Source organism: Tetrao urogallus (genome assembly GCF_951394365.1).
Source record: "Tetrao urogallus genome assembly, chromosome: 1".
Lineage (NCBI taxonomy): Eukaryota > Metazoa > Chordata > Aves > Galliformes > Phasianidae > Tetrao > Tetrao urogallus.
In genome coordinates, this window is record NC_136813.1 from 96,953,271 (window position 1) to 97,025,359 (window position 72,089).

At 39.0% G+C, this 72,089-nt stretch overlaps 1 protein-coding gene across 1 annotated transcript; it reads left to right on the forward strand.

The window, feature by feature from the left end:
* Nucleotides 1-20,031: 20,031 nt before the first annotated feature.
* Nucleotides 20,032-51,098, forward strand: SAMSN1 (SAM domain, SH3 domain and nuclear localization signals 1; the record flags this gene model as incomplete). Its single annotated transcript, XM_079533633.1, has 8 exons — nucleotides 20,032-20,088; nucleotides 36,185-36,256; nucleotides 36,825-36,980; nucleotides 39,001-39,121; nucleotides 40,504-40,655; nucleotides 42,219-42,425; nucleotides 43,114-43,264; nucleotides 50,893-51,098. 8 exons carry the CDS (start codon nucleotides 20,032-20,034, stop codon nucleotides 51,096-51,098), a joined length of 1,122 nt encoding a protein of 373 aa, XP_079389759.1.
* Between the last annotated feature and the right edge of the window lie 20,991 nt (nucleotides 51,099-72,089).

The following is a 72,089-nucleotide window of genomic DNA, read 5'->3' on the forward strand; positions in this document are numbered from 1 at the left end:
TTGCTTGAAATCACAGAATAAAATTTAAGTTTTTCTCACTTTTATGCATGTTTTCAAAAAGTCTGACTGAGGTTGGTCAAGACAACATACCAAAACAATGAGAACAAGGACAATCAGTACACCTGGTAGTCTATCTACAGAAAATAGTGTTTTACTTCATTTACCATATGAGTAGGCAGCTAAAATTCTGGATTTTGATACTTACGCAAAGCAAAATAAACTGTTTTAAATTTAAAAATTGTCCCATCAGTGATTCTGTGTGAGATTATATTTTCTCTATAAAAAGGGGAATTGCTGTATTTCAGTACATAAGACTAGCTAACAGTGAATGCTCTTAAAGTAAAGAGGATTAGAGTTTGCCATTAATAAAATTATCTGAATAGAGTATCATTTGTTTATCTTCATGTCTCCGTGATGGAAATCCTAGATCATAAGTCATTGTGTTGCTTTTGTATCATTACTTACAAGTGAACAAATAATTATTTCTATGACAGTTCTTATCTAACTGAGCCATATTAGCATTTTAAACCCATTGTGATTAGTTTTGCAAAGACATCTCACAATAGGAGACTGAAAAATTACACCTCCATTTCTATCTTTAGATAAACTAAAACTGCAATCCTGCTCTCCTGAATTTGGAGGATGGAAGAAGAGGCTTTAAACAAGTCATGACTAATCTAAGGATGTTTGCATTTGGCCCACAGTTGATGATGAATATTCAGATATAAGCTGTAAAAGGACTGTAAGCTGACAAAAGCTTTAAGGTGGATCTGCCTGGTCCTTATCCTACAAGATCCTTAAGAAGACAGAGATGGTTTGAAACTCAAAGACACTAGATCTTATTGGTTTGTGAAATAATTAATTCTTCAATTGGCAAAAAATTGAAGGAACCAGTTTTTGTCTGTTATCTAGCAGTGGGAAATATAGGTATCAGACCAGCAGAACAGTCCATTCTGAGGACCTGATGCTCAGGGACTGGGTGTACCCTCACAAGTTTGCTGGTGACAATAAGCTGAGATATGACAGAAAGAAGGGATAGAGTCCAGAGGACCTGGACAGGCTTGTGAAGTTCAGAATCTCTCAAGATCCACCCCTAAGTAGCCTACCCAATCTACATTAGACTGTACTGGCAAGCCTCCCTGATGACTTTGTCTCAAAAGATTATGTCTATGAGAAGCAGAAAGGAGCTAATGTGTGTGACCTAATTGTTGGGGAGAGTGCAATAAAGGTTTCTGCATTCCGACCTTCTGGTGACATCAGCACTAGCACTTAATCACTCATAATATCAGTAAAGATACATTGTTTAAAAAGGCCAAATTAATTACTGATGTAAATAGATGAATATACACAGCAGCCATTATAGTCATTGCTGAACTGTTTTTACACACTTCTAGTACATTTACTTTTCCTTGTTTCTAATGAAAATCAGATATCCTATGTGAAACACAGCACATGGCTATGGAAGATAAGTTATTTGCTGTATGACATGTCTCTCTTAAAGAGCAGTTCACAGTCAGATTGGAAGAGAACTTGAGTATTTCTAGACTGTTGGACTATTGCAGCCAGAGGTTACAGTCAATGGCTCTATGTCCAGGTGGAGGCTGGTCACAAGTGTGTCCCACAGGAGTCCATCTTGGGATAGGTGTTCTTTAACATCTTTATCAGTGATCCAGAGAGTGGAATTGAGTGTGTGCTCAGCATCTATAAGCTGAGATACAACAGAAAAAAGACAGCATCCAGACAGGCTTGAAATGTGGGCCAACAAGAACCTAATGATGTTTGAAAAGGCCAAGTGCAAGGTGCTGTCCTTGGATCAGGGAAATCCCAGATATGTATACAGACTGGGAGAAGAACTCATTGAGAGCAGCTCTGTAGAGAAGGTTATGGAGGTTCTGGTGGACAAAAGGCTGGGCATGAGCCAGCAGTGTGCTACTGCAGCCTGGAAGGCCAGTGGTATCCTTCAAAAGAGGGGTGGCCAGCAGACAGAAGGAGGTTATTGCCCCTTATATGTTGTTGTTCTAAGACAAAATCTGGAGTACTGCCTCCAGGCCTGTATCTCCCAGCACAAGAAAGATGTGAAGTTGTTGGAACAGGTCCAGAGGAGGGCCACAAAGATAATCAAAAGGCTGGAGCACCTCTCTTATGAAGAAAGACTGAGGTAATTGGTACTTTTTTTCTATGAATTTTTAATAGTTACTTTTGTATCTTTGTTTTTTTTTTTTTGGCAGGGTGCAGAACCAAATGATAAAGCAGAGTCCATGGGAACATTAAAACGATTGCAGAAATTGGTCCGAACCAAAAAACCCAATACACAAAGCTTGGAGGATGTCAAACATGTTTTGATCCCTCTTAGTAAGTAAGACATCAGAGCAGCATTCTTTCCAATATGTGCCAAATGTCACTGTATTGAACATAACTATAAACAATCCTCTCCTGATCTGTCATTCACCACCCACGATTTTCAAATCCCAGCTGAGATGTTACTGTGATAGCACTATGTGGTGACATCATCATAGTGTGAAAACCTGTTTCCTGTCACACTGGCTTGAGTTTTGTAACGGTATATCTTGCAAGTAGGAATTTCAGCTAAACAGTGGGGCCTCCGTGCTAGGGACAGTGTCTCCAAAAGGAGTTAGTGGTTTTGTATCTCATTTCATATCAGGAAGGCAAAGCTTACAAAAGCAAAGTTAACAGTTAGTGTTCATCCATGAGTCAGTAGCAGCTGGGAGTGCAAGAAAGTTTGTTCCACCATTCAGTCTCTCATCATACCTGATTGCCTAAGATACGATGCCTAAGGTATGATGTTGGGTCTCCTCCTACTGATCTGACTGTGCAGCAGTTCTTTATCTGAATTTATTTTGCCAACATTTATTTAACCATGCATGCATTTGGTATAGATGATATCTTTTAAACAAATACCAGCAAGTGACTTTTAGGGATCTAATTAATTACTACTCCAATCAAATAATTGTGAAGAAATTTAGATGTGGGATAGATTTCAGCAACTACTTACTAATTCAAACATACATAACAGAAAGGAGTAGGAGAGTAATTATCTAGAAAAACCCTCTGAACTTTTTCAGTATTTAAACTAAGCATATACTCTCTGCAACTATTGCAGTAATATGACATTAACTTAGTAAGTTTTCGTATTCATTTCAAAAACAGTAAAAATTTCCAGGATTTTGAGGGAACACAAATAAGCCAAGAGGAGAATAAATCTTGGTGTTGGCTCAGATGTCTTTCTGTCTTTGTAATTATGATTATTTTTTTTTTTATGGAGTCTTCGGCTGTTTCATTACATAGAACGCAAAAGACAATATTTAAGAAAAGTATTATGCTATTTTCTGTATGTCTTGCAATATATCTTAACAGAAGTATTTGTATTTTTAAAGATACATTAGAAGATACTTATCTTTCAGAAGAGGATGAAGAGGCACTAACTTCCTGCATGAAACTGGCAAAACCTCAGGAAAAGAAAGCCTGGAAAGACAATGTGAGGAGAAAAGAAGAGACTGAGACTAGGGCAGAGTTTATTTCTGCATCTTTGGGCCGATCGTATACTTCCAAATTTAGTAACTTAGGAATGATTTCAATCCATTCAGAAACTGAATTTCATTTGTGGAGTGACTGGAAGCCATTTCCTGATAACCAGCTCTGTCCTTGTGATTTCTTGATTTCAAAAATAGAAGAATGGGAAAAATGTACTTGCGCTTCTCATCAGCCACATCTTACAAATTCCCTAACCGATATGGATCTGCAGTACTCTTGGGTAAGTGGAAGTGGTTCTTTTTGTACTGAAATGGGTAAAAAGTAGAAGCTTTTTGCTCTGATTCAGCATTAAAAGCTGCTGTCATTTTACATATAGTTCAGAAATGCAATAAATCAGATCTGGATTTCAGGTAAATGGACGTGTCAGTCAGAGTAACACCAGGGGTTCCTTATCCTGAGGTCGTTCATTTTCTGTGCAGGCATTGGCAGCATTGAACCAGGCTTTAGATCATTTTGTTTCTCATCAGACACACTGGATTTTTCAGCTGTACATTAAATACTCATCCAGACTTAGAAAACTTTTTGAAAGTCTGGAGTAAACTGAAGTCAGTAAGGGTCAATGAAACAAGTGGTGTTGGATCAGGCCCCTAGAGGTCACTGCAATTCTAGTAAGGGACACTAGAGTTATTTGGAGAAAGGTCAGAGGCTGAGAAGTATTGATGTATCTGTCTTCTTGGATCAGGTCAGCTGGTGAAACCTGTTTTTGCAATTACCTTTGTGGCAACAAGTTCTTAGAGATGGATGCAGGAGAGCAGAGTTCGATCTTGTTCTGAAACAGACTTTCTGAACAGCTATCTAGAGAAGGCTTTTCTATTTCAACTACTGTTGTTGGTTTTTTGTTGTTGTTGTTGTTTTTTTTAAGTGCAATTTAAAACTAGAAAACAAACAAACATAAACTTTAGTTGGAGAGATATATAAACAGTGGACACTGCAATGAGGTTTTTCTGCCCCTTAATACTGGAAACAGCAGGTCTTCTGGTATTGCACATAGTGATTGTAAACACGTGGAAGGTGATCAACTGACTGAAAACTATCAGGAAAAAGCAAACAGCAGACTCCTTTGCCTTTTCATTCATTCCCTCATGCTATGCTCCAGGGACAGAGATGGTTCACGCTCTGCAGTAACACCAGCTCCCAGGAATGTGAATCTACATCACAGGAGTCAAGACAGCCACAGGCACCTGCAAGTTGGGTGTGCAAATGGAGACCTGAGTAACCAGAGCCTGATCTGAATCAGTTTCTGGCTCTGACTTGGTATATGCTGAAAACAGCATTTTCTTTAATGTGTGCTGTATATCATTAGGAAAGGTACACACACATACACATCACTGCTGCAGTGAAGTAGGTCAATATAGCAACCATATTCTTGAATACATTAAAGTAGTCATTCAGATTTTTTTAAATGATGTATTAGGTCAAACAACAAAAAGCAGTACCTGATATGTGGGATTTGAATAGCAAAATGTAGCATGGAAGATTTTCCTGGGATTTGGCACAGAAAACAGAAAGGCCAAAGCGTTGATTGTTCCGTAATTAGGACAGAAAGAAAATTGTTCCCCCAAAAAAGATAATGAAGGTGCTGTAGTGAAATCCTGAATGGCCTCAGCAGTGCTGACTCCCAGGGAGAGCCCTGTAAACAGACTTTTGGTAGAAATAGGATGGAAGCTGTGCACGAAAGACTGCTGTGCTGTGTGAGTCCCCGTCTACAAGTAAGCAGGATTCCCTGTAGAAACCAGATTGTGTGAGGAACGCTAGGCTCCATCATATGCTTTATCCTAGTGAAAGAAACTCAGTATCTCAAGCTAAGACTGAATGAAGCCCCAGGGCAAAATGCTAATAGTATTGATGTGTGGATCAGATTTATGAAAGCATAAATGTTGATTCAAATAATTCTATTTAATTTTGCTGCAAACAGTCTCTTAACATTCTCTACAGTGGTGAGATTTATCCTACCCATTTTACTATTAAGTGCCAGCAAGAGCTTTAGTGTTTTTTTTTTTTGTTTTTTTTTTTCCTTCATTATTGTTTATTTTGCCATCTGCTTTCCTGATGGACAGTTTGTTTCCTGACTTTAATGTAACTCTCTGGGCTTAGTCTCTTCAGATTTAGATTACAGGCAATAGTAAGACATCTCATTCTTTGCATTTGCAGTCTACCAACTGGCTCAATTGAAGATTATGAAGACTGGATTTTCAGTTTTGCTTTTTAAGAATCAAAAAAGCCAGCACTGATGGTTTTGCTATGAGAGGATTAGGGACAGAGGATGATGACAGAGGATGATGCAGATGTTCTTTCTGATGTTGATTTATTTACTAGAGTAAACCCGATATTTTGCATAATACTCTTTCTGATTCTAAAAGTAAAGCAACATTTCATTTTCTTGGTTGATCTTGGCTTGGCTACTGCTCTGTTGTCTGTAGCATGATAGGGAGTAGATAGTCTGAGGTAATACTGAAATGCTAATAATTACATCCTAACTTAAGGAAAATTGTCAACACTGGTATATGTAAGACTAAGGTTCAAGACTTTCCTATTCTCTTAGCAAACTGTGGCTGATTTAATTTGGGGCAGAGGTAAATCTCTAGGATGCATATTATCTTGACTCATCTTGTTAACCCATACAAATCTAATGGAGCCTAGGATTTATAAAGCTTGATGTATACATAGTAAATCATTAATGCTCTCCCATAATCATAAGAAAAAAAGGACCTGGATCTCTTAGAGAGAAACTGCTGTTTAGAGAAAAATTAATGAATGATCTTAATTGCCTTCTCCTAGTTTCTTCCTCAGACTTCTTTCCTTTCTTACTCCCTTGCTCTTTACACAGCCTTCCTTATGGCGTTCTGTATTGCCAACGTTTGTTTCACCTAAATCAGCAAAAGGCTGGCAGAGGTTATCCAAACTGGTCACGTAAGCAAGAACTGTGAGAGCAGGGCTGCACTGTCAGCTACAACACTCACCAAACTCCTCCAGCTAGTCTTCCTTCGGAGCACACATTAAATGCCTGTGTTAGCTCCTATCTCATCCATCCTGCCCACATGAAAACATTTTAGAAGTCTGTATTTCTGGCCTTTAATTAAATAATGAACCAAATGTGCTATGTTACCATTTTATAGCCACAGTGCCACCATTAGCAGCTCTCTGAAAAGTTAGATTAGACATAGGTCATTTTTTTCCTGGATTGTTCAGCTGTTCACAGTATAATTGGGGACTGGTCGAAATTGCGCTAAAGACATCACTGCTATTTTAGGTATAAAAAGTAACTTGTAAATAGTTCTTCCATGGAATGTAGATGAATATATTTAAGAAAATATTGAAAAAAGCAAAAAAGAGGCAATTTATCCTAGATAAAGAAACTACTATGCTGCAGATTGTTTTATATTACCACAGTATACTGGAGAGAGAAATAGCCTTGTAATTATTGCTGTGGCTTTCTATTTCATTGACCACGTGGCTTTTTGCCCTTCTGTTCTGACTTGCTTGCTTTCCGGACAAACCATTTCTCATCATTACCCTCTGATCCTTAGTAGACATGCACGTTCTGATACTAATTTCTTTGTTGAAGAAACACTTTTCTCCTCAGCTCTTTTTACTGACATTCAGACTTCTCCAAACATGGTCTACTTAATAGGCCCTGATTCCTGATCCCTTCTCACAGCTTTGGTTGCTTGGTATGATTGTTCACATCCTGCACTCTGTGCCATGACTGCTCTCCTGATCATCACGGCTCTCTAAGAGGTGCTGTGTAATGCCTAGAGGCCTAGGCAGGTTGTTGGATTTCTTGTGTACTAGGGATCATTATTTTCTAGGTTAGTGGAGTATGGAGGAAGGACATGAATGTATGGACAGACAGTAATGACCAGGGACAGACAGTGCTCTTCTCCAGCAAAATGTGCTTCAAAATTGAAAACTGCTTTTGACCCGTTCTGCTCAGAGAATAGCTGAGGGATTTCTTCTTCATTTCAGGCAGCAGTTTTTTCCTGTGCCGTAGAACTACTGTTTTTAATGTGCTTTTTGTGTGTGTGTGTGCTCAGTTTTCTGAGGAAGTTTCACTGTTTTCTGATCGTATTTCTTTCAGTTTATGTCCTTCTGCCCATACTCTTAGCAAAGTTTTCTCAGTTACATGTAGAATCATTATTTGGTGCAAACATAATACCATAAGAACGCCCAGAATACATAAAATTGCATTTCTGAGACACCAGTTTTAAGCAGTTCTAGTCTTTGTAGCTATTTCAGTACCACTAATAAGTGGTATTTTTCAAATCTGCAGCTCTTGTTCTATTTCAGTGGTGGAATAGGAAGCCAGAGCCTCGCCTATTATGAATTCCTTGTTCTGTTGATGTTATGGAAGTCCAGTTCACTTGTACCTTTGTTGAGGCTCAAGGTCTTTGCCCTGAAAAGAAGCAAACAGCTGCTGAAATGTTGGCTGGAAAGCAGTCAGGACCATCATGGGTGTTCAGATGGTAAGCTGTGGCTGAGACCTGAAAGAAAACAGGACTGGTTTTCTAAGAAATGTAACTGTCTCCAGCTGCTTCTCTGTCATATTTTCACTTGTAAGCCCCCATCAGGTTTCCTGTTTCTTTTTTGACCTACGTTCAACTGCTACTATGATATCCCCATCAGTGCACACAGCTCAGCCTTTTACCTTTTTTACTTCTTACAGGGCCAAGAGACAGCTAGAAACCCCTCGGTGTTTTTGGGGCTGATAGACAAAAGAGAATATTGCTACATCTAAATCTATCATGTGGTTAAATTCAAAGGCACTCAGTGTTTCCTGATTCAAACCCTGTCCCATAGCTCTGTTAAGGGTTATTTTGAATTTTAAGCCCTGTGAGTAGAATGGGGATTGAGATATATTTATATGTCTGTTAAAGGCAAATGCTTGTGAACTTGAAGTGGCACTGATTTTAAAATTGGAGAAAAGTCAAGATCCATGGCTGAAATTTCACCGTTTACTTTTCTTAGAAATATTAAGCAAAATATTAACTTACCTGAAAAGACATGAACACCAATGAAGTTGAGAGCTCTTATTTTTCCTAATGTCTGCAGTCTTTCTTGATGTCTGTAGATCTCTCATTTCCAGCATCTATGGAATCTTACTACATCTCCTATCATCGGGAGCTTTATTTAAGAAAATGTTATACCAGGAAGTTGTTAAATATTGTATGGATTGCTTCAGTACAATACACAGAGTGAAAATCACCTCTTAAAGTGAGAGGAGGACTCATCCCTCAGGCTTTGTATGTGGGGAATGGGAGTTTGGGATGGCATTACTCAATATTCACTCTTCCAGCCTAGCTACAGTTGCATCACTGAGCTGTGCTGGTATGGTATGCCTGCTGCTGTCATTCTGCTTCCCAAAATGATTCTAGCCACCTTCTTACATAGCAGTATGAAAAATTTAGAAATGTAGTGTCTTTCTCTGCAATGACTTGAATATGCACTCTCAGAGCAGGATTTTAAAGACATGAAAAATTTGATGCTACTGCTCTTCACTATGGTAACTGTTGTCCTCCTTTATATTTTTAATACCTTACTGAAATTTTCATAGCTATGTAGGGAATTATGCCACATTTTCTGTTAATCTTAGAAGTATGTGTACCCAACTACTAAAAAGCTTAACAATTTCAAACTTTTCCTTCTAAATGTTGCTGGGCTGTTCTGTATGTTTTGATAGGTAGTACTTGCTAGAATATATATGGCTAAATGAGAATTAAGTGAATTTATTCAAAGTAAAGATACCTTTAAAATACCACAGCATCTTTAATATTGTTTCAGATAGCTGCAGAAGAGCATTTCACTTGACCTCAACTGATTTCATGGCGTTGCTTTCAGTGTAGCTGTTATGTAATGCAGAGCTATAGCTGGAGAGAGAAATGAAAGGTTATTTTTGATTGCTGTTGTGCATAAAGTATGAAAGGAAATGTAATTGTTAAAACTGCAGGGAAAATTGTGCATTTCAGATATTTATTCTTTGTAAATTTCATATGAATTCATGATAGGAAAAAGAAATAGTACCTGCTTCATGAAACATGATTAAGAGTTAAAATATAATTAAGCTAAGTGCATTTTTTGATAACCAACTGTCTGATGAAAGGATGACTTCCTGTTAGCATTCTTTAGAATTGCCAAAATGATGCATTTTTGCATACCAAGAGAAAATCAGATGTATTGCCTGTCTGCTGTTTCATATGCCTATGCTATGATAATATTATCTGTCTTGCAGATCGCTATCTTCAGTCAGTCCAGTATTTTATAAATGGCATTTTTCTATTTTAATATTAAAAAATATTAAAAGTTGTCCCTTCTTCCCATAGGTCATACATAGCAAAACACAGTATACATTACTCTGCTTGAGCAGTGTTCCTATTGAAATCAGCTGCTATAGGCTGTATTCTGGTCCTGTGCTGTGCTAATGCATTAGCTCCTGATGTTGGCAGGAATGTTCTGACCAATGAAGCCATCATGTGCCTTGAGATCTACCCAATACTGGAACTTTTTAAGCGCAATTTATCTCCTTACACAGCGTAATGAAGTTTTACTTCTGCATAGATTCACTTTTGAAACTTAAATTTCGGCCCAATTTTCTGCTTACTAAATTGGTGAAAAACTTCCCTTCTGTAGTCAAAATATTAAATCTTCATTAATTCAGTATACCTTATTCTTGACAAAGTTGGTAGGGATTTGACTGAATGTAGGATTAAGGAAGCCACAACCTAGGATGACTCAAGGATTCTTATTTGCCTTAATTTACAAGAATACGTAAGCGGTAGATGCATATAAAAATGTCTCATATTCCTTGTCTACTTCCCTGACTAAAGTAAATGACTCCATTTAGGGAATATTAATTTTCTGGAACTACTAAGTTGGCTCAGGAGATGATCATGTTTCCTGTCTTGTTTTGTGAGTGTTGATTAGGCTAGTTATTCTCTTTGGTAAGACACCTTTCTTTACTTTAAAGTACTCTGCTAAAGGTTATTTGTGAAATAAGCTTTTCATAAATTAGAGGAAATTGGCTCTGATTTTGTCTCCCTCACATAGAAGTGTTGGTAATGTTGCATGATACCAGTTCTCAGCATTAGCATAAATGGATTAGCAAGGATTTTCAGTACCAGAAAGACATTAAGATTTCCAGGGCTGCTGTGTTATTAGAATAAAAGTACAGGGCTGCTTCAAAAGGAATGCCTCCTATTTTATTATGTCAGCCCACAACATCAGAGGTGGATGTTGGTGGTATGGCAGTAGAGGCTGAACCTTCCCACCAATATTCCATTATATTTTGTTGCCATCTGACAGGTGGCAGGAGAGGGGCAGTCTGACAGAATGGTGTCTGACATGGAAGTACGTACGAAGCAAAGGTGTGTCACTGATTCCTCCATGTGAAACAGTGGCACCCACTGACATTCATCAATGCTTGCTGAACGCTTCTGGAGACTAACTAGTGGATATGAGCACAGTGATGCAAAGTGTGGTACATTTCAGCAGTGCTGATAGTGACAGTGGGTTACTTACGCTGGTACAGTTCTTCACAAGTGTGGCATGCAGGCTTTTGTTCACTGCTGGTGAAAATGCATAGCTAAAGGTGATGACTGTGTTGCAAAAATAGTGTTTTGTAGCTGAGAATTTGCTGTATCAAATAGCGTTATTGTACTCGTTGTATCTGCTGTTGTTTCCGTGGAAATAAATAAGAGGCATTACTTCTGGAGTGACCTACCTATTTTTGAGTCCAGCTGCAGAAATTCTTCTGTTGTGACACTGTCCAAAAACAGGGCATTTTTTGCATAATTTCAAACATCTTTTTAGAAACTGAAAATGGAATTTGAATACTGGCTTTTCATCCAGCTTTGAAAAAATAATTGTGAGTAAAATAAAGAACGGCTTCTAAATAATAAGATTTGAAATAAAATGTTGCTACACATTTCTAATTCTGTCTTTTAAATATGATCATTAAACAATAGAGCCTAGGTTTGTTTTTTTCAAAAACTACTAAAAACAGTAAATTACTTCTATCTGAATATTATTTTGAAAGGAATTCACCTATAGTAATGAAATCTCTGGACTGACTTTCTATAGATGTTTAATTGCTTGAAAAAGTTCTCCTTCACTAATATACAGGGAAAATGAATTGGAAACTTTAACATAGCATAATTCTTGTTGGAAGTGCTTACATTCTAATCCATTTGAAGAAATCTGGCTGACTATTTTTCACAAAAGAACCAAATTAATTAGGTAAGTGACATGAAAATTCTTTTTCACTTCTACTTACAACTTAGACTTAATAGCATACTATAAGAAATGACAACAAATAGTGTGTGGGAAGTGGGAAAATCAGGAGTTCAGATAGGGGCAGACTATATTGTGTATCTTTATGGGCTTTCGATATTTAATTCTGGGTTCTGTAGGTGTTTTAAAACACAGTTTCTTTTCTCTCAGATGAACTGTGCTTCCTAATTACTGCTGTAAAAATTAATCAGTGTAACAATGCAGGAGTACATGTGGCCTCGGTTATTGACTGTTGTGTTAGCCACTGCAGTGGTTCACATGACAGATCACAGATACACACAGACGATCGCTCACATCCTACAGATAGATTTATACAAGTGGAAAATGATGAAATCAATTGATATGGATGACATTTTAAAATAACCAAGATATTATTCAGATTTTTCAGTCCAAAAACCTTGAAGTCGAACGCCTAAAACTTTGTTTGCAGTTATGTTCACTGAAATTTTCTGCATGTCCAACCACAGGGCCGAAAACTGAGGAGTACAGCAGTCAGTCAATGATAAATGGTGAGGTAAACAAGTAGGAACAAACTTTCCTAGCTTTTCACTGAAAAATAGTGATGAAATAAATATTCCGGTACTCCATAGCAGCACTCAGCTATCTTAACTCAGTGAATCAAGATCCAGTTATTAAGGATGTAGACAATGCCAATTCAATTCCCTGCACTTCTACGACCTCCTGTGTGATATTAGACAACTTATCTGCCTCAGGCTTTGTTTGGCAAATGGAGACAGCATGTTATTTTACACATCAGATAGTTGGTGCACCAGCAAGAATGCACATTCCAACTTGTGGCACAGGCAGGAGTTCAGACTCTGACGCCTCCATTCAGATTAGTCCTTTGCACTGAATCAAACAGCAGAGAAAATATGGTAAATAATAACATTATTAAAACTTTATCATAGAACATGTGCAAAGGAGTGAAACTGAAGTATCACAGATAGCATTTAATTCTGTTTTCCCTAAGTCCTGCATTCTTGGGTTTGATTTTTGTTTTTTCAATCTAATGGATAAATTTTACCTGAGAGTGCTATTTTTTTTTTTTATAATTTAGATTCGTCGGGGTGCTTGAACCCAAACTTGTTTAAAAGATTTCCTCTCCAGGAATTCCTGCTGTGTAGCTCAGGAAGGCTTGTAGCAAATTGTGGATCTGTTGGAGGGATAAGTTTCATCTCTTTTACATCAACTTCTGCTTTCATTGGCAGCAGCAAGGACAAGGAGATAGAAAACACACAGGACAATTTGTGTAGAAGAAATAACAGGAATCATATAAGTGAGAATAAGAAGTAATTAGAAGACTCCTGATTTGCAAGGATTGACTTTAAAAGCTCATGCTTTTTGTAGGAAAGTGAGAAGGGAAGGGGTGAATAATACTCTGAAAAAAATCAAGGTTGATTAAGGAAATCCTGAAGAAAAGTGGGGGGTTTGTGAAGGGGCAAAACATTCCATCTCTCTCTCCACAACACAGAGTTTTGAGATATCCTCCCTTGCACATTCCCTTCTCTCCCCAAAGACAAGTTACTGACACGTAGGTCATTACCTGACAGCTACTGAGTACTATGACTGTCCCTTTGAGTGCTTTTAGCCAACAGACAGCCTCAGATAATACACATTATCTCAGATCTTAATGAAACAAATGTATGAGAATGTGTTTCATCCCACTGATGGGCTAAGACCATTTTTCTTCCCTGCCAGTGAGGCTCAGCTGGCCTAGGGCAAATTGCTCAATTGTGATCATTCAGTCTGAAGTATCCCACGAAGACCTGAGCAACACAAGCAGGGCAAAACCATGAGTGGCAAAGGGAGACATCACCTGGTAGAACTCCAGCAGGAAAAGAGCCTCAGCTTCTGCATGGTGAAACTCAGCTGGCTACAGATTGCCCACCGTGTGTCAGCATTCAGTGGAGAGGTAGCTGACAGACTGGGTGAAACATTTATGCCTGCCAGAGCAGAAGACAGAAATCCCTGCAGTGAGATTCAGGCATTGAAGTGAGAGTCATGGACAGGACTGCCCCCATCAGCTCAGGCTGCCCAGGACCCAATCCAACCTGGCCTTGAGTGCCTGCAGGTATGGGGCACCACAGCTTCTATGGGTAGCCTGTGCCAGTGTCTCAGCACCCTCTGAGTAAAGAATTTCTTCCTAACAAATAACCTAAATTTCTCCTCTTCTAGTTTAAAGCCATTCCTCCTTGTCCTATCACTGTCAGATTGTGTAAAAAGTCGGTCCACCTCCTGCTCGTAAGATTTATATGTAAACCAAATTTGTCCCTCTCTTTCACTTTCAAATTTTATTTTCTCCCACTTTAAAACATATTCAAGGAATAAAAGAGAAATAACCTTTTATTTGGTTAACAAAACGAAAGTGAAGCCCTGCAAGTAAATGCCACCCTTTATTCCTTTTCATGTTAGCATCTAAAGAACCATCCTAATGCTGTGGTGGCACAGCATCTTGACATTCTGACATGAGTGAAGATATTCAGCAGGAGGTGTTTACTAGTAAAAGATGGCTCAAACTACAGAGTTTCCTGACAGCAGGCTGCACAGTACAGTTAATCGGAATTTACTTTTGTTGATCTTGATTCTAATCAGAGATAGGCAGACATCGTATACATACCTTGAGAAAATCCCCTGCTGCACTGACAGTGCTGATGCATTAAGCCGGTCCTCTAAATGCTGAATGAAGCATGTCATGTTCTGTGTAAGAGATTAGAACAGAGAGCCTAAATTTATTGTTGTATCTGTTCCCTTTATCTCAAATCTCATATTTGAGCTTTCTGAATAGATACACAAGGCAACTGTCATTCTTTATCTGTAAATGGATTTCTGGGAGGCTAAACATCAGCTGAATAATTATAAAACAACAGTTGTATAAGCCTGCAAATTATGTGGAGTAAAATGTCCTTGTGTCTGATTAGTAATCTCAGTGTTCACTAACAGAATCCACTGAGATGTCCTAGGCACAAACACTGCAATGTAGCTTTGAGCTACAACTTAACATTCACTCTGAGAAACAGCATGCAATTCACCAGCATGCCTGAACCCACAGCAGCAGCGTCTCGCCACTTACTTTCTATAATTCACAGGCTATAAACTGTGCTCTGCTTACAATAAATTGTACAAGAAAACCACCAGTGACGCACATATTTCTGCTGAAAATTACTACACAGATGCTGGGTAAGCCTGTGGCTGTTTTACAAGATACCAACCTTGCTGACTCTGAGCTTTCCCACCAGGACTACCTGGAAGAGATAGATACAACTTTGGCTCTACTCTTAAAGACAGTAAGAAAGGGATTTGTTCAATAGGTGAAACCCAATCTCCTTGAGAATCCGTCTGTCAAAGTAGTATAGATTTTTATTGGTGTTAGTGCTAAGCTGACATGGTGCAGGTATGACTGATCTGTTCATCTACTGCTCATGCAAGACAATGTGCTGGGATCAAAGTTTGAGATAAGTTCTTGGTGCTTCATTTTCCCTTTAGGCCAGGTGATACTGGGAGCATGCCAAGGGCATAGTTGGAGGGCCTGGCCTTGAAACATTTTCTTTTTTCTTACCCACTAGGCACAGCTTTTTGTACTAGACATGTCTTTCAATTCAGTGGAGCTTTGGTAGTGATGTTCTACAGCCTGTCCCTGCCATATTTCTTTGTGACTCCATTGACCTTAAAGGCAAAGGATTAGAATAAGAAAAGAAAGAATTGTGAAAATATTTTTTTCAGGTAGAAAAGGAAGCCTGAGAGTGTCAGAAAAGTTGAATTCGCAATTCCCAAGACTCAACATGATGAGGATATTCCTGCTTTTCTGTGCCCTGTTTCTTAAACAGATTTGGAGTCCACTCTGTTGTTCCCTGATGCTATTTCAGTAGGCATTAAGAAAAAAAGCCCTGTTTCTAACATTAATTATTTGGAGAAGACAAAGTGTTTATAGCAAACTTCAGTTATTATGTGGGTCACTCCAAAAGCAATGCCTCTTATTTATTTCCATGGAAATTACAAGCACAATGACACTATTTGATAAATCAAATTCTCAGGTACAAAACACTGTTTTTTGGCATTCTCACCACCACTAGCTATGCATTTTTTCCATCAGTGAACAAAAGCCTGCATGCCACACTTGTGAAGAGCTGTATCAGTGGAAGTGCTCCTCTGTCGCTGTCACCACTGCTGAAAGGTACCTCTGCATCACTGTGCTCACATGCACTGGTTGGTCTCCAGAAACATTCAGTAAGCATAAATGAATGTCAGTGGCTACCTTTTTTTTTTCTGCATGGAGGAATTCAATGACACACCTTTGCTTCAAATGCACTTCCATGTCAGATGCTGTTCTGTCAGACTACCCCTCTGCTGCCATCTGTTTCACAGCAGCAACATGTAATGGAAAATTGGTGGGAAGGTTCAGCCTCTACTGCCATACTGCCAACATCCGCCTCTGATGTCGTGGGCTGACATAATAAAATAGGAGGCGTCACTTTCTGAACAGCCCTGTAGTTTGTTGAATAGCCACTTTATACAGGTTTCGTAAGAATTACCATATTTAATACAGGAAGTGAGGTATTCTTGATATAGTGTCAACCCTCTGCCACATTGAGAGCATAAGCCTAAGATATTTTTATCCTGTCTCGTCTCTCAAAGATTTTGAGTTTATATTACTTCATTTTTTCCTCATGACAAAAAGCACCGAGGAGCCTATTCACTAGGAAATTACAGACCTCATTTCATGAACAAAATCCTCTAGGCGTTACGGACCAATTTTCAGTACTGGGTGCTGACAGTGATGAGACTGCACTGAGTGCTGGATAGATACAAAGATGGAACTCCAACTCCATTCCCCAGAAGCTCAAGGAAAAGTCAGAGCTTCAAGGTTCAGTGTTTAATTTAAATGCTTATACAATCAACGCAGGCAGCAATATCTGGCTTTTTTCATGGGTTATTACTGTGGGTGGGAAGGCTCAACTCTGCTTTTTCACAATTGTTTCTTTACTTTCTATTGCATCTTTGCTGTGGTGGTTCATGGAGAGAGCTGCACTGACAAGTAACAGTGGCTGCAACCGTGACTGGCTCTTGCACAGATTAGACCAGGAGAGGGAAGTATCTAGCTGTGTTATGACCCGTCATTAGTACATACACTTAAGGAAATTGTGTTCTGCTCCTGAACATTCCTTGAGGAAATAAAAGACTAAAATTGTTAAGTAAATTATTCACTGCAAATTATTCTCTCAGTTCCATTTGCTATTCTGGGATTTTCTGCTATATCTAGGCAACCTAGGCCAGACAGAGTATAGGCATGGACATAAAAGCAAAGGGTACATTATAGAAGCCCTGTGTTAATTGAAATAAATAGCCTAACACACTTTGGAATTGCTTAGCATAAGGGAAAGCAATGTAAGCTATCTAAGTCTCCATTTAAACTTGGGCCAGATTTCTGTGATGCACTGATACAGAATTTTCATCTTGTTTGCTTTTTGGCTACTGTGCTAAACTCTTTATTCTAATTTTGCTCTACTTTTTGGTAATAAAAAAATAATAAAATACTGAAAGCATGAGCTTACAGTGTAGACTGTAGGAAGTTTCTTCTTTCAAGGTAAGATAACTGGATGGAGCCAGTGAGGACTTTGACACTATTGTGGCATTTGATACTGTGTGGGTGGAAGACACATAAAGCACTCGAGTATCCAGGACTATTTATCATGGACCACTCATTAAAACTGAATAATGATAATAATAATAAGCTATAACGTATATTGCCTTTTATGAAAGGAATCATTCTCAAGGGGTCATCTTAATTACTAAGTGGAACACTTTTCTTCCCATTGGACTTTGCAGAGTGGAGAGCAGCATTACCTGGGTATTTCAGGATGGAGGACTCAAATCTGAGCCCAATAAAATTAATCTTCAAAACTTCTATTGATTTTGCTGCAGTTTGGATGAGGTCCAAAGACCAGCAAGGAAATGGAATAAGTTATGTGCAATCATGTCCAATAGAAAATTAGGTATGAGAATTTTAATTGCTATTTTACGTAGGTATTCATTCCTCTTCGAAAATACATCTTGAAATACAGAGAATACAAGCACCAAGCTTTTTATTATTTTTTAATAGAGAAGAGCCCTCTTTGAAATGTATTGGTTAACTTCCTGTTATACATTTGTTTTTTTTTTTCACTTAGTTACTTTTTAAAACTAGTGCGGGTCAACCTTCCAAGGGCAAGAACATAATCAGGTCAGCTTTCAAGCTGCTATAATTTTTCTGATATGTGGATGAGGAAAGGAAATAGATATGGGTGGGCACTATATCTCTTGAAATGGCCTCTTTCTTCCTGTTTAACAATAAATATTCTACAGAAAGGAAGCTCATATATTACTCGTCAGATGAGTTCCCATTTTATTAATCATGAAGATTTTAATAGTGGCCTGAGACAGGAAATCACATTCTAATGATCTGCACAGTCTTATTTAATCCTCAGGTTTGGATCAGATAAAAAAGAAAAGCAATATACTGCAATGTACAGCTATGTAGATAAATAATAGGGTTTAATTACTGTAAAACATACGTACAGCATTTTTAATAACATATGGCTTTACTGAATTACTAAGGCTGATTAAATATCAATGGTAAAACCTCCTTAGGGTTAGAAACTTAAATAGACTTTTCAAGTGCTGTTATCAGATATATGAAAGAAAAATATACCTTAGAGTTAATAAACCTCATCGGTTTTATTAACAATTAATTATTATTAACAATAGTGATGAATTATATATCCCTTGGAGTTTATAATAATTATTATTAATAATCAATATTTAATTAATAATAATGCTGATGAACTCTGAGGGATATCATATTGATAATAAAATTCAGCTCTATACAGAAGGAATGTAGTTCTAATTAAAATGTGAAGTAAAACATTTTGGGTGCTGGGCTAAGGTTCAATACATATACAGAAAAAACAGACAGGGCTTTACCAGGGTGTGTGCACTGAGTGTTTGGATCCACAAGGATTCATGAATTGCTATCTGTTGGAAGATGTTTTCACAGGCTTGCTAAAAGAAATTTTAACTGCAAAATGTATGAGGAAATTGCTTCAAATAGATCGTCTTGAAAACTATTTTTTTTTCTGAAAAAATCTCAGAAATTTTTGAAAAATATATATTTTTTTACCCAATTCTTCTTTACTTTTTCAGCTCTGCAACTTATTTAGGAATAGTTTTCTTTGTTCATCTGCAGCATTGAAACTCTGTGGGTGGCTCAAATGTTTTAAGTTTGAAATTTGCCTGAATCTTCAATAAAAAGGCAATGGGTTTTTTTTCATAGTTTCAGACTTTATACTCCATGATTCACAACAAACTAGTTTTCTGTAGAATACTCAACACTTGTTTGTTTGAATTTGGCAAATAATATCAAACAAGATGAAGCAGACAATCAGAGCTCACTTAGTATCTACTTTCATTGTAGCCTCTCTGCTGTAAACCTCCTGCTAGAGTTGTTCCTTCTCCCTTCTACTTTTCACCTAATCAGTGACAGCAGAGAACTGAAAAAGCTATTTCAGGATGTCCAAATTCTCTGGCAAAAAAAAAAAAGACAAAAAATTATTTGACCATGGAAAAGAAGACAGCTTTAGAAATTTTCTCTCCCACTTAGTGGTCTTTAACCTCGCTACATTTATTGAATGGCTGTAGAGCAGTGAGTGGGAGGAATTAAGAACCAGCTGGACCATGTGTCACAGCATAGCACACACCTGCTGGGGAATAAAATCCTTGGATGCTTATGAGTGCAGCACTCCTTCACATTCGAGTCTCAGCACAAGTTGAAATGAAGGGTGCTGTTAGTGCCATGAGGTTGAGTGGGATAAATGAGAGGGGAAAAGAGACTGATTTCTTGAGGTTGTGCAAAGTCTCCCTGAGGTCTGATGGTGACATAAAGGAGAATACATATTAAAGAGTTTCTCACTCTGCACTCTGTTCTCATTCTCAACTCGTCTTTAGTGCACCTCTCTCTCTGCAGTCACTTCCTCTCCTTCCTCACTCCCTCCCAAACTGCTATTTCAACTTGCTCGCCTTTTCTACAAAGCAGCTGCACGGTCACATCCTGACTGAACAAGGAACTGCAGTGAGCGGTGTACCCTTGTGCGGTACGCGTTGTTATCGTTGTTAAGTTGCAAGCTTGTAGACTTTGCACGTCAGTCAGACAATCTTAAATTTAAAATGTTGAAGAGAAAACCATCTAATGTGTCTGATAAGGAGAAAAGTCAAAAACCTAAGGTAAGAATGTTTAATTTTTATTGCCAGTAAATTATAACAGGAATTCCTTAAAGGAGGGCTTATGTACTTGAAAGGCCCAGGACTGGTTGTAATGCAGTGGAGCAATTCCTAAGGTTTTGCAGCTTCTACAGAAAATGTGAAGCTGAAAAATAAGACCTTGAATGCTTCAGGATTTCCTCAGCACTCTTTCAGTAATGCAACTTCAACAGTCTATTTTTATATACTCACTTTATAAATGTAACGGTCCAATCCAAGAAATCATTACAAAGCTGATATAGTGTTGTCGAAGAGCCTTGCTACTGGAGTTTGTTGTTGCATGTTCTTCATCAGTCTTTTATCAGAGACACTCACAAAAATTTCCTCTACCCCCTGAATTTATGACAAACTGACGCTATCCTAAGAAATGCAGTGAGAAATAGTTTACTGATCCTTCTCGTCTTTGTTTGGGAGCACACCTTGCAGTGTGACACCTGTATCCTAAGAGACTATTGCAGGCAGTTCTTCAGAAGGAATGTCATTTGGTTTTACATGACATTGGCTTTTATGTGTCCCACTTGCAGTTTTAGACTATGATTTGTTAACAGTTAATGTTTTTAGTGGTTTTTTTTCATGGATATGAAACATACTTTAATTACTTTCTCCATAGATTTACATGCTTTTTAAGCATTAGGCTTGTTTGTGGTATGTATTTTCTTTTGTTCATATCTTAAGGGAAGGGAAGAAGTATAGTTAATATCTAGCTACGCTGTAGGTCAGGTGAAAAGATCACAATAGAGCCTGTAGATGAGTGTTGTTTTCCTGCCCACTGAATACTTGCAAAATTAAATTTTGGTTACTTTTTTCTTCCAGAATAACATCTCCCTTAACAAATGGTATGATTTGAGGGACATGGTATAGTAGGCATGGTGGTGATGAATTGATGGCTGGACTAGATGATGTTAGAGGTCTTTTCCAACCTTAATGATTCTATGATTTATTTTTTTTCCTTTCACACAGCTGGTTATTCATTCATGAATTCACTCCATGCTACTCAAATGCTAGTGTTATGGCTTCTCAAATCTGTGAATCTATGTGAATATAAAGTCTCTGAATATGGTGTGTATATACATATATTGATTCACTGTGTGTATAAAGCAGGGATAAAAAGAATCTAAACACCTGACTGATTGTCAGACTTGCATGATCTTGCTGCACTGACTTCTGGTAAATTTTTATGCAAAAAATGCAAGGTTTTGGTGAAGCAGATCAGGATTTCTTTCTGCCTTAGTAACGTCCTTTGAAACACTTCACCTACTGTAGTCCCATTTTTGCACAGAATTCTGTAAACTTTCCACAATTGCAGTCTTTTGCTGAATGTGCTATTGACAGAAATGTCATGGGAGGAAACAGTTTCCCCCTCCCATAGAAGAGAAATTTTTGGTTTTTGTTGCATGTTTGGAAATATGCACTGTGTAAGCAGTGCAAATACCTAACTTGCTCAATACAGAATTGAGTAACATGGGGTGCAAGTCTTCACCTCCAAACAGAAATTACAAAATTTCACAACTGGGGCCCCTGGATGGTTTCCTGGCTACCACTGTTCTGCGTAGGCAGTATTTGACGTCTTCCTGTACGCACAGGGAGGGATGTCATCATCAGTGTGGAGGTCTTGGGCTGTCTCACCTCTTCTTCAGGTGGCTGTCCTGGATATACTAAAGGAGAAAGTCTTCAGTCTAGATTATCCAGTGAAAATCTGTATTGCTGCCAGAGACCTGCGAACAGAACAACCAAAATATCTTTTTAGGCAGCTGAGTTTTGCTGATAGTGACCACTGGTCTGTATCACGTTTGTGGCAAGTTCTGTGCATTATTCAAGTGTTACACCTAGATTTTATTTTTAATCCTCCTGTTTTTATTGTTTTCTAATGTGAAATTACTTAATGCCCATGAAGAGTATCTGGCATACAGTTATGCCTTTTGATAACGATGGAATACCATGTAAAGCTGATGCTGAAACCTTACCCCAGTCAATTCGCTGTCCCATGGTACAAAGCCACTGTTAGTGGTGGAAAGGTGGCCAGTGGAGCAATACAGATTCTCAGTATTTAACTGCCTGTTCTCTGTGTGCAATGCATTTGCTTTATTATTGTATTGCTTCAGAGACTTCTGCAGATGTGTAAGGTGCTACATAGGCAAAAAGAAACATCTTGAAACTCTTGGTGTTTATTATTAAAACTTCAGTACCTGTCCACTGCCATGATGAACTGGTGTTGCAGTTTTTCCTTACGCAGCAAGGATTTCTGTAGCACCGCAATTGTGTTCATAATTTCTATGCACATCTTGCAGCTTTTGTGTATGCATGTTTTTGCATACAGCTACTATATGATTTGTATGTAGCAGAAACTAAATAATATTCATTTGTGAGCAAAAAAAATCTACACCACTTGTCATTCCAGAGAAAATGGGGAGATAAATGCTTTCAAAAGAGGCACCAAAAGAGTGATCCTTTGCTGATGTTTGTCCTTGTAGCTCCATGTACTGCTATGGGCCTGCACACATATATTTTACAGAAGCTGAGGCCCAGGTAGCTGAATTATAAAGTAGAAGTACCGAGGCTTAAAAATACTCAGTCTAAAATAGAAGAAATTCAACCTTATCAAAGGGCTAACCTCTCTATTTCAAGCCTGTCCTCTCCCTAACACACCTCTGTCTGCCCAAGTCCTGAAATGACTTTATATCATGGTGCAAGCTGAGTGCTTCCCATCAGCCCATCCACCACAGCTCTCTTTTGGTGCTTCACTTCAGCCCTCACTGTCCTTTTCCATCAGCTGAGATGTGACTCGGTTTATACCGTGCGGCTCTCTGGGCTGCACAGTTACCAGTGGGCAGCTGAGGTCATGCGCACAAGGTGGAGCACCTAGCCTTGCAGTCGGTGCCCACAGTGCTAGGTGGAGTGCTGTGGGCAAAGCATTCCTTCTGCACTGCTGCAGCATTGGTAGGAGAGGTCTGCAGCAACATATTGCTGCCAGATGTGTTTCAGCCAGGGCTTGGTACAGCCCTGCCCCAGAGTGCTCACAAAGCTGTGGGAGAGGAGAGTGGCTCACTCAGAAGATGTCAAGGACCCCTAACATCACCTGGATTGTATCTTCACTGCACTTATGGCACTACAGATCTCTGTGCATCTGGGGAATAGCACGAAGCAGGTTTAGAAGAAATTAAACATGGTCTCTTTGATGTACTTCAGGCAGCACTGTACAAACAAAACAGTGCTAAAAGAAAAAAAAGAAAAACATTTTGCAGCAAGGGTACATTCCACTTTGCGCTGTTTAACACTTTTGACCAGGTGTAAATAAAAGTGAAAGGTGCAAATAATCTGCAAAACATCCCTGCACTGCACTGTGCACTTCACACAGTGTAATGTTCGGGGCAGCAGGTTTTCTTTTGTCTCTCTCTTTCAAATTCCTACACACTGAAAACTTGAGAACTGCCTGATGATTCTTGGCTTTACTTCAAGCTGAAGCAAATAAGATTTTTTGCTTTTTTTTTTTTTTTCTGGCTTGACTGAAGAAAGTCTTGTGTCATTATTTTACATGACAGATGATCTATGTTTATGCTAAAGGTTTGAGACGTTTTTGTTTCCTTATTCCACTTCCAAATGTGCTTGATGTTTGGAACTCAGCTTACTTCTGGTGTAAGACAATTCAGGGTCAATGCGTGTGCATTTTGTTCAGGCAAAAATATGTCCAAGCTTCTAATTAAATCAATAATCTCTTACTGATGTGATAAACTATTACTCTCAGCCTCATAAGAAATTAGTGGCAAATCCAGTGGAAGGCAATTTTTACTTCCATTGTGTTTACACACATTACAATTTAAATGTGTAAACTGCACACATTTACTGCGCAACCTTATTCCCTAGTAGTATTTCATATCATTAATTTTCCTTTTTATAAGCTTCACACAAAACCTTGCCTCCACAAAAATCCATGCACATTTTGGCTATAGACTTAATGAGCCCCGGATTTCACTTTTGTATATATTTGTCACAGAAAGCCTGATCCCCAAAACACGTAAATGAATAAATTAGCTGTGATCCTATTGATTTCTATGGGCTTTGTAATCTAAGTCATGTTTATCACATGTGTTTGGAGTCTGTACTGCAGACAGATGCTATAAGCAAGTTTTGTGGTGCAGCTTTCTGAGACGATGGCTTGTGCAGTACTCTGTACTGGGAAATACTTGAAGAGACAATAGGAGATAGGTACAGCAAATCTAAAAGCCAAAAATAATTCAGCATATAATTATATCTTTTGTAGGACAAGATCTGCAGTGAATAGATTGCTCTTTGCTAATGAATATTAACTAGGTTTTATCTTTGAGTGGTAAAAGCTGAGGTTTTTAATTTTATTTCAAAGGTAAGGATGGGCAGAGTTCTGAAAATATAGCAAGTTTAAAATTCTTTTCTTTCTCCCTGAAATTTGGAGTGTATCATAAATGAACTACTGCTAATGTCACAGATGCTAATTTTCACAGCCATGACTGAAGTGATGTTCGTTTCCATTTGCGTTACATTCTAACAGTGATGCGAGGCGATGAGCTGTTTGCACCATACTGCCCGCTGTGCAAATTTATGCTCATAGGCAAAGATGACACGTAGTTCTGTCATTAAAGGTCTTTACTCCATTGCCTCTTGAAGAAGGAGTGTTTGTCAAAATCCATTTTAACATTGTTAAATAAGCAGAAGCAGATGACAACATCTGGGGAGTAGTTTTAAGAATCTGGTTTGTAGTGGAAATACCTGTGGGCCTTTCTCAGAAAGTGTTCAGAGAAAGAAAAAATGATACTGTTACAATCATGTATGAGCAGATGGGGAAAAAGGGATTGCACGTCACACGTCAGAAGGTGTTTCCTGTCTCCCTCAGACTTCAGAAAAACAAGAACAAGGTTAGAGTTAACCTTGGGGTATTTTTCTTGTGTGAGTGGAAAGTTCTCCAACCATATTGCAGCTCCTCTCATAACAGTTTTCTTTTTTTCCTTCTTTATATCCACATTTTATTTCGAAAAAAGAAAAATCTTTTGTCTTTGCTCAGCCATGGAAAGCTTTGTTTCAGACCTTTTTTGTCCTAGCATATACATTAACCTATCTCTTCTAATAAGAGTTTGAAACTCCTGGAATTTGATTTTCTCACTAAACATTAAGTAATGGTCCAGGATCTTTGTGGTGAAACAACAGCCATCTCCCTCCTCTTTGTTGGGAAGCTGATCAGGATATACAGACCATATTTTGATCAACATAAAGGTTCCTTTAGGACTCATGCAATTATTGAGTAGCTCTCATATAAAATAATAGAAAAGGCATCTTAGGCCTGTTCTCATCCTGGCCTCTTTTGTGGCAGAGTTGCCTTACTATGGCACCTATAATGTGAAATTTGCTTATAGTGAAAAACACTACGAGTTTTGTTTTGTTTTGTTTTGTTTTGTTTTCCAACCAAGCAATAGCATTTTAAGAAGCTTGCCCAAAATTTCATTCTCCACATATTCCTGGAAACTCAACTCTATCACAACAACTGTGACTGTACTCTCTGATAAGTGTGGTGGGATAAACACCAAGGTGATATAAATCAGTATTAGTTCCCTTCTAATTCTTTAATTATCTTTATTGAGCACTTGATTGCTTCAGTACTGTGTTTCTAGGAAACACAAAGTACTCCAAATGAAACACGGGCGAGGATACCCATCATCGCTTGTAAAAAGCAGTAGCTGTGTAAGGGCAGGATAGAGGATGTGCCCTAAAGTTCTTTGTAGGTTTCAATACTTCTAGTAATCTGTGTTTTGTATAAATCCACACTGAAGTAATTGTAAAGCTGCAGGTGTGAGCCATTTGTGGGTGGTTACAAACAAGCCAGAAGAATCAACTGCTTGCTGTGAAAATCTCTGGCAATACAGAATCACAGAAACACCAAGATTGGAAAAGACCTACAAGATCATCCAGTCCAACCATCCACCTATAACCAATAGTTCTTACTAAAGGAGTTCTCACTCACTCCAGGAATGAAAATAAAAGTCTTCTGGGCCTCTGAAATCACCATATCCCTTAACTTTAATCTTCTGAAAGCTTATAAGAGTCACAGTGGTTTTATTTCAGTAGTTAGAAATAGTTTTACTCACCTCCACAAATTACCAATGTCAGTGGTTTTGCTCTAGTCATTTTTCTGCTTGGTACCAAGCTACAGATTATATGTGCTCTGAATATTTAGCAAGTCACATGTCCTCAGAACCATCATAATGGAAACCTTTGCTTGTACTTCAGTGAAGGAAGGAATTTGTGTGCATGTGTTTTGGTATTCCAGAGGAGGATGAAAGATCTCTTACCTTTTTCCCAAGTGAAATCTTTCCTGTATTTGCTTGCTCATGCAATTCTAGCTGTTTGTATCTTATTATACTGGCACAGTGGACGTGCATAGTCTTCTTTCTTTCTTTCTTTCTTTCTTTTTTTTTTCCCTCAAACTTGAGACTGAAATTCCAGTCCTGAAAATGACTGGAGATTTTGAACTTCTGTGAAGCTGCTTCTTTGACAATATGTACTGTAAACCATACTGTCCCTTTTTATTTGGTTTATTCTATGGATGCACAAAAAATTGGATGATTTCACTTGTTTGCAGACTTCAGGCTGCTTAATTGCCAGTCCTAAGATCTACTGACTTATTTCCGGTTTGCTGAATGTCAGCAGTGAAAGATCTTTCATCACTACCTTTGAGGCCAGCAAGAAAGCCCTTCTCTGAGAAAAAGATCTAGAGATCCATCTAATGTTTGCACCTTTAGATCTTTTGAATGGAGTCTTAGTCCTTTCCCTACCCTTTTATGTCTTAATCTCTTGTCTTCACAAGAACAACCAAGTAACCCCACACTTGATTTCCATGAGATGCTAAAAGGTTAATTACTGAGAACTGTAGGAAGTGGTGAGCTCCTCTACTTGGTCATGCTGATTACATTCAGAAGGTGTGGTAAGTTGGCTGTGCCTTCGTGTATGTTGACACACAAGCGAGAGCTGGGGCCGATACTATATTAGCTTAAGTTTTCCTGTCAGGTGTCTAATGGCTTCTTCAGGGATAAGTAAAGCTCTGTAGGAGCATTGCTCGACGAGAAAAGCATGGAAAAGCTATGGTGCTGTCTCATATTTTGCCTCTGCTGTTGTGTTTAAGATTGAGATGGATCTTTGTAACTGTCAGCCTGCAGTAATAAGATAAAGAAATCAGCTCTGCTTTGGCAGCACAGCCAAATACAGATGCATGAAGATGAGAAGACAAAGTAACCAGGACAGCTGAATGAGTTTACAAAGTTTGACTCTGCTGCCTTCACCTGTGCAAAAAGGATGTTGAATATTACCACTCATGAACTGCTTTCATTTTCCACAGCTGCACTATTTCTCTCATTCTTCTGTGTGTCTGCCTCCTTTTAAAGATCATATGTTAACTCCAACAACTGCTTCACAAAGCTGAAAAGGGGATATGGTTCAGTGATGTATGAACAGCTCAGAGACTGTGTAGTGAGTGCTTGAAATGACTGATGGTGACAGAAAGGTCATTCAGCTCTATCCACAAGTGCCTGGCAAGGCTCTGCTGACATTGTCTGTTGGTTGAATTTCCATGATTTTCTTTTTCTCTCTAATGGAGTTTATATTTACTTGATTACTGTCTCTTGCTAATTGTGTCTACATGGGTAAAAATTTGAAAACTATTTGTTTGTGATTTTGGCTATTTTATGAAGGCATGGAGAAAAGTAGATGTTCCTACCATTCATGAAAGCTTGCAGCCTTGTAGCTAATGCAATTCACTTTACAGTGATAGGCTAGATTTGCAGAGGATTTCAAGCATAGCTTTGAATTTGGACTTCATATAACCCCAAAGCCTTTGCTGCTATCTGTGCCTTGGTATCTCTCAACTATGCATGGTTTTCCTGGAGGGTGCACAAGATTAGCCTTAATTTTGTCCCACATCAGAATGAAAAAAAAAAAGCAAAAACAAAAAACTCACTCCAAATGTTTGGTGGATTTGTTTTTTATGCAACAAAATTTCAGTTTTCCACTGAACTGTGCTCACAATCACCCAACTGCCAGATACACCCAACAGAGATAATCAAATAGAGAAAGGGGAATTGATGATACTAGATGAGTACTATTTGCCATAACCAGTGCTCGCAATGAGCTGTTGATTGCATTCATTCCTATCTGGCATGAAAATGACCTGAACAGAATCATGATGCTATCTTGCCTTGAGAGACTAGACATTTTTACCCACCCCAGGACTGCAGTGACAGAACTTACGCTACAAAGAATACCCAGAATCTACGTATCTAGTACACTAAGACAATGCTAAATCAATCAGAAAATCTAAGTTGGAAACAGTTTTTCAGCTTACTTACTGATTCAAAACAACAACAACAAAGTATTGAATTTATTTATTTACACTCAAAATTCTAATAAGCATGCCACAGATTTGCAAGCATATTTTCTGCAAGCTTGTCTAGTTTTTGAAGCCTGTGAGGCTGTAATGAAATGCTAATCGTACTTTATTCAAGTGGACAATAAAAATAACTTTGGCCAATTGATGGCAATAAGCCAACACTGGAGTTCAGCCTTCTGACAAGGGAGGTTATATGAAGGGAAGAAAAAAAATTGGTGACACTGGTTATCATTTTAAAACAGTGAAAAGGTAACCCACTGTAATGAGAAAAGTCTTTTCTCTGATTGTAATTGTTCTCCAAGATAAAACTAATATAAATAAATGGACATATAGTTTCGATGAAACAGTAAAATTCACAGTGACTGATGATAGATACTACACTATGTTTTGCTTCTCCACTGCACTGCATCTCCATTAAGGTAATTTCAGCTAATCTCACTGTGGGTTCATTAATCAAGTGTAGTCAGGATGTCTGAAGGGAGATAATGAGGGGGTATAGAAGTTGACCTACTGTTGGGATCTTATTCTTCAGCAGTTAGTTTGTTTCTCATGTCTCATAATACATGTATACCGATAAATAAGTTCAAGTTGCAATTAGTGGTCGTAACAGATGACTAAAATATCTTTATTTACTTGCAAGTTCAAAATGATTCTGTAAACACATCAATTAACTTTGTGTTCTCCTTTATGTTACGTGCCTATACAAATTTCCAACTGGCAGCATCAGTTGACAATGAAATGGAAAGAAGCTGGAGCAGAAACATTTTAAAATTTCCCCCCTTTTAGCCAAAGGTGGAAGCATTGATGGAGCCTAACTGCCAAGGTCCTTAATCTTTTCCTCTAAGCACTAGCATCCTAAATCCATACTGCAGTATCAGCAGTCTCTTAGTGACTTCCAAAATTTCTCCTCTAAAGAACCTAAGAAAAGATTTGTTCATTTTTTACTCATTTTTTACTCATTTAGGATTATATACTGTATATCTGCCTCACATAAAGCTGTCGCTGTATTACTCAAAAAAAAAGAAAAAGTTTAGGTTCCAAGAGCCCAGTGGGGCTGGAGTCTGCTGAAGATGGGAATGTTTATAAGCTCTGTGATATTAACTGCAGCACTCAACCTCAGGTGACATAAAGCATGCAAAAAAGAACTTTCTGTCAGTTTTATTATTTCTAAAAAGGTTCCCCTTGAAAGAGAAGAGTGACCTTGCTCTGCTGAGCTGACATATGCCACTGAATTAATGGCTAAGCTTTGCTGTAGGGAAGCTTGCAGAAACATTACAACTCCAATGGCTGACTTTGCTGTGAACATTAATCAGAGGAACCAACATGATGTATCAAACACTCATTTAAAAGTAATAAAAACTAACTCCCTTTCCTCCCTCCCTGCCCCCCAAGTTTCTTAGAATTAGCTTATTGTTGGTCATTACCTGTTGTCAAGGGTAAGGCTGCAGGACTGCAGTAAAACTTGTACAAGGGCTTTCAAAAGTTTGCTTACTCTTCAGAAAAACAAATGAGCTTACGGGATGGTCAGATTTAACCGTGACTTAGAGGTCATTTTTTCATCTTGCTCCCCTTTGGAAGGTCATGTGAAGGAATACTCCAGCTGCAGGAGCTTTTGTGATCATTGCACATAGCAGACTCCTACCTCTGGGAGGGACACTAGCCAGCACCCACCCCACGTCGTGTGCAGGACAGGCACAGGGCTCCCTCAGAGCTGGCCCCCTGGGTATTCTTCAGCTCCTCTTTTGGCAGTTATATTTTCATATTCTCCTAAAGCCCGTCTTGCAAACATACATGTGAGTAATTCCTCTCACATGAGAAATCAAATGGAACACCGCAAGGTCGGGGCCTGGATAACGCACAGCATTAATAAAATCATGCTGTATATGGAAGTAGGGATGGGACTTAAATTGCAATAAGGTAATTTGTTTTTAAAATACAAAAATTTGTGTGTGAATTTCTCGGATTTGGGAGGAGGAAGGTTCAGGATAGGGAAAAAAAAAAAGTTATTTAAGGGATTATATTATTACATTATTTAAGGGATTACAGACCAAAGCCTGCCATGCTTACCCAGAATTTAACCCCTCTTTGCTCAAACAGTGCTGCTCCCCTTTGCTGCAGTCAGGGCTTATGGAAGGTGGATTCCAGGCTTCGGTGTCTCTGCCCACATGCAAGTGAAAGGTGGAAAGGGATAATAGTGCAGGAGAGGTGCACATCATGCCAAGTCCTTAACTGTCACTTTCATAGCTTCTCTGAGTTTGTCACACATCCTTAACCTTCTTTTAAAGTCATTTTCTTTTCATGGTTTTGTGTGCCACTGAAAGTCACTTTTAATTAAATGTCATATAAATAATAAAGTCTTAATTACATAATTATTGCAGATACCCATGTGCACACTCCCAGGGTTGGACAGCTTGCCAGCAGAGCACTTGAAGTGCCTTTTCTCAATAGGATCTGAGAGCGCTCTGCAGCAGTGCTGCTGGTTAACATGCAAGGCCTGTGTGCTTTTAAAGGAAGATGCAGGCCCCTTCACTTCCCCTTGCACATTTTGCAAAACTTGGCTGCAAACAGACCATTCTTAGTGCTGCGATCGACATTTTTTAAATCGCTTCCTCATTTTGTCCCTCACGAACTAGTTTCACCAGCAGAACTGGTGAAAATCGCTCCTTTTTTGCTCAGCCTCTCCGTGCATCTTGCCCCTTCCCAAGGAAAACTTACAAGGACAGAGCTGACCCTGTGAACTGCTGCACTCTTGTTTACCCTCATGAACAGCAGCTCAGCCCCAGCTCTGTGTCCCATACCCACATCCTCAGGACCCGGCCTCTGATATCACTGGAGAGCTGGTGTTTGAGTAGAAGCCCTGACAAATGGTGCACTGTCAGTGCAGGCTGGAGAGGACAAGTACCCATCAGAGGTCTTGATAAAACAGCTGCTTGGTGTTTACTTCCAATGTGAAATGCTGGGAGAGCATTAAGTATGATTGATTTGTTGTTTTATACAGCTTTTATTTTCCAGTCATTTTCTGCCATTAAAATTAGGATTTTTGCTCTGAAGTTCCAAGATAGCAGCCTTGCTCTAAAACTGCTCTGCTCTCTTTGCTCCCCAACTCTGCAGGAGCAGAATACCAGATCACATTAACAACCAGAGTCTTTTATGGAGTCGTTTTTAAGCCAGTTAAAAATGCCATTTCAGTAGATTGCCCTATTTGAGTTAGCAGGAACAAGCTGTATCTTTTTTATTGCTTTTGACTGGCCAAGTACAAGGTTTAGGCCATGTTTCGTGTTGACTATAAAGTTATATTAATAGCCTGGTTAGTGGTCAGATGTTCTATATGTGTAACTAATGTGTAAATAGGCAAAATGTCTGAGGTAGAGGGGTCATAATGTCTTTTTTTTTTACTTCTTTATTACACTTCTGAGTTACTAAATCTTGTATGCAAATTCCCATTCTCTGTAAAGAAGTGAGAAGGGCTCGTGATGGTGGTTTGTGTTTTACTGTGTTGTTTTTTTGTTTTTTTGTTTTTTTTTCTTTAGAACATCCTGAAAGCAGAAATTTACATCCTTGCCTTCAGGGAATGTAGGAGATAATTTTCGTTGATTATCTGTGACAGAAGTAAGATGAGGTAGCATAGTGATTATATTCACCCCTGTGTTGATGACTCTTAATTTCATTCCCAGCATAGTCCCCTGATTCTGAAGGGACTAGTAGCATGAGGGAACAGGTGAATTGAATCATATCCTGAGCTCCACTTATCTTCATTGATCCAAGAAGCAAGTGATTGTCCTCCTGGGAGCTGCTGTGTCTCCTTCTGAGCAGAGAGGGAAGAACACAGGTGTTTGAGGCAGGTGAGGAAACTTGCAACAGGCTGAAGTCTCTGTTACTCTCAGCAACTGCTTTTGCCCCTTTACAGCTTACGTGTTCTGAGTAGTCTAGGGATGAATGGAAGCTAAAAATGAAAATAGTTGCAGGAATCTGAAGAGACTTATTCATGTAAGAGGGTCAATACAAAACCATTGCATCATGCTGAACTTAAATTCTATTTTCAGTGGGACTTGAAGCAAAAAATAACGAGCCAGAATTTCTCACAGCAGAGAACCAGATTTCTGAGCAGTGTAAATTGTCCAAAGGAAAATATGAGATGAGTATTACCCATAATGATTACTTAGCATGATGTCTTCTGTCAGTTTTGGTTCGAAGGTTGTCCTTTGAGAAGAACTACCTGACTTCTGTGATGATTTGCTCTACAGTGGAAGGATGCATTCACAGAATCATAGAATCGCAGAATTGTTTGAGTTGGAAGGGACCCTTAAAGGTCATCTAGTTCAATTCCACTGCAATGAATAGGGACACCTACAGCTAGATCAGGTTGCTCGGAGCCCCATCCTGGCTGGCCTTGAATGTTTTATAATTTAAAGAGATGGTTCTCAGAACCTCTTCTTGCTGCTGCTTTTCTATTTGTATACTGTACTGTTTTCTGGGGAAAATTATTAACTATTTGCAGAGAAAACAGATCACAAACTGCAGACTGTCCAAATTAAAATCAACAGCAATTAGATGCCATTTACCTCTTATTAGATGCTGTTTACCTCTTTTAAAATTATTATCTAAAGTTCCTGGATATCAGAGAAGTAAATACATTGGAAAGGACAGAAGACCAATTTGAAATATTGAAACACCTGTGACATTTTTCATTATGCTAACAAAATATACCAGAGAGACAAGGATAAGGATTAGAGCTTTGGCTTCTAGAAATTAGTTGATTGGTCATTGTGTGGAAAAATAAATATGTTCCTTCACCAGGTCCCTGGCCGTGTCTCCATTAGATTTTACTGAGCAAATTTGTATTTGCTTAATGTATCCATTGGTAGATCTTCCATGAATCCAGCCAGTTAAGTCAATTGATCTTATAGGATGCAGAACAGTGGTATCAAAAGTCAATGCATATTTTCTCGTAGCTTTGCATTTACGTTAAAAGCTTCCCTGCAATTGGAAATAAGGCCTGGTGGTATCTTCACAGGGTTGGTGTTCCCTGACATTAATGCAGTGACTGAAACTACTGAAAGTCACTGTCCTGCTCCCCAGCAGCCCATAGCTTCTAAATCAGCCTTTTGTTATCAGTATAATGGGGTTGAATACATTTTTAAAAGGTGGTAGCTATTGATTACTTAATGGAAAAAGTTAGTATGGAGAAGTGCTGAAGCAGCCCTATTTCGTACTCTCCAGTGCAACGAGACCATTATCTAGAAGAGTGGAAATCATCCCGTAACCCTTATTAATATTTAATAGGGATGAAGCAACACTGAAGTATTCTACAAAATAGCCCCAGGCTTCTGCCCGTGTAGGATATAAGGTTGTTTCAAGGGTCAAAAAAAGAATAACTGATTTCCCTGTGCTCAGGCTGTTTATAGGTAAGATCAACAATAAACAATGTTTTTCCTCTTGTTCCTTTTAAAGTATTTGCAGCACATCTGCACTTTAATATACAGTTATTCCTACTAGACATCTTCAAGTGATTGAATGCAACAGAAAGGTCAGTGTATGTTTAGAGATCACTGTGTGAGAGAGACGATTTTATACTTCCCCAATATTGCTGTGAATCCCAGCCTCTTGCTTCGTGCTTCAGGGCACATTTGGCTGGGTTGACAAGCCAGTGAAAGGTGTTAATCCTGTCTAATAGAACCATAATCCTTGGGGCTGTGTTTTCATATCATACTATTGAGCTAACCCCCTTGTCACAGGATATTGTTAATCTAGTGAATAGTAAAGTTCTACATGGAAATTTTAGATGAAATTAAGGTGTACAGTCTAAATTGCCCTTTTCAATTTCATGGGGTAAAAACAAACAAACAAACCACAGTGTTTAGCTAGCAGAGTTTCCTTGGGAAATTGCAATCAATTAAGAGGAGAGCTGTGTGGTTTTCCTTTTTTCTTTTTTTTTTTCTCCACTCCAGTGAATAATAAATGCCATTTGTCCAAAAATATTCACAAATCTGGGTCAGCATCTACAAATAACCTTTGGCTTGAAATATTTTCCAGGTCAAATTGGCCCCAGAAATGTTAGTGAAGAAGAAGAAAAAAAAAAAAAAACCAACAAAAAAAACCCTACCATGAAAAAAAGAGATGGAAGGCATTATTTCTTTTTCTCTTAAACTCCAGTGGTTGAAACGTGGACCCAAAATGTGGATCCTCTCCTATTTAGTTGTGCTCGGTTCTCTGCCCTTGCTATGTTCAAATGGCAACAGTGAGGATTTTTTACTTTCAGCTGTGCTTCAGGGGAGGCAAATTTTTTCCTCTCTAACAGAGACAAAATATTCTCACTTGGCTTCCCATAGCTTTTCTTCGTTTTATTGTTTTTCCCCTCTGGTAACTATTTTTAGTTTAAAAGTGACTGTGTGTAAGCGATAAAGAAGCTAATATGGCTAGTAACCCTGTGATTTATGAGCAGGGACAGAATAAGATGGAGTCCTTCCTGGCTGGAAATACCCAGGGGAGGTACGCGTGTGCTCTGCGTTGCCGGTATCATTTGGATGAACTCCCTCCTTAAGACCACAGTTGTGAAGCCTGAATGCCAGCTCATCACCCTGCACGGCATTGGGAGTATGACAGCGTTATCCATGAGTCCCTCAGAGGACTAACTGCTGCCAGAAAAGAGAGTGTCAGGAGGCAGAGCAGCAAACAGCAGCTTGGTGTCTGTGGGCAGAGCTGGCACTCACAGAGCTGCCAGAAGCTGAAATTGTAACTTGCATGTCAGCTCAAAAAGGTCCCTTCCTTACAGGAAAGTCTGAAACCACTTAACTAAATCTTTCAAGATACAGTCTGTTTGTGTATTACTGTGTAGTTTTTACCCCTAGAAGGCATTTTGAGTGTTCAGAAATAAACAGAAATGATATTGCATATTATAGGATAGTAAAGCCCCTTTGAGAAATCTGATGCTCCATTAAAAGCTGTTCATTTAGTATGCAAGAGTGAAGAGTTTTAAAAAATGGATTCATTCTAGATTTAGCTTTGACTATTAGTGAAGATGTAAAAACAAGCCGTTAAAACACTGTGTAGTTGGTAAATTCTGGCTGTTATTAGGGGCACACTTAAATGGACTTCTGACATATCAGCAACAAAAGCGTGTGGCCCGATTATTCTGCTGCTCTCCCACAACATGTCTTTTGGCCAAAACACATTCCTGCTACTCAGCAGTCCTTGCCAATTCCTGTTGGTAAAGAAGCCTGGATGGGACGTGCTTCCCAGCCACAACCATAAACTTTAACAATGGTTTCCACCACCATAACCAGCTGTATGGCTCCTCTTTTACTTATGCAAGTAGGGATTTTTTCTGAGCTCACAGACAGCTATCTAACCCAGAGGCTTCTCATAAATATCTGCGTATAATTAATATGGAATGGATAAAAAGAACGCAAATCGCACCCATTATCTAATTTATATTTGAAGTAGTATTGTTCCTCTCATTCATTTTTCTGCTTCCAGCAGTAAAGACATAATTCTTTTCCCTGCAGTCACCTCCTAGTTTGTTTCTGCTGGATGTAGCAGCTCATGGTTGACTGACTTAGGAGGAATTTTTAGCAGTGACTTGGAGGTAATATTTAAGTCTTCATAACAGAGCAAATCACCAACAGTGAGTCGAGGTTTGTCTTCTTTTCTTTACAGCGCACCAGTAGTTTTGGAAGCTTTGACCGTTTCAGATATCACTCAGTATCAAAGACAGATGATTCAGCTGAGGTCTGTATCAAACAAAATTTTGCTTTCTTCAGTTCTCTTTCCCCCCCCCCCATGAAAACTGTACAAAAACTTTGGGTAACCACTGTGTGAATTTTACACTGGGAGAACTTTGCTGGTGTCCCTAGGTCTGTCTGGATGATTGAGTTCTTGACAAAATGAGCCTGAGAATCACATTTTAACATTGCTGATTCAATGTGAATATCAGAAGCAACTTTTCAAAAAGGCAAAAGTGCTTTTCAGTCTGGTGTATTCCCAAATTAACCTGGATGCAGCCCACAAATGTGTCATTTTTGTTTTAATCAACCTGCATAAATCCCCACAATTGTTTGGATGAAAGACAATAAGCAAAAGGAAACAACATTTCCTAGCATAAAATGTATTTTCTTTCTGACATTCACAGTACAGTGGTATGCTGCAAACTTGTTTTAGTATTCCCCAGTAAAATGGCTGTGATTGACTTTTGTCATCTTAATTGCATTGGTGTCCTTAAATTTTTTCTGTCATTCTTGTTTTTCTGTGCCAAATTTAATTTTCATGGTATATTGCATACATTTTTACTTCAAATCAGGTGTCTGAGTTGGAGACTGTAAGTGATATTGGAGATGCAGCACAAACCAAAGCAGCGTATAATGGAAGAAGCTTGGGAAAGAAGATGAGAGCCATTTCCCTTACCATGAAGAAAAAGATGGGTAAAAAGTACATCAAGGCACTCTCTGAGGAGATGGTAATTACAGCTTAAGAATCCTCAATAATACACACAAAATGAAAATGTTATGTGGATTTTACTTTTTTATGCTTCAGGCAGCTATCAGTCATGAGACTCCATGAAAACATTGTTACAAGTATTGAATTAAAATAGCTTTTAGTATATAGCTTTCCTTCCCCATGCATGCTCATGTACAAACACATGCACAGATACCATTACAGCATCACATGGTAAGAATCAAGTTAGACAAAGGATTTTTATATCATTGAATTTTGCTTTGTCATCATGGAACATTTGTGTAAGCACAAAAAAAATCTCTTAATATGGAAACAGGGAAATACTGGATGAACTTAGTTGTCAGTCTGATACTCAACCTGTACAAAACATTTCATTAGGAGAATTAATCTTCAAATACAGTTTTGTTTTTTTTTTCCAAAGTCCATTTTATAGAGGTCAGCCAGCATCCTACAGCATGACAACTCATTTGACTTATCTGCTTTTTCCTTATTTAATCCAAGTGAAGCTATCTTCATTAAACATAAAAACATTGTCTATTTCACACATATCTTGTGTCTTTCAGTTCTGAATTTTGAAGCACATAAGGAAAAATGAAGTGTCCCCAAAAAATCTAGCTGATCTGTATCCTATCTCATACACGTGTCAACATCAAATAACAAGGGAAAGCAAGCAAAAAACTTCAGAAATTGAAAAATACAAAGTGTTGAACAGGATATTGTTAGGCAGTTTTAGAGGTCAAAGACGAGGGTTCACAATTCATTTGCTTAGTTGTTTTTGTTTGTTTGTTTGTTTGTTTTCTAAAATTCTGCAGGGTGCAGTGCATGAATTTTATAGTATAGAAAAGAAAAATTAGAATTGTGACATTTAACTTGTGGGCATTTACAGCAACTATTCACATGACAGGAATTCAATGAATTGTATGGCCGGACACACATCTACTGTGATCTTCATTCCTGCAGTAGACGGTGGCAATCAATACTGGTCCACTGATTAATCGATGGCTTGTGCCGATGATTGGTGTAACAAACACTGCCCTTGCTGAAAACCATTAGTCTTTCATTTTAGTGCTATGCCTTGTATATACCTGCACCTGTCTCTTCTTCATACCTGCTTGACTCCATGCAAATGGACTCCACCAGTGAACTGATGAATGATTAACATGTTTCGAGTATGATGTAACATTTTAAGTACTGCATGATCTTTCAGTTGCGTGAAGATATTACGCATGTTGACAATGTGATGCAATCTGCGAAAGAACGTCCTACTTTTGAAAGCTCATTATTATTTCACTTAGCTGTTACATCATCCCTAACTCAGCTGCGATTGAAAAACAGACCTTGTTTTAAATTCCTTAAGTGTATAAGCTGTGATTTCTGAAGCGTGATTTAATGTTACGAACTCCGGGGACCAATTTCATACATCATTAGATTTTGTAAGAGAAACACGCATCTGTTAATTCTGGAATGCCCTGGGTTTTGAGGCAAGTGTATAGGTTGAGCAAGGTAGGGAGCATGGTGCAAAGCACTGATGCTGTATGTGCGTGCAAACTGTCTCTGAAATGCCCTTGCTCAGGTGCCAGCACACCTCTAAGTGCGCACGATTTTCAGAAGTTCAACACAATCCATAGATGTCTCAGCTTGCCCTTCATTATGAGCTTACAGAATTAATCTTTATACTTCTTCTTCAGAGACAATTAGAAAAAACCATCTTATCTGTCTACCTGTAAATTACTCATTATAAGCCTTTGTGCTGCTGTCATATATTGCATCTGCTGAGATGGAGAATTACTTGAACAGAAATGAAATTGAATGGGGTAGAGAAGAGACAAGTGCTGGTACTGGGCATCCTTGATTCTGGATAGATCGGTACTGGATAGATATCCAGACATCAACTTAATAAAATGGTTCTTAATAAAATGTAATGATGATTAAATCCTCAAGTGCAGTGACGATTGAAAAGTAAAATAAAATTTTCTAAAATACATCTCTTGGTGGTTAACAACTGATTCTTTTTGTTAAAGAATGAAGAAGGAAAAGATGACAGTGATCCTGGTGGTGGAATACACACTGAGAAGGTCTCCCTGAAAGCCAGTGACTCTATGGAAAGTCTCTATAGTCTAAACAGTGGCCAGAGCTCATCCAGTAAGTACAAGATATCCAGACTTCTTAGTCAGTCACAGCTTCAATATGGTTATTTCTGAATTCTGAGGTATCAGAGCCAGTGATTAAAAATGTGATACTAGTGCACTCTTCAGCCTGGCAGACAAAAGTATAATCTGATCAAATGGGTAAGGAAGAAATTCCTGAAATAAACTGAGTGTTTTTAAGAGTGGAGATATTATTATTATTTATTTTTTTTAACTACATGGAATATATTATAGGGAATGATACAGGTATATATGCCAGGAATGTTTGTGAGGGATAGCACTGCTGGAGTGCTGGCACCCACAGAGTTACAAATCCTGAGTGTAGCCACAGAAGCATTTTCTCTAACAGTAGTGTCTACGAGTTCATTCTTCACTCTGAAGATGTGAGACAGACAATGTGAGAAATTGTCTGAGTTGAAGAGTGATGAGAGCCTGAGCTGGTGGCTTCAGATCATGATGTTGACACAATCTGCTTCTCTGCAAATCCACTAAATCCTGTGCCCCAACAGAGCTGTTGGAACTTCTGGTGAGAAGTGGAGTTTACCTCCACCAGTCTATCCATTGCTCAAATGTGGACAGTCATTGGGCAGCAAGTTACAGCAGTCCATGGTGACATTGCTATGCCATCGCTGCAGGCTTCATGTGAGCCCTGAGTTGCAGTCCCAACCATTTGCACTTAGTCTTTTATCTGGCCCTGAGACAGAGCTGTACACTTAAGCAATCACTTCAGACAAAACCATTTTTATGATCATTTTATATGATGTGATTTGTGAAAATTGTATATGAGAGTTTACTTCCAACACACTGCTGCTCTTATCTAAAAACATATTTGGATGGGATATTGCAGAGCTTGCTCAAATTTGCTTGAATTACTATGCTGATATTTTATTGCTCAACTTGGATAAAATGACGGGCAGAAATGTTTATAAGATTAAAATTTCCCTCTGCAATGCAGGTTCCTTTGGTGCTTTAGCTCACTCTGTAGTGAAATAAAATAACTTCTACTCTACTTGTTTTCATTCCTCTCAATAAACAGGAAAAGTTCAGCAGAATTAATTCCCTAAATTGCAAATTTACAGTACATGATATTTATCTGCAGAGTGATATTTTTAAAAGTCTCTGTGTGTAAAATGTGTAATCTGTTAGTATCATCACCAGAAGAAGATTATTGGATGGAAGATGTTAATGAATGATCTCCAACTAGTCCCTTACAGTATGGTTTTTTGCATGTATTTTTCCTGGAATGTGTCAAAACCATGTGAAGTATGTTCTTTTTAATTCTGTGCCTTTGAAAACCTCCCTCTCTGCTGCCATACAGAATGGAATGTCTGCACAGTTAGTGCAGGAGATCTCAATTTCCACTTGAATCTCTTTAAGGTGGGGTGACCAGCTGCTCTGATGGAACAAGCAACAGGGATAGCCTCCGGTTTGATGATGAAGTCCCTTACAGTGGGCCATTCTGCGGCCGAGCCAAAGTGCACACTGACTTCACACCAAGTCCTTATGACACGGACTCTCTGAAAATTAAGGTAAGACAACCATCAGGATTTCTCCTTTTCTGGTGAGAACATCAGAGATGCACGTTTTATGTCTGAGAACACGTTAACAAAAACATTTTTAACTGGTAAACACACGTACCACTCTAAAAGCAGAACAGATCTGCTTCTGCTGAGCTTCTATAATGACTTAGTTCTGACTGCACGTTTTTAAGGCATAGGTTCAGCAGGCACCTCACCATGGCTTTCCTTGGGTAAAATTCATGTTGCTCCCTACACACTAGGAGATCTGGAGGAAGAAAAGCATGAGTCTCATGGGATGTGAAGTTTCTTCCCCAGCTGGGACGTCTCATGGTGGTACTCACTGATTTTAATGCAGACAGCCCATCTTTCCGCTAGGCCTTCATTTAAGCATACTTTTGAATTATGGATTATCTCTGCCTCTGATATCATGGCAGAGGTGTCCAGAATGAGGGAGTGAGAAAAAGGAGATCCAGATACATGAACAGTACTAAGAAGATCCAGCTTTTTTCTTCTTCATCCGTGCACAGATATGATCAGTAATATTATTGTTCAAACTGTGCACAGCTATGTAATCTGAACAACTTTCTTTTCTCTCTGTAAACACCTTCCTACCAAGACTGCATCCACACTTCAACATCTTTTTCTCTTCTTCATAGCCTCTTCTCATCCAGATCCTCATTCATATCTCACTGCAGTCTTCTTCTTTTCCTCTCAGGCCTATATTACAACAATTGCTCAGTGAATAATTGCAGTTTTCACCACATGCCCTCCACTTCCACACATGCCCATGGCCTTTCTTTCAGGACAATCCAATTCCCACATCTTGGTGTGAACACTTTTAGGAACAAGCCTTTCTGAAGTTGCTATATTGTTACTCATCTTTTTCCCTTGCCTTTTTGAGCGCATGAACAAACTTGGAGAACTGAAGTTTTTAGGTCTGTCTGCTGAGGTATTTTCCTTATTTTCTCACTCATTTTCAGTCCTTTGGGAAGCATTCTCATGAAGATATTAAGATATTTAGAGAGTTAAATGTTCTTTATTGCCTTTGAGAAAAGTAGCTGGTGTTTCTTACCAAAAAATGGGTAAGAGTCCATCTTTCATCTACTTCAGCTATTAGTTTTAGAAGATCCCTGGGACAATGGATATTAAGATAATTGCATAAGTGGATTAGGGTTAAAGAACTAGGTGAGTAACTGCGTAAAGCATTTGGAAAGTAACCTCACTGTGCTCCCCTGCTTTTTGCCAAAGCTATGCCCATTATTGGTGACAAAAGTTGCTTTCTGGATGCAATGCTATGCCTTTTCAGGGACAAAGTGGAGCACAAAAGGTTGAAAGGTGTTGCTTATGCTCTCTTCTCCTTCACAGAGCTCTGGAGATAAGGACTAGCTCTATTTCCTGTAACACTTTGCTGGGATTTTATAAAAGCAAATAAACCACATGCAGATAATTTTAAAAAGCTACTTCACAATGCCTAGTTAAGATTCTGTGCTGCCTGTGTGCATTTTGGTCTACAGAGGAAATGTCACATAAACCAGGAGTTAAGCAGTGGTGTGTTTATTTCTGTTGTTCTAGAAAGGAGACATTATAGATATCATCTGTAAAACGCCCATGGGGATATGGACAGGCATGCTGAACAACAAAGTAGGAAACTTTAAGTTCATTTATGTGGATATTATTATGGAAGAGGAAACTGCACCCAGGAAGATAAAACCGCATAGAGGAAGCAAAAGGAACAAGCCTAAAACACTGCAAGAACTCTTGGAACGTGTCCATCTGCAGGTCAGCAAACATTGCCCTCTTGTATCTGAAATCTTTAATTTCTGTGCGCTTGGGTTGGATGTAATTTAAAGGCAGAAGTAGAATGGGAATGGCGGATTTCAGCAGTTTTTCAGGCAGCCATGCAAAGAAGCTTTGTCTCTGATATGTGGCATATATAACTACATTTTATCACAAGATTTTGTGAAGCTAAAATACTCCATGCAGAGAGACACAATGGTGACTTGCTAAATCATCGTTAACTTGCCTGTGACTGTGTGCCTTAGGGCAGGAGACCTGTGACTATGTGGAAATCTTGGGCAGAACTGCAGTGCAACTCAGCTGCTAATGTTTAGAATTTAAGTTTCCAATTTTGCATGAACTGTGGGAGTAGTAGTTTTTTTTGCACTATGCTCTTGTTGTGCCTTTCTCCCTCAGTGGCTCCCTAGGTCCAGACCCTATCTTGATCCAATCTGCTGCCAGGCTCTGGTAGATAACTCAGATGCAGGTGAAGGATGGTCAAGAGGACCTCAAGACATCTCTGCCTCTGTCCTCTCACTCTCAATCTCTAATTTTGTTCGAAAGACATTTTCAACTGGCTGAAAAGTAGAGCCCATTTCAACCTGATGAAGAGGAAAAGAAAAATTGTGCCTATTCATCTACTAAACATAGTGCTTGTTTAAGTGATGGATTTGCTCATTTCTTTTTGTAGGAATACACCTCAACTCTCTTGCTAAATGGCTATGAAACTCTTGAGGATTTAAAAGATCTACACGAGAGTCACCTGATTGAATTGAATATTTCAAACCCAGAGGACAGGGCAAGATTGTTATCAGCAATTGAAAATCTACAGGACAATGACAGTAAGTGTTTAAGCATTAAGAGTCATGTGCCCATTTTATCTGAAGAAAGACAAAGAAATAGTGATTCTCACATTGATCTATTTAATGATTTTTCTTTTAAATGTGAAAAATCGAGTTGAATAGCTTCCTTATTTGTCCTGATGGATAACTACATCTCTTCTAGATATATACATGATTGCTATCCTAGTAACACATAAATGATTTAAGATTTTCCATTGATAGGTCCTAATCTAAAGGTTGACAGCAACTGCTGCTTGAAAGCAATTCTTTTTCTAACGGGGAAACCAAACCCAAGAGAGGTTAAATGATTTCCCCAAAGTCAAAAGATCTCTGCAACTGCAGAAAATCAAACTTTCCAAACTCTGAGTTTAGTACTTAAGAATAAGTACAATAAAGAATTTATGACAATGGCTAGAAACTTCAGCTTAACTAGATACTCAGCCAAAAAAGATGTTTTCTTAATCTTTGTGCATACTCACCTCCATCATGAGCAGTTCTTTTATCCGATGTTCTTCTCAACTGAGAAGCATCTAAAAGAGAAAAAAGGATACCTTTCCTTCCTGGGATGTTTTAATATTAGTTCTTGTTTACTGCTTGGTTTTTCTGCCCTCAGTATTGGTGGCTTTCCATTTCTCACTCCAGAACATGTGCAATACATGTGTACATACCTGAAGACACAGATATATTCAAATTCTTCTGTACATTAATCTTTCTGAATTTCTAAGAATACTTCTGGCTGCCTCATCCATTCAACTTCCCTCATAGATTTTCTCTAATTTTCTTGGTTTCTTTGCTGACCTTGTTTTTCATTCTACATTGGGGTCTTTCTGTTCCCCATTTCTACGTCATATTTCAGCATCCACAGAAATATGTCTTTCTTGAAAAAACATTTGAGAAGCATTTAAATGGTGTTCTTTGCCCAGCAGGATCAGTACTACTTTCTGGTCTATAGCTTTGTGAGACGTGTGGCTAGAAGAGAACTCTTGAAGGTCTGTCTACATAGAGGCTCTGATAGAATGAATGTGGGAAAGAAAAGGTTAAATTTCCCAAGTATTGTGTTGGAGAGGTTGAGCTGGAAATCATGTAAAAATACATTAATTTCCTTAGTTTGCCCTTGAATATTATGTAATTCTCGTTAGTTACAGCTTTACCACATTTTCTGCACCTTTTACTGCAGGTGTTTCTATATCAGTATTTAACAAAAAGAATTACAGAAAAATGCTCATTTGTGAATTCTGTATCAGTGTGAAAAACAAAAACAAAACATATGATTTTTAACAGACAACCAAAGTGTCAAACTATTCTGGGACTCTGAGGATGTGGTTTACTATTTATACTCCCTGTAGAGCAAAAAGTATTGCAAGCAGTGATGTTGCATTTTTAAAAGATGACACCAAGGTTTTCCTCTTTTGAAAATGTCCTAACCATTTAATATTCTACATACACTCATGCAAGGAGCACATTTTAGAACGTCCTTATGTATCCTGTACATTGAACATTAGCAAATTTACCTTAGTTATCAAAATAGAGTTCTTACAAATTGGGAGCATGGGATTAAGTCACTTTTCTCCAGCAAGCAAACAAACAACAACAACATTTAACAGCTTGCTCTAAAAAAAGAAGATATTAAAGACTAAAGTTGATGGAAGCCATCTGTCAGGTAGTTATAATGAAAGATGGAGAGTCAAGATGATCTTGGGCAAAAGCTCAGCATGTGTCTGACCTTGTCCAAATCATTTGACCTCTTTGTGCTTCTGTCAGTCCAATTGGAAAATTGAGTTGAAAGAGCTGAGTGTTACTGTGAAAGTGAATTCTGCATCTGAACTGAACTTTCCTAGGTCAATATTTTTTTTCCTAAATGGGCATGACTGAGTCCAGCATAAATGATTTCTTAATTAAAATTGATTTTCTGCACTGCTTAGAAGTGAGCAGCATAATTACCCATAGCTACAAGGTAATCTGTTTACTGGCCTAGAGTGTTCTGGATAGAAGTTCTGCACTTTTCCAGGCAAAAGTTTATTTTTCTAATGAGCTTTGTTTAAGAAAATAATAATAATTCTAAGGTCATAGATTATATTTACTATCCTAATCCCATCTTTCTCACAGAGCTTGGAACAGTTCCATGTCTTTGGACTATATCTATGCTTCCATGAAGCATGTGTTTAATTCATGGATGGAGTCTCATCCATGAAGGTACGCTCCAGATTTGAAATGCAAGGTTTATGAGTTTTTGTGACTCTATTACTATTCATAAAGGCTAACTATGGAGGAAGGTAGCCTCATTTTTCCTGATTCTACTATAAATGTAATCAAACATGATTTAGTATTTCTTCAATGCAATACCTGATGTAGTGAAAATAGACAGTTGTTTTTACAGGCCTATTCATTTTTTTTTTCCTTTTTTGTCTTTTTTTTTTTTCTCTTGACATTTATTGTATGTTATACTAAGTAGTTTCCTTATGTTGTATGCTTGGAACTGTAGAATTCATATTGCAGAATAAAGTTACTGTGTTTTCCAGCAACAGTACTTGCACAAATAGTTTCCATATTATGTGCTTCTTAAGACTGTTCAAAACACAGTATTCTGGGCAGTAAGAATTTTTCATCTTACATTTGGTTTAGATCCAAATGAATTTGAGAGTAATAAGTTTGCTCATCTCACAACAGGAGTTAAAAACTAACTTTTATTTAGAAAATGCTACTACTCTGTGTGTTTTTAAAACAGTTTTTTTCTTCCTGATACTGCACTGCCTGCTTTTTACCTTTCCTATGAGACAAGAACCAAATTTACCATCTTCAAGTATGTCATATAGCAAGATTACTGTAAAACTGCAAGGTCTTTTGAGCTCCTCTTGACCTTCCCCCACCCCCACAGATCTCTTTTTAGATCTGCCATAAGTTGATCAGACTTATATATTTGGCACAAAGTGGTTGGCTTCCATGAATTCATGTCTGGAGAAGAAAAAAAAAAGTTCTTTTTCATAAAGTATTTCTTAATAGCTTTTCATTCTTCTCCCAGATGGCTTCTAGACAGGAGATGGATGTCTGTGCTTTTGTAGGATGCTATTTTTAAAGTGAAGCAGTTGCTGAATGGTTAATGAATAAAGTAATAAAAGAAGTTTGCAACTTTTTTTTTTCTTGACTGCTTCCCAAGACGCACATTTCTGTGTGTGTAAAATAGACTTGATTCCTTTGGATATATGCATGCAGTTCATATATAGAAAGAAAAAAAAAAGATATGTACATGCAATCTTGGGGATAATTATTTTACTCTTATCTCCCCAAATCCACCTCCATATTATCCTTTTCAATTTTAAGTCTCTGATCATACTCCAGATCCCGCTGCCAGTGTCATATAAGAATTGTTTCTTATTTATTGTATTTGAACAGCAAGTTAGCTGGTAACACAACATTCAGTTCTCAGCTGCTTTCCTTACACGAAGACCTTAGATTTTCCCAGGAAAAGCAGCCTTGTATGAATATTAGTGTTTTTCCCCTTTTTCCAGACATGTCTGTTTGATTCCTGAATTTAGAGAAAAAGAAGCTTCTCACCTCTGTTTCCACCATAGGCTCTCCCCTCATATCAGTTCAGTATCCCTCCCTCTTGTACTCTGAATGCTGCAGAATCTTTGCCAGTGGGAAGAGAAGGGCCAACTGATGCCAGAGCAACCTCTGCTACTGAAAGCAGAGAATCATCATAAATCACAAAGTCATAGAGTAGCCTGTTGGAAGGAACCCCCAAAAGTCATAAAATCCAACTCCGGGATGTGACATTGACTTCACGAGGTGGTTCTTTTCACCTTGTTTGTCCGTAATTACCCACCAAAAGTTTATTCCCTTGATTCTCTGAAGTATTGCATGTGTATACGGTCCCACTTCACATTTCTTTCCTTCAGGTACACTTACTACTTTAAAACGATCCTTTCTGAGTTTGGTGCTTTATTAGTTTTTGTTTCATCCTAACATCAAGTGGTCTCAGTGTCACAGGCATTGCAGGTTGGTATGTGTTCTTCATACCTCACTAGGAGGTCTAACTTCTGCCTTAATGAAATGTATCATTCTAGTTATTCTGTTGTGCTGCTCAATAGGTCACTACTGCACCATCCAGGAAAGCAACTCAACCTAAAGTATCATGCTCATAGCCCCTTTCACCTTCTGGGCTAAGCTCATAAATGCAAACTCTCAGAGGGCATGGCCATGAAATACAGCTTAATGCAGGCTGACCTTCTTATTTCTCCAAGACAAAATCTAAGCCTCCCACCACTCATCTGGTTTAAACTGACATAATAATGGCACTGGAGTTAGTGTGACCTCAATATATTCTTGAGCAGCATTGACTTACTCCTAAGCTTAAAGTGCTTTCAGAACCAGGACTCTAACCTGATTTTAAGAAGTGGGAAAAGCTGATGAAGGAAAAGGGAAATTGTCGTCATACGCTGCTGTGCCACTGGATAGTAGATGTTAATTTCCAAAATCTGAATAGCAAGGAAGATACACAAGTGTCACGTATTCATTGTCAAGTCTAGAGCCCTAACATTTTTTTCATGAGTCTGCATATAATCCTGCAGTCAGAAGCAGTATTAGAAAATACGTATCAAAATGATGCATATTTTGGACACTTTTGTAAAATATCATTGATAACAGTGACTGAAAGCTACTTATCTTCTATGAAACTGCTTTACTGTAGAAAAATACCAGGGCTTCCATTTGTTGATAAGGTAGTGGTTTCTGATGATTCTGCAGCTTTTAACGGCAGTTTAATTTTATCAATTCCTGTTTCCTGTGCGTTATATCTTTTTTCTGATGTCCAAATGATTAAGACAGTAAACTTACCTTTACTAGTGTGGGACTTGAGCACGTATTTGCTAGGGAAAGGAGTTAAATAGAACTGGATGTAGAAGCCAAAAGCAGCTGTTTTTCTCAGAACACCTAAAGCTGTACGCTACACATATTTATAATACTCAGTATCCTTTTTAGTTGTTTAGCAGTTGCTATGCTATATTTAAGTCCAGTCATTAAAAGAATGAAAAGCCAAGAAAAAAGCTGAAGAGTGATTTCAGTCCTTTCTTCTGAAATATGTTCTTTTTCTTCAACATTTTCTGTGTGTAATGAAAAGCAAAAATACAACATTTTCACTTTCTCAAACACCTGAACATTTTTGGTTTTTAGTTTTTGATGTTAAAAAAAAAATCTGATAGTATTTTGGGAGGAGACAGAAGTTTTACATGCCTGCATGTTTCTTAAATATACATTCTCCTGAATATTATTTAAACTTAGATTTTAAAAAATCTAAGTTCCATATGAAGCCTCTGTCTTTTTCCCTGGAATGCAGAAGGAAAAGCATTGCTAAAAAATAAGACAGAGTCTGTTCTTCATGTAGGAAACTACTTAGATGATTGCAGCTCCTTGCAGGCTACTAATATACTGACAGCAGCAGACGAGTTACTTGGTGTTCTTTTCCACTGCAAAACAAACAAAGTGAATGGAGATTCCACTTTGACCTTGAAAATGTAAACAGGATTAACTCTTTTTAGGTCACTGCTTTCCAGGGCAGCAGATGATGCCCCAGAAGCTGATAAAAGTCCTAGCAAGCAGCATTAGGGATGATCAGGGATTACAGCAGGGGGAAGGGGAGCCCTGCCTGCAGCCACCACCTGAGCTCTGTCAGCCCACGGCGACCGCGGCCTGGGACCTATTGGCACTGGTGGAATGGGAGCAAGGGGCTAATGACACAGTTTAGAAGGGCTTTAGTGGGGCATCTGCTGTTGTTTGTGCTAAACTGTTGGTGTTACTACTAATAGCAGCAGCAGTAATACCTTCAGTGGTGTAATTCATTTTGTAATTCTTTTCTGACTTAAATCAGAAATCGGTCAGGGCCTATCTCATCACGTATTTTCCCTACAAAGATAGGTAGCATTTGATGTGGTGGGCTACGGTCCCTACGGTGAGAAGGAGATCAAATAGTTACAGACATCTATTGAATTTGCTGAAATGTGTACTTGTACGTGCAAGTGCAATTAACCATTAATTTATGTGGGGAGAAAGTAGGACTTTTATTCCTTGGAAAATATTTAAAGCAATCAGAAATCATTTTTTAAAATACGTAAGGCTATGCTGTAACCTCAGACTTAATGCAAAAATGACTACATTGAGACTTTGCATTCTCTTCTTCAAAATTTGGGTTAGTTTATTAACTTAATTAGGTAATTAAAATGTAGAAAATATTAAATAGAATTGATAAGTCCTAACAAATCTACCAGAGTAGGTTCATGAGGACCTGCTAAGTGTTCTCAAATATATCAGAATGCCTTGTAAAATGATTTCTCTGGGATCTCGTTGACACGACAAAGAAAGGCCCCATCTATTCCATTTCAACGTTTTCAGAGCAGGTTTTAATTTTTTTTAATTTCTAATTTATTCTTAATTACGTAATATTTAAAACAAACAAATCACAGTGAAAACCCTTCTCATGTTGTAATTACTAACAGTTTAAACGAATGTTTAGACACTTTCCTTTCAGAAATGTAATAATTTTAGGCTGTTATCCTGGAACTAAACTAGATCAAGATTTTCAGGAGGGATAAAATCCTTCCTGAGCTAGGACTTCCGTACTGCCTGCACTTGAATTGAAACAACTTAAATTTGACCAAAGATTCAAAACTAACTGCATAGCCATGAAGGAACAAGTTGGCTGAAATAAAAGACCTTTTTTTTTTTTTTCCCAAATAAAAAAGGTACCATTTTCTTGAGGCTTGAAATCTGAGGTGAAGCAACCTATTCCTGTATTACCTGGTTCTCTTTCTTTGATTGGAAAGTAAGACACAGCTTGAAATAAAAACACAGTTACAGGAGAGCCATAGGGAATGAAAGAGAATGGGAGAGAGAGATGTAACATTTTATAGCTTGTTTTCTGAAGAAATTTACTGTGACTGAACATCACGTGTTTTACAGAAGATATGAGCGTGAATTTTAACCGCGAGATATATTTGATACATGATGCACAGGGATATCCTGTCCACAAAATGCCGGCTCACTGAGCTCTTCCTGAGGTGCAGATTGTTGTGTCTGAGCAGATTAGACATGCAGCAGTTAAACAAGGACAAATTATTTGCAAGTTTATCTGCTTCTACTTAGTTTTGGGACAGTGTTCGAAAAACATGCAGCAAGAATTAAGTATCTTGGATTTCTCTGAGGACTTTGTGTTTCGGAAAATATCTTTTTGGACACCAAAAACGAAATTTCTAGGAAGTTCCTATCAGCCATCCATTCCTATTGAGAAGTCAAGCGCTTTTGAAGATCCAATTGCCGCACACCTTCAGACTGTGCATGGTGACTGGCGCACCTGGGCACAGCCTGAAGGATGCAGGCAAAGCCTCAGGCATTCACATCTGAGCAGCATAGCACAGGATCAAAGCCAACCTCAACAGCAACTTAGGTGCTTGTGTCATCACATTTTTAGTTCTTTGATGCTGTTTTCTGTTTCCAGTAGACAGAAGATATCGATCTAGTGTGTGTATACAACTAACTCTGTTTCTACGGTTCTTCAAGATCAGCCACATTGCTGTCTCAAACTGTTTTACAGGATACTTATTCTGACGCTTCTTTCTTTCTTATTTTGTTCTTTCCAGATGAACAAGAGCAGATAAGCGAGGGTGGTCAGGAGACACAGAGCTTAAGCCCTCAGCACAGTTTTGACAAATCACAGTTAAATGACTGCCCAAGAGATTCCGGCTGTTACATCTCATCAGAAAATTCAGATAATGGTAAAGAAGAAGTAGACCCAGAAACCCTGTCTGACATGGTGCAGTCAATAACAATCACTGAGTCAAACTGATTCTGTTAAGCTGTTTCTGCAGATGCTCAGAAAAGACAATCAGATAAGTGAAGTTGATTTGCTGGTACAGAAGCAGAACACAAAATATTTCTCAACACTGAAAATCTACTTCTGTCTGATATATAATGCTCTAGACTGCTTAATATGCGGACATTTGAGAACTAAATCTTAGCTGATAATAACAGTATCTCATGCTTTTCAACGAATCCACCGACATTTCACTGAAAAAGTTCATGCATATATATTTATATATATTTGTACAGCAAATGCGTTTTGTATAATGATAGGGAATTGTTTTGGATAGCGATACATTGTCTAAATATTAAGCTGTGGAACTCTCCAAAATGTAAATACTGTATATATTTATTTTTAAAAGATTGATTAATCGTATTGTCTCTTTTTTCAGATGGGTTTTGCTGAGATTTGTACAGAAAATATTTGCATTGATGTACCATCATAATAAAAAACTGGATGCATTCACATCCTACTTAGAAAAGTACTAACCTAATTCCTGTTAGTATTAAAGCCTTTTAATGCTATTCTTCTCCAAAATGGTCTCTGAAGAGGCTGTCTTACATTTTATCCTGGATGAACAAAAGCACTGTCGTGTCAGTCTGAATCAAGCTCTTTGTGTTTGTCATCTTCTAGAGAGTGTAGCCATCTGAATTCCTCACGCACTGCCAATTTGTATATTGTAATTTTCACAACTGTTCTCATTTCTTTCCAAGCATTCTGAAGGCAGTGCAAGCTTGGAACAACAAAAAACAAACAAACAAACACAGTGGTTTCAATGCTATGCTTTTGTTATTGTTTTTTTTGTGTAACTCTTGCCTTTTGTGCATGATGTCAAGCTTGTTCACTGGGTATTTTTGTTTGTGTACAGAACGCAGAAGCTAACGTGGTTATCACGCACTATTGTCTTTTATATGGGATTTAATTGTCATCTCCCACGATATTTTGCACTGGAATACACATTACATCCGCCTGTCTTCTTCCTTTAAAAATAAACAAAATCATACCTTTGAGCCCTTTAAAAACTGCTTGATTTTTAATGTGGTCATTACATTTTAAAGATTGCTCTGTTCTAACACTAGCACAGTAAATGGCAAATCCACTGAGCATTTTTATCATGCGTAATCATCTTGGTATCAAATCAATACAGAAACTTCCTGCTCACCAATTAGTCACACCATTTTCATAATTTAAAGCATTTTGCATTCATGCTAGAAAGTTTCCACAGACTCCTGACAATTTAAATCACTTTCACAAGAGATGAAACACGGAAAGTTCCACCCCAGAAGAGTACTTCTAAAGAAACTGTAAACAAGTGGAAAATTCTTATCCTTTTTTTTCCCCATGGGCAATGCTTTCTGCAGTTTCCTGACTCCTCAAAAGGGTACTGCTGTCAGAGTCCTAATAGACAGATCTGCTTTGAGGGTTACAGTATAAAAACATTAATTTTAGAAAATTGAATAAATTTCAAAGACTTGGTGCAAATAAACTTGGCTTAGTAGAATAAACAAGCTTGGGAGCTGCTTGATTTTGTTCTGTTTTTAAGTATCCTTTTATGCTTTGGCTGTCAACAGTTGTCATTATCTAGCAGCAATTACCCCACATTTCCAGGTGTACCTGGAAATGAACAGGCCTTTCAAGGGATGAAATTTGTGACAGATTGCATCAGGCAGCTGTATTTTCTCTTAAGTGTTTCTAACCTTTATTGTGTCATCGCACATTGTGCTGACTTAATATGATTTGAATAAATTTTCCTGAAATAATGTTGCTGGATTAGCTTCTGCCATCTCTTCATCTTAGGAAGTACTGCTGAAAATAACACTTAGTCTTTGTACTCCTTCTCTAGACATCTGTGAAAATACTGAATGTGTAAAAATACCTTCAGGTGTATGTAAACATGATTCTGACACAGCTATAAGCTAGCTGGATCAAGGACTAACCACCAGATTGGCCAGAGATGTGCAGTGACGTGCTCTGAGGAACGTTTATTTCCATGAGTTTGCAAACGAGAATAGGTCTCCTTAACTGGTTACAAAGAGACAGGTGAGGCACCTACAGAGCAAAACACCCAACAGCTGTTATTTTTTTACAGAGTCAAACCCTGCACAAACTTAGACTGATGGCAAGAGGTTAACTACCATCTGAGGTTAACTAGTCATTAACCATGAGCTTAAGCTTTTGTTTAACTGCTTCAGCTTCTAACTAGCAAGACTTTGTCCAAAGGGCTTCTTGTTGAGATAAATATGTCAACTGAAGGCTTATTCAACGCATCTGTAACCTCCTGTGACGGCAGAGCAGATTAGATCTCAAACTGAGAAACTTCCGCTCTCTCAAGCTATTCCGAGAAAAAGAGGAAATTTTGTACCACAAAGGAAAAAAATGTGTTTTTTACATGAAGCGTACCAACCTCCTTTCATCTCTCAGTGGTCGTCTTAATCACACTGATCTTGGATTACGCTGTCTGAGCATAAACAGTTCTCTGGCTGGCTTTCATGCTGACTAATCTGTATAATTTATATGTAGATAGACATATGTATTTCTTTTTAAACCTGTTCCAATTCTAGGATCTGCAGGAGAACTGAGCTGCTTTTGAGGAATCTTTGCAACATCCCAGAGACTCAGAAAAGAAGCGAGTGGATGGGGTTTTGTTCCTCTCTACCATTTGCTCAGTGGTGTCAAGCCCCTGTTCATTTTTATAAACCTTCTTCTGTGATTGAGAGGGACTACAAGATCCTCAAGTCTTTCTTTCAGAGGTAACTGAGAGTCTGCTCTTCCTTGCAGTCATAAAGCATACAGAAAGAAGCAAAACCAGCCTGGAACTGTAGAGATGAAGCCAAGAAGGCCAATCTCTCTGCGGCCAGCGGTGGGCTTCAGCTGGTGGGGATTTCCCCGCCACAGAGAACTGCAGTGCAGGTGCAGTGACTTCCCCTGGGGCTGTGGTGCAGGGCTCACTGCTGGCACGTGTGCAGCCGCTCGTCCTCAGCAGAAAGCCAGTGGCTACAGAAAGCAAAAAAATTGAGGTGGTGATGACCCCACATCCTCAGGGGTGAACCACCTCTGGTCAAAGTTAACATTGCTGTTTGCAGCGTTGCCTCATGTTCAGCCCTGTTTGCCATCAAGGCTGTTCTGTCACCAAAAGGAATGGCAGTGTGCTGGACCATAGTCCCACAGTCAAAGCAGGCTGGCCTGCAGGTCCTCAGAATTAGCATCCCTTTCTCTAGATTTTGCCACCAAAATTCTGAAGACATAAAAGATCAACACAGAGGTTAGAAGTGAGGAGCATTTGCATTCATATTGCAGAGTTATGAATGAATACTTGGATGCAGATATTCCAAAGGAAAATCTACAGGAGATGCTTTTCCTTTATTCTTTTTCAACTACTGCTAGAAACACAGAAAAGCAAATAATCTAAAAACAAACAGGTTGAAGAGGAAAGCTTGAAGCATGCATAAGTGTATTCGGAAAGTTGTTAAGTAAGGAAGGACAAGGACTGTGAAATGAACAAGGTCATTCTTAAGCTTGAAATTCCAGAAATTGTTGTTGAAATACAATAAAATGCACTTGTATAAATCATATGCAATTGAAATTCAGAACCTTCCTTTCTCTTGCTATACAAAATACACTGTAAGTGTTTTCATTTCACTGTTAATCCAGATGTGGGGAGAGCTGATTTGAAGGGACTTCTTTTGATGAAATTGCTTATGAAAACAAACACATACAAACATTACTGAGCACTTTATTATAGTTGAACACTTGGAATTCAAATGTAAACATAACTCTTGCCTCTTGCATTCATGTCATTTATCTCTGTTTCAAGCTTTGTGCCCATCACTCCCCTTTCCTATTGCAGCAGAGCACAAAGTGTATTGGTGGATACCATTGCAGTATATCAATACTGCTAGTACTAGTATTGCTAGTACATCAGATCAGAAAGTGCAGATTTCCATATTCTCTGACAGCCTTCAGCAAGTCATTTTTTTCTAATACTTCATTGTCCATATGCAAATCTGAAATGTTTTCAGTGCCAGGAAGCCTATACATTCTTCCATTTCTCACTGAATTTTCATCAGAAGAAAACTTACATCAGCCAACTATGCATTCTGTGTGCTTATTTGAACTCCACTGCAATAACTGTGCGCATATTGTGCACCCAACCCCATGCTTCACTTACCTTGTGGTCCTCAAGGTCTCCCTGCATACAGCTTTCCACTATCCAACAGCACATTGCTTGCTACTGCTATTATGGGGCAATACCATGCCCATAATGTCAAAATGTAATTTACATGAGAGGTTCATATCCTTACTTTCTAATGTACGTTTGGTATCAAAGACTGCCACAAATGATCCTCTACAGATGTTGTCTATACCTTTACTCTCGTCATAGAACAGCACAGCAGAGGTAGGAAGCAACTTTTGGGGGTTTCTAGTCTAATACAGAGATCTGAGTCTAGCTAGATCTGGTTTCTCAGGTCATGTCCAGCAGATCTTCAAGGGTGGAAATCATAATTCTAGGCAACACATGCCAGTTTTTTACCAACTTTATTTTAAGATCTCTTTGCTGGCTCACATTCATCTTCTTGTCCACCAGGACACCCAGGGCCTCTCCTGCAGAGCAGCTTCCCCATAGAAAGTCCCCTACAGACAGTCTGCTCTATTGCACGGAGTTGAGCTACTTCTTCACATTTATTTCTGTTTACCTTTACGAAGCTCCCATCAGCCTACTTCTTCAGCCATCCATGTACCTCTGAAAAGCAGCCCTGCCCTCCAGGATGTTAACCAATCTCCTCCAATTTGGTGGTGTCCACTAACCTGCTAAGAGCACACTCTATCCCATCATCCAGATCATCAATGAAGACATTAAACTGCATTAGCACCAGCTGGTCTCTGAGGGACTCAAGTGGCCGCCAGCTGGAACACTTGCACAACCCTTTGAGCCCAGAAGCCCAGTCAGTTTTGCATTTCTCTTATCTCCCAGCTATTCAGCCCATAATTCACCAGTCTGGTGAGGGAAACATAGGAAACTATGTCAAGGGTCTTGCTAGTCAAAGTACCCTGCTCTAGTCCATAATGGCAGAAACACAAGTGGAATCATTGTCTCCCATTCAGCGATGAAGCTGGGAGAAGATAATTTGTACCCTTTGTAGATGAACACATTTGCACCCAAAAGTTGCTTAACATTAGGATGAGAAATCGGTGCTAGAAGACAAGACTTGCTTTCCTGCAAAAGAATATTTTTGAAAAATCCTTACTTTCTGGGTTCCCTGACACCTCCCACTGAGTGATTGGTTTCTCCTGTGATGTGGGGAAGTCCACAGCTTACTGTCTATAAAATGAAAAAGAACTTCATAACAAAGTCACAGTGGCAATCAAAATAATTTCTGGTATCAGGGTACCTGCGTGATCAGTGATGATGCCATTACAAAAGGTGGTGCTGAGAGCCCAAGACAACGCTGAAAAAAAAAATAATACTTCAGGTGCCTTTGACCAGGCAGCCTAGTTTCTCAGAAAACTAGGTTCTGAGAACAACCTGCCCCTTTCCCTAGGAGTTAGCTGTTCCAACAGGTCAGGGTCAGTCTAGCTCTTTCTGTCCACAGGTGCACACACAAAAACACACACGGAAAACTCTGTGATGCAAATACAATGGAAGAAACAAGCCTTTTCAAAGCTTTGTTAGCAGCTTTGAGTCTATCCTAACAGTCTTAATGCCAGTTTCCCAAATGATTCATATATCATCATGAATGGTTTCACCTTCTTTAATATCAGAGAAGTGGTTCTTTCATATCTAGTAACAGAATGGCAATGCCTCTGCCTCCTATTCACAGCTCAAAACTGAGGTTACGGGTTACACTACACACTGAAGAGGTTACCTGCATCAAACTGTTATGCCTGGTGGCTGTGTATGCTGTACAACTGCTTTATGCAATGACGGTCTTTGATCAATTCCAGGAATAAGTTACTTAGGATGAGTATAAGCATATTTTGTCCAATATTTCCTGCTGCATGGAGTTTCCATCCCTGATCTTTTGTGTCTGGTAGGCAATGAGAGCAGATCATCCCCTACAACTCAGGTGAATGTGGAAGAGGCTGTAAAGTGAATGTGCATGGCATTCAGCTTGTATTTCTCCAGTATTTTCTCCATGTGATGAACCTATCAGTCTGTAGCTCCTTGTTTGACCATGATGTCCTGAGGGCTGGCCTAAGGGCTGGCAGTAGCATACTCACTGCAGGTTGACAACCAGCCACTGACTCTGTCAAGCTCCTTATTTTACCCGCTCTTAGAACTACTCACTGGAACACAAACAGAAGTGGTGCAACAGTTATTTCTCTTTAAATACTTCTGTGGGGAAAATGTACAGAAAATACTACTTTTATTCTTTGACAATGTCTAGCTATGTGGCTATTTAAAGACAATGAAGTAGAATCGGAAAGATCTAGATTATTAGCGTAACTGATAGCTCTGTGCCAGTGAATTAATGCCATGAACATGCCTACAGGACATCTACCTTTCTTCTTAGTTCAGCTTTATTTTTAGATTAAATTTATTAGCAATCTTTTCTCACTTCAACTTTTTTCAGCAAAATGTGCTTTGTAACCTAGAAAAGGCTTCTACCTGGGGCTTTGGAGGGGTACTTCTTATTTCTTTCTGGAAGTGAAGAGAAAGGTGTCACTAATGGCAGTGGCCATATGAATAGCAACTTTGTTAACCATTGTTTCCCTTCATTTAAAAAAAAAGGGAAAAGTGACTGGTTTGTACTGAATTAGTGGACCTATTGTATGCTAAGTAAAACATCAATGCCATGGCTATATGTTTGTGAAGCTGTGCAGGTGGTTAGCGAGGTTTATGAAAGGAAAGACAACAGCTCGGTGTCCAGCAGAACAGAACAGTTATATGAGAGCAGCTGCACATCTTAACTTACTTATTACTTCACTTACGCTTTTACATAGTGGTGAACGCACGTTTACTATATCACTGATTTGTCCTGTCAGATGGACAAGCCACCTATAATTCTGGCATTAGCTCTGTCCCTACAACACCATAATCTCATGTTTAACTCTGGGAAAAGACCTGAATCTTGTGCAACTGCCAGAAATGTTAGATATTATTTGCCAAAAATTAACAAATTTGTGTGAGATGTGAATCAACAATTTAAGATCCTAGACTACAGGATTAACTACATACTGCACAGTACTTCACAATTTCCAAATTGAGTACAGGAGATCATTTAATTAAAACCTATTCAACTGAAAATCCTATTTGTCTGAAACAAATGTTTGTCCTATCTGTAATATCAACAAACTATTCACATGAGCAACTAGCAATAAACAACAGAAAGATGCACAATGAATGTCAATTAACACAATTTGCTTTCAAATAAACTGGTGGTTTATGTATATAGCTTTAGTACTGTCCTGTGTATCCATTATAAAGGTCAATTAACCTCAATTGCAGCTAGTCAGCTTGTTCTAAAACAAATTCAGCATACCTTATTTTTTATTTTGTTCTTTTAATCATCATCTCAGCACTTCATTGGCCTGGGACTGAAGAATTTCTAGAAGCTAGAAGTCTTTGCTAAAAGTTTTATGTTAGGAAATGTCAAAAAAAAAAAAAAAAATTAAAGCAAGGGTGTCAGATTAGCTGAAATTGGTAAAGTGTCACAGTGTAGCTGGATAAAGCTTTAAAAAATATTCATTATTCAGCATATAGTCATATGGATTCTGAACAACAAGGAGCTGTGATGTGTGTGCCTCAGAGGATGAAAATCTCCCTAAGTAAAGATTTCAATGCATACACTAATCCAAGACTATACTAACAAATCTCTTGAAATGGAAATCTTTGCTGAAAATGGTCTGTATGCATTAAAGACTATCAAAGTGTTTTTTCCCCATGTCCCCTTTTGGCTGCAGAATGTCAGCATTTATGGTAAAAGTCAATCAGGTGCTCAGTTGTTCTGCTTAATCAGGAAGAAATGGTATCACGTGGCTATGGGAAGCTATCATCTGGAATTATACAAGCATCACTAACTCAAAGGACCATCAATGTTGTAGAAAGCAAAGGTGAGTGGTGAGAAGCCCAACATATCGGTCTCTGACAGAGGCAGATGGTGACATTTCAAGTGAGAATATTTTAATTGCATTCATGAAAATACAGGAGAATCACTAGACAAAGAGGAAGGCTTTCTTTATCAGATGTAAATAACTACACTGCTCAGCTAAAAAAAAAAAAACAACTAATAATAATAACATCACAAAAACAAACTCCAGTATTGATTATTTATCGTGCTATGTGGCCCCAACAATTGGCCATGCCAGCCACAACTATTGAGTCACACCACTCAGGCTGACCACACCAACCACCAAGTCAGGCTGATTTCCAATTGGTCTGTGTTAATGTGAAAGGAGGTGGCTGACATAATAAATCACAATTCTGGCCTTTTCAGATGTTTTAGAGTCTTTTTGATGCTGATAGTTCTTATAAAATTACAGCGGTGTCTTCTCTCTTTAGAAAAAAAAGACAACACATGCAAGATAGTACAAAGACCACGGGAAGAAAGATTGCTTTCTCAGAGTGTACTAGAAACTTCATTCACAGAAGGTCAGCAGGGGCTCTGTGCCTTCTGTGTCCTATACAAACTTTGTCTTTGCTGCAGGCAGACAGCAGTCTGTGCTACAGTGCAATTTTCCTGATGCTACTGCTACTGTGCCTCATGTAATATCAAAAAAGTGTTCTAAAACATGAGAACATATCGCTATGTTCAGTTCATAAAACTATAGGAAAATCGTTTCCTAGGTAAAATTCACTTGTGTCCCTAACCTAAAGTCTATGAAATACCTGCTTACTACAGCAACCTGAGAACTACAAGGTCTCTTAACTACATTAGAGCATCCAGATTCATTGGGTTTTCCTGCTTCCAAGCTCAAGTCCTCCTAAAGGTGATCTTTGCATACCATTTTATTACTATGCAAGCTTCAAACTCCATGGCACTATTTAAATTAATTATTTAATTAGGATTAAACAATAGTAATAACAGAAGCACATAACCTGGCAGATGGATATGTGCTTTCAAAATTCAGCTACAAACAGGAACGTTATTGTTCAGAACTGCTAGAGGAGAGAAAAACTTAATTTTAACTTGTTGGCAGAGCTGAAAGATGCCCTCCTGAAAAAAAAGGCAATGTTTGAATCTTAGCATTATGATTTTAACGTGATAGAGAGAAAACAGATGCTTGGATGAACAATTGATCCGCATGCACCAGGATGCATACCCTTAAGTTTAGTGAAAAAAAAGTTGCAACATATAGTTATTGATAAAGAATATGCTGAGATTCTTCAAGTGGAGAAAAAAATCAAAATTACTGTGATTCCTCAGTAGTTGAAATACTTTGCAATGAAACAGTTTTGTACCCCTGTCAGAACTTTTTGCAAGAGAAAAGCATGCCTCATAAACCATAGGATTTAGTCTGATAGAGTTATAAGAAACGGACCATCTGAATCAGCTTGGAGTAAGGTAATACCTCCTAAAAGGCATCCTGAACATCATCAGGGTCTTGTGAAACAACATTTTGATTATCTAAGTGAAAATGAATCACAGGTGTTGGCATACAGCTATGCTATCATTTTATTCAAAGAATGATCAATTGGTAGCAGAGCGGTGAAACATTAAACAAAGATCAATTCAAGACATTATATTCTTACAAGACTCCTAGATCCTCTACTCAAGACCTGATCGTTTCCACAAGACTTATCGGACATGAACGATAATTACAAAGATATGGTAATTGAGGGCATTAAATCAAGCATGCACGCTAGATCTGCTGTCACAGCAAGAATTTCTTCGTTGAGAACTGGCAGAGAAGGGTTTTCTTTTCCCTCGACTGGCACAGCAGGATTGTCATCCAGCCCCTGGCACAGTAACAGGCTCCACTTTAAATCTGTCCTATCTGCACCCCGTTGAAGTAATTCAGTTAATTGCAGCATCAGTCTTTGGAGAAATCTTTCATACTGCTAGTTACGTTCTTGGAGTATGGGAGCCATCAAGCACTGTAATGGCAAGTGGCTGCCTGTTAGATTTGGAATCACTGTTACCGAGCCAAGAGTCCACTTAAGCACTGAGGAACTAAGAAGCCACGGGATCATCTGAGCCTTTAAATACTATAAATTACACAAGAAGAGATGTACTGTAAGCATAAATGCTCAATGTGGCACATAGCGCTGTAGAGGAGAAAAACTAGCCAGAGCATGACTTGACAATTTAGAGAATTTGATACTAATATTAGTTTGTGAAACTTCTTTTTTTCAGCCTTAAAAGAAGAAGGAGTAGAAAAAACAACGAATACAACCCAAAGAATTGCAAGGAATGCCAGACAAAGCATTCACCCAGACAGCTGAGACAGTTTTTTTGTAGACTGTGCCAATATTGACTTCCACTTAAAGTGCTTTTTTTTTTTTTTTTTTTTTTACAGGAAAGGTTAACATTCCACAGTTTACTTGCTCATGAAATGCAAGGTGAACAGAGACACCGATGCAAATGATATTAAAAAATGCATTGAGCCAGGAAATATTCAAGGTTCTAATATATTATCTTTTAAGGTCTGAGAGAATGGACAGTGTTGTGCCATCACACATACTGGAATAGCTAACTATATAACTGGAATAGCTGTATTTAGAAGGAAGATTTTGAAGCTGGTCTTCAACAGATTGAGGGGCTTCTTGTCACACTCACACTTTCAAGATTATTTTTTTTTTTTAAGTTATGGATTGCCTATCAAGTGGTTAAGAACTGAGTATCAAAGTAGACGTGGCCAGTATGTATTACTGACATATTTCAAAGGAGCGTGGTATACAACAACTGTTTGATCACTCCCTGTTCCACAAAGGTTATCTCTGTCACTTACAAGTGTGGGGAGAAAGGCCAAGTCGGCTTGGTTAGCTGTTGACATGGACTCAGAACACCAGGCTGTGGTCTTTCTGCTTCCTCTATTGCACTGACAACAGTCAGAGAACTAAAAACAGGGAAGAACGGTGTTTGCACGTTACTCATTTGAACAACAAAGCTTTTCCACTTCTCTTCCCATCCCAGAACACGAGGCAGACACAATCACAGCCCATTCTTTTATTTTTAACTTCTATTCCACTGAGTCAGAGAATTTGAACTCTGAACACTGAAAGTCTGAAAGAGCAGTAAAGAAATTCCCCCAAACTTCCCACTGAATGGGGAGTCCATGTGTAGGTGTCAGGTCCCAACATAAGGTGTGTCTGCATAAAGCAGACCCATATGGGGCAGCAACACTGCACCATGTCTCTGTGCAGACAACTATACTCTGCTGTAACACACTTATTCTTTCTTATTTTTCAAGAAACTAGTGTTGTGGCGATTAATTTGAGTTAAGCCCCAAACTATTACAATATTCAGGTATGTATTTTGAGTGGGAGGCAAATCTTTGCAAAGAGGAAATTGCTAAACTCCACAATCAGAGAGTTTAGAGATGGCATGAGTATGCACAACACAAGAAGTTCTCTCTATAGGGCTGCCCCCTCAATAGTCAGGATTACAAATTGCCAACATTTGCTGAGATGAATGAAAAGGTTTTGATACAGTGTTGGGATGGTCTTTAAAATGAATTGTACTTATCCTCTGAGTAAAAATCATTGTCATAGAATCATTAAGGTTGGAAAAAAACCTGTAAGATCACTTAGTCTCCAACCATCCACCTGCCACCAGTACTACCCACCAATCCATGTCCTTCAGTGCCACATCCAAATGTTTTTTGAGCACCTCCAGGGACTGGGATTCCACTACCTCCCTAGGCAGCCCATTCCAGTGCCTGACCACTCTTTCTGGTAGTAATTTTTCCCTAATGCACAACACAAATCTCTCCTGGTGCAACTTGAAGCCAATACCTCTCATCCTACCACTGTTACCTGGGAGGCCAACCGTCACCTCACCACAACCTCCTTTCAGGTTGCTGTAGAGGGCAATAAGGTCTACCCTGAGCCTCCTCCAAACTGAACAACTCCAGTTCCCTAAGCTGCTCCTCATAAGTTTTGTGCTCCAGACCCCTCACCAGCTTTGCTTCAGAGCCTCAGTGTCTGTGTGACTGGCCCAAAACAGGATCAGAATTTTGATGGCAGGAGAAATTCCCCAGGAGTTGTATTGACCTTGGCCAACAAGAGATGCCAAAAAGATGCTGGATTTGAAAAGTTTGGGGACACCTTTCCTGCTTTCAGTCAGTTTTATTTGCAATCAGCATCCCACACATACAAGGCACTGCACTGTAAAGCCAAAAGAGATAGCAGACTGCAGACAGATGGGTCTGTGTTTCATGGTTCCTTGCTCAATGCATGAGGTTTTTGCTAGGGCCATGCAAGCTCATCAGTCAAGCGCAGAGCAACCCAGTCATCGTGTCCTCACATATTCAGGTGCTCTTTACAAGCCACAGTATTTTAGCACTATGCGGTATAACCAAACCTCATTTCTATTTTTTCTATCAGAAAATAAATCAGCAGTAGCGATTTTTGTAAGTACACTTTCCCAGTCATTTTAGAGTCAGTAGGTAACGTATATGGCCAGTTCCCTAGCAAGAATAGCACTTCTGTAGTATCCTACCTATCTAGCATTTAATCGTTCTTTTTAATTTATCTGAGAAAAATAACTCCTCTGGTATCTAGTTTCTTCACGAGGTGGCTTACTTCCTGTATAATTTCACTGTGCGCAGTATGAAAAGCAACTGCACTGTTCTATCTCCTAAGCCTTAGCTCCAAGGTACAGAGCGTTGTGCCGCTGCACATTACGCTAGAGGTCTATTAAGCAACACACTGGTGCACCGATCTGGAAAAATGTAGCAGTCAATGATGCCACTACATTCAGCACGAGCCTTGTAAATCATGGGCATGTTCTCTTCATTGCTTATAAGGTGCTGAGGTAAAAGGGAGAAGCTGTGCTACCTGCACGCATGAGTGATTGTCAGCACCAATGCACACCTTCAGGCTCCTTTGCCCCTTCGCTTTGAGGGGCACACTAGTAGGGCAGGCAGAGATGGGCAGGAGAAAGAAAGGCACAGGGAAGCACCCAACCCATACCACTATCTGCCTGTACTCATTGTGGCTACAGCCTTGGAGGAGCTGCTGAAGGCTGCATGCCAGAGCAGCTCCTGGCAGCTGCACTGTAGATCAAGAGCCAGGCAAAGAAGCCAGAGTGCCTCGCCCTCTCTTGGCAAACACAGATTCAGCAAAGAGAAGGCTCTGGCCCAGCACCTCTGCTGACTGCAGGGACGAGGAGGTAGGTGGATTTGTGCCCTTGCATACTCCCTCCAAATCCAAAAGTGAAACATTTCATCAGGATTCATTCGCTGAGTTTTTACTTATTTGCAGACAAATTGGTGTGTCAGCAGATTAAGCCTTGCTCTCTGAAAAAAAGTAACCTGCAGCAGTGTCTTCAGGTGCATGGATCTCCAGGGCTGAGTCTAAGCTCAGCAAAGGCAATGGGGTGTCTGGGTCCAACCTCAAAGCCTGGTAGGCATTTAATGTCTCTGGAAAGCACTGCTGTCCCTGCATCACATGCATACATTGGAAGGTAAGGAGACCATGTTTTGGTTAAGACTCCAAAGTAAAATGGTAGCAAGTTGACATTACAGTGGGATATCAGGGTTCTTTCTCCCTGCAGGGGAGCTCTGGGAGTTTCATCACTGGCAGGAGAACTGGGGCAGGATTTAGGACCAACCTCTCAGCTGCCTGTGAGGGAATCCTGCAAAGGTGCTTCCACTGATGAAGCATCCACTTGCTGCAGCACCTCAAAGCCCAGAGCAGTTCCTCCCAAATCCTTCCTACTAGAGTACCTAAACAAGCATCAGGAACGATGCTTAGGCAAAGAATTCACAGCACAGACATGGAAACAAAACAAAACCACAGCCTTGATAACCATTTCAGAGTAAAGATAAAGATAAATGCATCCTCCACTCCCTGACTGTGACTCAAAACAGTAGTGTGCCTCTTCCTCCTCTTGCTACTATTTCTGTCACTAGCACACTGGCTGCAGCTCTCCAGCCTTCCCTTCCTTCCCACCTCCCCCCAGACCTCTGCTCATCTGGTCATTGCAGGCTTCCACAGCTGAAGTGGACTTGGAAAACAGATGGCCAAGTCACAAGGCTTGACTTCTGACATGTTAACAGGGGTGCTTGCACAGCACCAAGCAGCTGAACTGGAGCTCTTTCAAAGGCCAAACCTGCAGATAATCCAGAAGAAAACAAACTAAAGACCAGCAATGTCATATGGTGGGTGCCTTGAATTTCCTAGCTAAAAGCCTGCACTCTATGAGGAACAAAGAACTAATTGCAGTCCAATAGAATTAGAAGCATGAGGAGCACATTAATATATGTAGGTCACTCCAAAAGTAATGCCTCCTATTAATTTCAGTGGAAACTACAAGAGATACAAAAATCACAATATCCCTATTTGATAGAGCAAATTTTCAGCTACAAAACACGATTTTCCAACATAGCCATCACCATTAGCTATGCATTGTCACCAGTGATGGACAAGAGCCTGCATGCCGCACTTACAAAAATCTTCACCAGGGGAGGTGACCCACTGTCACCGTCACTCTGCTGAAATGCACCACTCACCATCTCACTGTGCTCACATCCACTCCTTGGTTTCCAACAACGTTCAGCAGGTGTTGATGAATGCCAATGGGTGCAATTTATCATGTGGAAGAATTCAACGACACACCTTTGATTCAGATGCACTTCCATGTCAGATGCCACTTTGTCAGACTGCCCCTCTTCTGCTATCTGTGACATGGCAACAAAATGGAATGGGATTTTGGCAGGAAGGTTCAACATCTGCTGCCATGTCATCAACATCCACCTTAAACATTGTGGACAAACATCATAAAACAAGAAGCATTACTTTTAGAACAGCCCTCAAACATCAGCATGCTAGCTCCTCTATCAATGTGAAAAACAGGCAAACACCTTTGCATTATAGAGGCTGTATTCTTTTACACTTTAATGAACTTTTTTTTTCTTTTAAATACAATTCATTGCTGTTTCCTGCATTTATGATAGGTTGGGTACAAACAAACCCAAGAGCAGTGGTGAATCCTCACTAAAAGTTGCTGTGTGAATGGCTGATGCTTGCAGGTGGGCTCTCAGCAGTGCTGCCCAGGCATCACTCTGTGCACTGGGCTTGCAGCCTCTGTGCACAGGCTGCTTGCAGCAGCCATCCTTACCACGTAGTTGCATTAATGCACTTTCCTTCTCATGCATGCCTGCAAGTTTGTTCAAGCTGAAGCAACATTGCTGAGCAAAACCTGGTGAAGGCTGGCAACTGTCACTACTCTTGTCTACTGGGGCCATTCAGAGGAGCCACAGACGGCAGAAAGAGGCTTTGGGGGACATGCAAGAGGAAGGAGTGGCAGCCTAAGGCCCCATGCAAGTGTAGGGAGGAGGAATGGGAAGCCCCAGCTTTATGGTGAGGAGCACCTGTGCCTTGCAGTGAGGGATGTCAAAGTCCACTTTGTGGTTGTCAGCAGTGTAAGCCGGCAAGGAGGGGAAAGCCTCTCCTTTGGAAAAGGGGATAATTAGGAATTCAGTACTTAATCTATTTTTCTTTGCTGTAAAAATGTTGCATTGGCGAGCTTCTGTTTTCTGTGGAGTTATAAAGGATGATAAATGGGACGTGAGTCATGATCACCAAGCTTTCAAAGAAGAGGTGAGAGCCATGTTCAGGAGTGTCTCATGTTAAACAAGCAAGATAATTATTCTGCTCTACTTAGCATTGGTTAGGCCTCATTTGGAGAACAGCATTCGTTTGAGGGCACCACTTTTTAAAACAGACAGAGAAATTGGAGTGAGTTCATGTGAGAGCAACAAAAATGATGAAAGGGTTAGTAAATAAGACCTCTGAGAAAAGTTGGAGAGAACAGGGCCTGTTCAGTCTAGAGAAAAGAGGACTGAGGGGAAGCATTACTGTCTACAAATATGTAAAGGGTTGTTATAGAAAGGACATAGACCAATTATTCTCATTAGAGAACAAGGACAGAACAAGAACTAATGGGTTTAAGATGCAGCAAGGAGTAATTTAGATTTAATATTAGGAAAACACTGTAACTATTTGAAAAGTTAGGCAATGGAACAAGTTAAGTGAGAAGACTGCAGAACTGCCACTACCAGAGAAATATGAGGCTGAGAACAGACTCTCATCTGTCATGGCTAGTTTAAGACTAACAGTGAAGTTCAGAATCCTTCTCTAGCATATAAGGATGTTCTTGGCTCCCTTGCAGACAGACAGAGGCATTGTAAATAGAAAACCATCCCACAAAAAATGTGGGGTTCATGTATATGAACATGTGCACATACATGAATACTGCTGATGTTATACAGGTAAGAAAGAGCACTTGATAGTCACAGCCCTTATTGTTTTGTCCCAAAACACCATGCCTTCATATCAATCTTTCTCTAGTGCTATTGAAACAATGACACTAAAATTGTCACTACATTTTTGGATCCCAATTCTGCTTTTAAGTCTCCAGAGGATGACAAGCTCAGTAAGGGACCAGTAGTAGCTCCAGTAGTAGCTGGAGCTGATTGCAAACAAAAGAATATATAACATGGAAACTAACAAACTACTGCCATGGGACATATCGCTGTAGCTCCATCATGTTCAGCCTTATGCCTTGGTCAGATACAAGTGCAAAATGAAAACCAGATCCTTGCCACTCAACGATTACCTTAAATGTAAGCCAGAAATCATGAAAGGTACAAAAAGGGAAACCGCAGACGTTAATGGAAGCACTGAGTCACTCCTATTGCTACCTGTGGTGTTTGAAAACTGCAGAGACTGCACTGATAAACAGCACTTTCTTGCTATGAAAGCAGCATGAAAACACAGGGAAATAGCAGTATCTTAAACTCAGATACTGTATTACATTTGCATGATCATTACCACTTCTGTGAAGTCATAAGTGCTTTGAAAATCAACATAAGAAACTGCTATGCTTCAGAAGGTAAATAGCTGTCAAGGTGTTTGGTGAAATATTTATAAAACATGAATTTCACCCTTTGTCATTAAAAGAATGTCCAGTCCAGAACAAAAACACACACCCATTCCAATGGATCTTCAAGGGTTATTTGAATCACTTTGATATTTTGGAGTAAATAATTCAATTAATTGCGGGCAGGCAGTGTATGCAGTATTTAGACTAGAGTGAGAGTTTATTCTGGAGTTAGAAAATCATTTGAAAAATGAAAATGGGGATGAAGGTATTATAAACGAACTGTTGGTCCAACCATGAAACACTGAAAATGGTGACAGTGTAGCCAAGTGCAAGCACAAACTACTTATTTGCTAATATGCAGGAGCCATTTGGAAAGGCTCCTATCCTTGCCGTAGGTCAGTGCACCACAGAGGTTATCATCACTGACCAAGCTCTTTGCAGCATTTTTGAGGCTATCATAAAGGCAAGCAAGAAGCATGTGTTGATAAAAAACTGATTTGAAATGTCAGCCTTATGGGAGAAAGTGCCAGCAGAGTAGCTAGCTTTGTTTCTAATAAGTATAAGAGGATTAAAACCTGCCTGGTCAAGAAGCAAACCCTGAGGAAAAGCAGACAGAAGTCTGACAGGTTTGCGAATCTCATAGCCATGGCAATAATTTTGGAAATGACTAATAATAAGGAGTCGATAATCCAAAGGACAGTCTCTGAAGTGGAGCACCAAATTCCTTGAGGGAGAAAATCAATTATCTCCTATGCAGCTTTGTAGCTGCACAGCCTACAATATGTAAATGCACAGAAGTTACCATAGTCACAGAAACCTGAATATCAAACTTAAAAATGCCATGGAGTTTTACAAGAATCACTGAAAGAATATCCTGCTCATGAATGGATGCATATGGGCTTTATTGAAAGAGATACAGTGTTATTCTAATATTCTTCATTACAAAGGCTGACAGCCGTCTAGAGATGTCAGCATCTATGAAAGAGATGCTGCACTGTGGTGAAAGCGGAACGGGGTGACTGGGTCTGGTAGGCAGTACAGAAATCAAATTACCATCAAATACTGTGGGCTGATTTTTAACATCTTTTCTCTCGCTGAGTGGTGTCTTATTCTATAACTGGGTCACTGAAATTAATGGAACTGCTTGCAAGTAAAACACTGCTCAATGCACCTTAAAGCACCAGAGCCTGAGACACAGTACGTGTTCAAACATCACCTTAAATTTTAATGTGTCTCAGACTTGATGGTTTTTTAAAATGATTATTAATTTAGAAATACATTTGTTATTGGGATCATGCCTTTTTTATTTTTCTGTTTTCTATCTTTATTTGACTAGATGCACAAATACCTGTATAGGAAACGTCTGAGGATTTGGCCACTTGTTAGTAAAAACTCCATTTCCATGCATGTGTAATCCATGTTCCCCACAGGTTTTGAGAGCAAGGAGTTTATGAAAAGGGAGAAGTACAGCCTGAAGGCTGTTTGGGAACTCCAGAGAGATAGAGGCCTCAAAGGGGAGGTGTTCTGCTCCAGCATCTGAAGGTGAGCAAGGAAAGGGATGTACGAGACAGAATTCATTTACACTGCAGTAAAGTACTGGCTTTGAACATGTAGCTTAAAACATATTTAACTTTTGGATTGAAGGGTCATGAAATACTGTTATCCCTATTGGGAGATAACTGTCCAAAGAACTGCATCAACTGTGCTTGGAATGGTTTCCCTAAGTACAAGCACCGCCTTTATGACCACACAAGGGAAACATCTGAAAAGGATGAGATCGAGATAGGATAAGGAAAGTTTCTTCAAGAACAGACTCATAGGGAGCAAGGATTCTTCTCAGTTTTGATGTATCACTGACATTTTCTGAAAATGAACATCACCTCTGAGATGTTAGAAAAAGCTGAAATTACTTGGACTCCAGCCATGGAAAGAGAGCAACCCATTGAGGGACATGGATAAGAACTGGCATTATGGAATGATGAGAGAATGACAGACTCTTCTCTTGGGGTAAAAGAGAGACAGTGAACATGAGAACTGCAGTTACTCTTTTGGAGCAGCATTGAGTTATGTGTATTTCCTTATGATATGATGCATTCTCAGGTTAAAAATATGTACATGGAAATAAAAATAAACCTCAAGGTTTAGAGATTACCCATGCAGCTGGTAATTCTCTTGGTTTTGCTCACTGTTAATAAAAATTACCATTTTTGAGGAACACACTGGCCTATCTAATGCAATGAGCAAAAGAGCTGCCTCTGGAGGTGCTATGAAACACTAAAATACATAAATTCTTGGAAGGTATGTATAGCATACAAAGGCCCTAGAAAAGTTAGTCCTAATGCTTGTTTTGTACAAGTTGGCCAACACTGCAACTTTAAAGTCATCGCTGCTTATATTTACTCTTCCTGTCAATCTGAAGGTCCAGTCCGAGGCATCCACAACTTTTAGTCTTATACAAGACAGCTCACATCAAGAATTCAGTTCACTTGGTTTTGACAGGTACTTTTTTTTTTTTTTAATTGAATAGCACAGGGAGTTTATATATATATATATTTAAATATAACACAGGAATTGGTTGCCTTAGTAACAGGATACCTCATCCACTGTGTTTAGTAGTTACTCAGAACTGGAAATTTATACTGTATTGAGAAGAAATGTGGTATTTTTGTTACTCTACCCACTATTTATGCCATCAGCAGCAAGTGTATGCTGTGTAGCCAGACTTTCCATTTGTAAACTATGTGAAACCTCTAAGAAGACAGCATGCAGAAATGAAACCAGGGCACCAGGTGTAATGTGCTTCTGTTGCAAGTATTTTAAGAGAAAAAAAATGTTCTGAGAGTTTAAAGCACTTCACTAAAGATATTCCTTGTCTCGTAATTCTAACCCCATCAGTAAAAGCATTTATTTCCCATGGTTTCATATGCCAATGAAAAAAATCTACAGAAAATAGTTATGAAAGAGTATATTTCTATGATGCCAGTTTCCACAACTGTCATAAAGTGCAATACAAATTTAAAATACTGTTAAATACTATGTTTTACCTGACATCTATGGGGGGAGAGGAAGTAAGGGAACACTTAAAGGGCTGTTTCAAATCTTCGTCAGCCTTCTTCTGGAAGAAGCAAGGAATTAATTAAAGCTGCATCAATTAAAATGCAGGAGAAATTTGAATTAAGCAGAAAAAAATCCTTTTAATTTTAAATATAGCCAGGATGCCAAAAGGTTTATATCCATTCTGCAAAAATGCCACGAGATTTTTCATGCTCCCAGCAAACCTTCAGAGACTAAGCAGATCCTATCGCCTGTAGTTGCCCCACGGGGCCCTGGGAGGACTGATTTTTTGGGGGCAGTGACACCTATTGAAGCACCGAACCTTGCTCATAAATCTAAGTTCCACTCCCTCTGCCTCTGATGGATTTTAGATCAACTCCTAAGGACAGAACCTGCCCATTCCCACTTGTCCAGAGAGAACATGGGGTGGTGAGGGAGCCACCCGGGGGGGCTGGCAGCCCCAGGCACCAAGGCTGAGGCTGGACAGGCACAAGCAGCCCCAGCTCACCTGGCAGCCCACTCCTGGTAATGGTCTGGGCACTGCTTCTTGCTCATGGGACTATGCCAGTGAAAAATACATTCCCAGGCTTCTCGCTCATTATAATTTCAGATAATGTAAAATGCTTCTATATTAATATCAATTTAATATCTAATACAGCTTCTTTCATAGTACTATAGCAGCTCCTTACAGGATGATGGACTCCAGTCTAATACAGCTTTTCCTCCTCTAACGACTGTGATCTTCTATCCATTTTACCATTCACACAGAAGAGTGCCTGTTCAGACAGAAAAGCAGATATTATAGTCGCATAGAATAACTCAAATGTAAAGGCAGATTGGGATCATTTATTCTAAATTAATAAAAGAAGAGTTGGAAAACAGATGTAGAAAGGCATGGTGGTGGTTAAAATACTATCCAACAAGTACAGTC